The 60,948-nt window shown below is 44.2% G+C and overlaps 1 protein-coding gene and 1 pseudogene across 1 annotated transcript; one reads left to right on the top strand and one right to left on the bottom strand.

Annotated features, from left to right (window-relative positions):
- Nucleotides 1-14,272: 14,272 nt before the first annotated feature.
- Nucleotides 14,273-17,449, bottom strand: LOC114229682 (elongation factor 1-alpha 1-like; annotated as a pseudogene).
- Nucleotides 17,450-19,582: 2,133 nt separating this feature from the next.
- LOC103304604 (protein regulator of cytokinesis 1) lies at nucleotides 19,583-35,266 on the top strand. The gene is given in 12 exon segments (XM_054713480.1): nucleotides 19,583-19,592; nucleotides 20,316-20,497; nucleotides 20,643-20,765; nucleotides 23,381-23,617; nucleotides 23,696-23,866; nucleotides 24,416-24,568; nucleotides 25,867-26,014; nucleotides 26,801-26,937; nucleotides 32,650-32,745; nucleotides 33,620-33,766; nucleotides 33,869-33,988; nucleotides 35,195-35,266. Coding segments are annotated over 12 exon segments (1,596 nt in total).
- Nucleotides 35,267-60,948: the final 25,682 nt, after the last annotated feature.

Genomic DNA, 60,948 nt, shown 5'->3' with positions numbered 1-60,948 from the left:
GTCAGCCAGGCTGGTAATTTCATTTTTAATTATTTGAGAAGCCTACATATTATTTTAAATGGTGGCTATACCATTTTACATTCCCACCAACATTGCATAAGGGTTCAAATTTTCCTATACCTCATCAGCCTTTATTTCCTGGGTATTTTTTGTTTGTTTGCTATAATGGCCATCCTCACGGTGGGAGGTGGTGTCTCCCAGTCTGGGTTTGCCTTTCCCTATTGCTCAGGGATGTTGAGCATCATCTGTTTGCATGTGTGCACTCGTCATTTGTGTGTCTTCTTTGGGGAAATGTCACTCAGCCCTTTGCCCCTTGTTGAATCGGGCTGGTTGGTTGTTGAGTTTTAGGAGTTGTGTACGTATTGTCTGGCTATAGACCCCTCATCAGATATGTGATTTAAACATATTTTCCTCTGCTTTGTGGGTTGGCTTTTTACTGTTGATAGTGTCACTTGATGTAAAAAAAATTAATTTCCATGCAGTCCAGTTTGTGTACTTCTCCTCTGGGTGTCTGTGCCTTTGATGTCATAGCCTAGAACTACTGCCACATCCAGTGTTGAGATGCTTCTGTGATTCCTTGTTTATTGTATGAGGTCATACATTTAGATTCCCACTTTGAGTTGTTTGTTTGCTTGCTTTGGGGGTTTTTGATGACCGAGACGCTTATTAAAGCTGGACAGTGACAGCAGGATGGGCCTAGCATCGCAGAAGCAGCAGGAGAGCTGGGCAGGCGCCGTGGCTCACTGAGAAGCCAGAGGAGAGGGGGCCGTGGGGACGGTGCCACTGCCCATTGCTCCCCTGACTTTGAGTCTCCTGGGAACCCTCGAGGTTAGGGGATGCATGCCTATGGGGCGTCGGGGGAAGAGAAGGTGCAGTTGTGCTCTGGGGGGAAGAGTGTTCCAGTGAATTGTGGGATAAACTTTGAGATAAGTGTCCACACTCTTTGTTGCTGTTGGATGGCCAGTTGCCCAGCACCGTTTGTTGATGAGCCTGTCCTTTCCCATTGAATGGCCTTGCACAGTCATCACCAGTAGGCAGCCCTCGCCAGTTCTGCTCAGTGGTTAGGGCATTGGCCCCTGCACCAGACGGACTTGGGTTCCATTCCAATCAAGGGCACATACCTGGGTTTCAGGTTTCATCCCCAATCCGGAGGGGTGAGTGTGGGACACAGTCAGTGTGTCTCTCTCACATTGATGTCCCTCCCTCCCTCCCTCCCTCCCTCCCTCCCCCTTCCACTCTCTCTAAAACTCAGTGGAAAAATATCCTCAGCCCAGCTGGTGTGGCTCAGTGGTTGAGCATTGACCCATATACCAAGAGGTCCCTGGTTTGATTCCTGGTCAGGGCACATGTCCAGGTTGTGGGATCCATCCCAAGTGGAGAGCATGCAGATCAATGTTGATGATTCTCTGTCATTGATGCTTCTATTTCTCTCTCCCTCTCCCTTCCTCTCTCTCTACAATCAATAAAAATGAAATTTTAAAAAAAGAATAAAAGGCTTAAAAATATCCTTGGGTGAGGAGTAACCAAAAAGAAAAAGGAGTGGGTTTATTCCTGGGCTTTTCATTTTATTCTTTTTATCTATATGTCTGTTGTTAGGCCATTGCCCCCTGCTTTGATTACTCTAGCTTTATAGTAAGTTTTGAAGTCGGAAAGTGTGAATCTTCCAACTTTGCTCTGCTTTTCCAAGATTGTTTTGGCTGTTGGGACCCCTTGCAATTCCATATCAACTTGATGACCTGCTTTTATGTTTCTGGAAAAAAAGAAAAGAAAAAGAAAAAGAAAACCAGTGTGATGCGAATAGAGATTGTATTGAATCTATAGATAAGTTTGGGGAGTATTAGCATCTTAACTAAATTAAGTCTTCCAATCTGTGACGATGTCTATTTATTTAGGTCTTTAATTTCTTTCAGCAATTATTTGTAGTTTTCAGTGTACAAGTCTTTTATTATCACCTTGGTTAAATTTATTTCTAAGTGTTTATTCTTTTGGACACCAATGTAAATGGAATTATTTTCTCAATTTCATTTTAGATCATTCATTACTAACATATAGAAATACAATTGATTTTTTGTATGTTGATCTTGTATCCTATAACTTTGCTGAACTTATTAGCTCAAATAGTTTTTTGATAGATTCATTAGGATTTATACCCAAAAAGGTATACATACTTTGAATGATTATAAAATTAGTGTTTATTAACATGCAGTTCATTTTCAAAATTTAAAAGAATTTACAGAATTGAATAACTATCTCTTTATGTATCCCCATAAAAGAAGTCTAGTGACACTTTAGGATAAATTTTCTTTGTTCAAAGTTTTGGTATCAGTCTGGCTTCCCCCATTAATCCAAATCAGTTAAACCTGAAAAGTAGTTTAAATTGAGTTATCAGCTGTTAGAGAGTGTATACATTTGGGGGGAACACCATATATAAAATCACTAGAGGCCCAATGCAAAAAATGCATGCAAGGGGCTCAGCCCTCACAGCCCTCACAGCCCTGACAAAGCAGGCCCCTGGGGACACTCTTCACTGCTGTGGAGAGTAAAGTGAGCAAGATGGTGACAGACAAGGCTGCAGGTGAGCACATGGCACAAGGAACCCTTCCCCTCCTCTTCTCTGCACAGGCAGCAGCCATGGAGAAAGCTGAGCAGGAAGCACAGTGATATTCCTACTGTTACTGTCATTGCCGCTAATTCCGCTAGGGGGAGGTATTCCGATTATTGGACACTCAAGCCCTTTAGATATGGTTTCTCCTTTAATCCTCAAAAAAGTTAGTTTTACCTCCATTCTACAGATGAGGAAACTGAGGCTGAGAGGATAAGTGACTTGTCCAAGAACCCTCAAATAGTAAGTCAAATTGGACCCAAGGTCACTGTGACTCCACAGCCCATATATCTGTGTGTTTGCCCTGTAGGTGGCATTTAGTAGACATCTGGCACCCTGTAGGAGGAGGAAGAGGGTGGGTAGAGGGTGGTGAATGTCTGAGATCCAGGGAATTGTGGATGAACAGCTTAGAGATGTGATGGGTCTGGCTAATTGACAAGAGGCAGGCCTATCATTTCCAGAATGGACTCCTATGTGGCAGTTTCATGAATCCATTGACTTAGATGGAACCCAGCACAGAGTTATTCCCCAGGAAAAAATCACTGATGCCTTCAGTTCTCTGGCCAAGAGGAGAAACTTTCGGGCCATCAGCAAGATGCTGAATTTGGTATGTGGAACAGGGATGAGTGGGGGTAGGGGATGCTGTTCGGTCCTTGGTGGAGTACTTTGAGTCCACAAAAACCTTTACACCTTTTGTTTCTATCAAGATCCTACCACCTTAGCTGGTTTGGTCCAGTGGTGAGAGTGTCAGCCTGCAGACCGAAGGGTACTGGGTTCTATTCCCGGTTAAGGGCACATACCTTGGTTGCAGGCTTCTCCCCGGCCAGTGTCAGGCATTGGGTGAGAGGCAACCAATCAATGTGTCTCTCACATGGATGCTTCTCTCTCTCCCCCTCCATGCCACTCTCTCTAAAAATCAATTGCAAAATATCCTTGGGTGAGGATTCAAGAACAAGATTCTATCTTTCACGGTGTGATAGCATGGGCTGCACGTACTGATGAGATTAAGGCACACAGATTCATTCTGATAAGAACTGTGTAACAAATGCCTGACAAGGCCAGAGATGGGCTGAGTGCTGCTTCAGTGACAGACATGTCCCTGGTCACCAAGGTGTCGGCTAGAGGGTCCCTTTCCCCAGAACTTCTCAGGGAGCCTGGGAACTCAGTCAAGAAAATCTGTGAGCCCTGACCGGTTTGGCTCAGTGGACAGAGCGTTGGCCTGTGGACTAAAAGGTCCCAGGTTTGATTCTGCTTAAGCGCATGTACCTTGGTTGTGGGCACATCCCCAGTGGGGGGTGTGCAAGAGGCAGCTGATCAATTTTTTTTCCAATTTTTTTTATTAAGGTATTATATGTGTACATATCTTACCATTGCCACCCCCACCCCACTCCCATATATGCCCTCACCCCCCAGAGTTTTGCATCCATTGGTTATGCTTATATGCATGCATACAAGTCCTTTGATTGATCTCTTATCATCCCCACCTCTCCCTAACTTTCCCCCTGTAATTTGACAGTCTGTTTGATGCTTTACTGTCTCTGTATCTATCTTTTTGTTCAAGTTTATAATGTTCTTTATTTTCCATAAATGAGTGAGATCATGTGGTATTTTTCTTTCATTGACTGACTTATTTCACTTAACATAATGTTCTCCAATTCCATCCAGGTTGCTGCAAATGATGAGAATTCCTTCTTTTTTATGGCAGCATAGTATTCCATTGTGTAGATGTACCACAGTTTCCTGATCCAGTCATCTGCTGAAGGGCACCTAGGCTGTTTCCCAACCTTAGCTATGGTGAATTGTGCTGCTATGAACATAGGGGTGCAAATATCCTTTCTGATTGGTGTTTCTAGTTTCTTCGGATATATTCCCAGGAGTGGGATTATTGGGTCAAATGGGAGTTCCATTTTCCGTTTTTTGAGGAAACTCCATACTGTTCTCCACAGTGGCTGCACCAGTCTGCATTCCCACCAGCAGTGCACGAGGGTTCCTTTTTCTCCGCATCCTCCCCAACACTTGTCGTTTGTTGATTTGTTGATGATAGCCATTCTGACAGGTGTGAAATGGTACCGCATTGTTGTTTTGATTTGCATCTCTCGGATAATTAGTGACGTTGAGCATGTTTTCATGTGTCTCTTGGCCTTCCGTCTGTCTTCTTTTGAAAAGATTCTATTTAGGTCCATTGCCCATTTTTTTATTGGATCATTTATCTTCCTTTTATTAAGTTGTATAAGCTGCCTGTAGATGTTGGAGATTAAACCTTTATCAATGATGCCATTTGCAAATATGTTCTCCCATGCAGTAGGCCTTCTTGTTGTTTTGTTGATGGTTTCTTTTGCTGTGAAAAAGCTTTTTCATTTTGATGTAGTCTCATTTGTTAATTTTCTCTTTAGCTTCCATTGCACTAGGGGCAGTGTCAGTGAAGAATTTCTTTTGGCATATGTCTGAGATTTTGCTGCCTGTGGATTACTCTAGTATTTTTATGGTGTCCTGTCTTATGTTTAAGTCCTGTATCCATTTTGAGTTTATTTTTGTGTATGGCGTAAGTTGGTGATCAAGCTTCATTTTTTTGCATGTATCTGTCCAATTTTCCCAACACCATTTATTGAAGAGACTGTCTTGACTCCATTGTATGTTCATGCCTCCTTTGTCAAATATTAATTGAGCATAGTGGTTTGGGTCAATATCTGGATTCTCTATTCTGTTCCATTGATCTATATGTCTGTTCTTATGCCAGTACCAGGCTGTTTTGAGAACAGTAGCTTTGTAATACAGCTTGAAATCTGGTATTGAGATCCCTCCTACTTTATTCTTCTTTCTCAGGATTGCTGTGGCTATTCAGGGTCTTTTTTTATTCCAGATGAATTTTTGGAGAGTTCTTTCAAGGTCTGTGATATATGCCATTGGTATTTTAATGGGGAGTGCATTGAATCTATAGATTGCTTTGGGTAGTATGGACATTTTAATGATATTGATTCTACCAATCCATGAACATGGTATGTTCTTCCATCTGTTTACGTCTTCCTCTATCTCTTTTTTCAGAGTCCTGTAGTTTTCCGTGTATAGGTCTTTTACCTCCTTAGTTAAGTTTATTCCTAGGTATCTTAATTTTTTTGGTGAGATGGTAAATGGGATTGCCTTTTTAGTCTCTCTGTCTGTAAGTTCACTATTGGTGTATAGAAAGGCCATATATTTCTTGGCGTTAATTTTGTATCCTGCTACATTGCCAAATTCATTTATTAAGTCTATTAGTTTTTTGACGGAGTCTTTCGGATTTTTTATGTACAATATCATGTCGTCTGCAAATAAAGACAGCTTTACTTGTTCTTTTCCAATTTGGATGCCTTTTATTTCTTCTTCTTGTCTAATTGCAATGGCTAATACTTCCAGTACTATGTCAAACAGGAGTGGTGAGAGTGGGCATCCCTGTCTTGTTCCTGTTCTTAGGAGAAATGGTTTTAGTTTTTGCCCATTGAGTATGATGTTTGCTGTGGGTTTATCATATATAGCTTTTATTATGTTGAGGTATGATCCTTCTATTCCCACCTTGTTGAGAGTTTTTATCAAGAAAGGGTGTTGGATTTTGTCAAATGCTTTTTCTGCATCAATTGATATGACTATGTGATTTTTATCTCTCAACTTGTTTATGTGATGTATCACGTTTATTAATTTGCGGATATTGTACCATCCTTGCATTCCTGGGATAAATCCTACTTGGTCATGGTGTATGATCTTTCTGATGTACTGCTGGAGCCGATTTGCTAGAATTTTGTTGAGGATTTTGGTATCTACGTTCATGAGGGATATTTTACATCTACTGTAATTCTCTTTCATTGTGTTGTCTATATCTGGTTTTGGTATTAGGGTGATGCTGGCTTCATAGAAGGAGCTTGGAAGTGTTCCTTCTTCTTGAATTTTTTGGAATAGTCTGAAGAGGATAGGTTTTAGTTCTTCCTTGAATGTTTGGTAAAACTCTCCTGTGAAGCCATCAGGCCCAGGGCTTTTGTTTGCTGGAAGCTTTTTGATGACTGCTTCAATTTCGTCCATAGTTATTGTCCTATTGAGCTCTTTAGATTCTTCTTGATTGATTTTTGGAAGGTTATATTTTTCTAGGAATATGTCCATTTCCTCCAGGTTGTCCAGTTTGTTGGAATAGAGTTGTTCGTAGCATTTTGTAACAATCCTTTGTATCTCAGCGGGGTCTGTTGTTATTTCACCTCTTTCATTTCTGATTTTGTTTATTTGGGTCCTCTCTCTTTGCTTCTTGGTGAGCCTGGCTAGAGGTCCATCAATCTTGTTTATCCTTTCAAAGAACCAGCTCTTGGATTTGTTGATCTTTTGTATTGTTTCTTTGGTCTCTATGTCATTTATCTCCGCTCTGATCTTTGTTATTTCCTTCCTTCTGGTTACACTGGGCTTTTCTTGCTGCTCTTTTTCTAGCTCTTTGAGTTGTAGGGTTAAGTAATTTATTACCATTGTTTCTTGTTTTTTGCAATAGGCTTGTAGAGCTATGAACTTCCCTCTCAAGACTGCTTTCGCTGTGTCCCATAGATTTTGGATTGTTGTGTTTTCATTGTCATTTGTTGCCATGATGTTTTTTATTTCTTCCTTGATCTCTCTGGTGACACAGTCCTTGTTTAATAGCATGCTGTTTAGTCTCCATGTGTTTGATTTCTTTGGATTGTATTTATTGTAGTTGATTTCCAGTTTTATGCCACTGTGATCTGAGAAGATGCTTGATATAATTTCTATCTTCTTGAATTTGAAGAGACTTTGCCTGTGACCCAGCATATGGTCTATCTTTGAAAATGACCCATGTGCACTTGAGAAGAATGTGTATTCTGTGGCTTTGGGGTGAAATGTTCTGAAGATGTCAATTAATTCCATCTGGTCTAGTGATTCATTTAGGATTGCTGTTTCTTTGCTGATTTTTTATTTAGAGGTTTTGTCCAGTGGTCATAGTGGTGTTTTAAAGTCTCCTACTATGATTGTATTGCTATTAATCTCTCCCTTGAAATCCTCCAGGAGTTTTTTTTTTTTTTTTTAATGTATTTGGGTGCTCCTATATTGGGAGCGTATATGTTTACCAGAATTATTTCTTCTTGTTGGATTTCTCCATTTAGTATTATGAAGTGGCCTTCTTTATCTCTTGTTATGGCATTTAGTTTGAGGTCTATTTTGTCAGATATAAATATTGCTACCCCAGCTTTTTTTTTCATTTCCATTTGCCTGAAAGATATTTTTACATCCCTTCACTTTCAATCTGTGTGAGTCTCTTGTTCTGAGGTGGGTCTCTTGTAGACAGCATATATCTGGGTCGTGTTTTTTTTATCCATTTAGCTACTCGATATCTTTTGATTGGAGCATTTAGTCCGTTTACATTTAAAGTTATTACTGAAAGGTATTTGTAGTCATATCTATTTTTGTGTCTGTATTCCTTCTTACCTTTTTATTTCTTCTTTTTACAGTATTCCCTTTAGCAAGTCTTACATTGCTGGTTTGGTGGTGATAAACTCCTTGAGCCTTTTTTTGTCTGCAAAGCTCCTGATTTCCCCTTCAATTTTGATTGATAGTCTTGCTGGATATAGTATTCTTGGATTCAGTCCTTTGCTTTGCAACACTTTGTATACCTCCTTCCATTCACTTCTAGCTTGTTGTGTTTCTGTTGAGTAATCATTTGACAATCTGATGGGTGTTCCTTTGTAGGTAACTCTCTGTCTCTCTCTTGCCACCTTTAAGATTCTCTCTTTATCATTTATATTTGCCATTGAAATTATGACATGTCTTGGTGTGGGTCTTTTGGGGTTGATCCTGCTTGGGACTCTCTGTACTTGCGTAACTTTTATCTTCCCATATCCGGGAAGTTTTCTGTCATTATTTCTTCAAATAGATTTTCTAATCCCTGCTGCTCTTCTTGTCCTTCTGGCAGCCCTATTATACACATGTTACTTCGTTTCATGTTGTCCCGAAGCTCCCTTAGGCTTTCCTCCTGCTTTTTAATTTTTTTCTCCAATTGCTGTTCAGATTTAGCTTGTTTCTGTACCTGATCTTCTAACTCACTAATTCGGTCCTCTGCTTCTTGTAGTCTACTGTTGAAACTTTCCATGGTGTTTTTGATTGTAGGTATATCACTTTTCATTTCTTCCTGATTCTTGCATAAGTTGTTTATTTTCTCATCCATCCGATGTATAAATTCCATGACCATTACTCTAAACTCCTTTTCGGTCATGTTGCAAGCTTCACTTTCACTGATTTCCTTTCTTGGCGAGTCCACATTTTCTTTCCTCTGTGAGTTATTTCGTTTCCCCATTCTGGCTATCATCAGAAAGCTCAAGCTTCCATTTGTGTGGACCTGGGCCGTGTGCTGTGGGGACTTTGCTCCACCCGAGTTTCACTGAAGTGCTCTGACACTAGGACGTGTAGCTGCCTTTGGTTGGTGGGAACCAGACTTGCCCAGGGTCAGTGTCCCCAGTGTTCCGTGTGGTCTCGTGTGCACACTTAGAATCAGGGGCCCTGTCTGCACCACACTGTTGGTATGTGCCGAAAATGAGATCCTTAGCATGTGCCAGGAGTCAGAGTTTCCCTGTGTCTGCACCAAGACTCAAGTGTCAGAGTCTCTGTTGCCTTGTGCGGTTTCTCGTTGAGAATCAGTGTCCCTGTGTGTGCATGCACCAACAATTGGGGTCGCTGGCTCTTAGTGTGAATGCGCTGTGAGTCAAGGATCCCAGGCAGCTGTGTCCGGCGTGCCAAATTCCCTGAAGTGGAGCTGCGTCCTGTGTGTGCTCTCTCTACTGAGCCAAACCGGCTAGGGCGCACACTCTTAATTTCCTGAAGGTGAGCTGGCTCCGTGTGCTCTACCGGAGTCCTGGAAGGGGGGCAGAGTCTGTCCTGCACGCCAAATTCCCCAAAGGGAAGCCCCTCTGTGCAAGCTCTAAGATTCCCCGAAGGGGGAGCTGTGACCCACAAGCCAAATTCCCCCAAATTCTCTGAAGGGGAGCCCTCTGTGCACACTGACAGATTTCCCCAACAGGGAGCTGCTTCTGTCCTGCGCGCACCAAATTCCTTAAGGGTGAGCGAGTCCCTGGGCAAAGCTCTGCAGCTTGGGCGAGGGGCGGGTTTATCAGTTACTATGGCGCTGTCTGCGTGCCTGCGGGAAGGGGGATAGGCTCTTTGACTCACGGAATCCTGCCGGGAAGTCTGGATTCTTGTTGTTTGTTGGTCTGAAGCTGTGATAGCAGTTCTCTGTCCCCAGTGGCTGCAGGGTCCTGGTTTGTGTCAAAAGCCAGGATCCGAGTCTCAGGCAGCTCTGTTTCTCAAGATGGCATGCTCTTTGCTTCAGCACCAGTGGCGGAGATGTGTCCGCTTTGTGCGTGGGGCTCCGCCGTCCAGGACTGCCCGGTTAGGCAGCCCCTTGGAAGTCGTGCAGAATCTAACTGACCCTAGCTCATACACACACACACCACACACATCTACACTCTCCTCTATGGGTTCCTCACTCACACTCTCTCCCTACCTTCCTGCCAGTCTCCATCTTTTTTCGATTGTTTTCTGATCAATTTTTCTCTCATCGATGTTTCTAACTCTGTCCCTCTCCCTTCCTCTCTGTAAAATATCTATCTATCTATCTATCTATCTATCTATCTATCTATCTATCTATCTATATAAAATCAGCGGGCGCTGACCAGCATCTGGGATCTTGTTTGGACTCTTCCTTTTAGGCCATGGCTGCTTCTCCCTTTAATTGAAGAAAGAACCATTCTTGGGGACCTGCCACTTCTCTCTGACCCTGTAAACGACTGGAGAGCTGAGCTGTCACTTGCTTTGCCCTCTAGATCCCGTGTGTGGATGGCGAGTATAATCTGAAGGTGCCACACGACATGGCGTATGTCTTCAGTGTCGCTTATGTGCCCCTCAGCTGCCACGTCATTGAGCAGGTGAGAACACGTGACCCTCGCTCCCATGCATGTCTCACTCTCTCTACTTTCTCCTGGTCCCTGGACTGTCCCAAGTTTTGACTGCCCTGCTAACTAGCAAGAAATGGGATGGTTGGGCTGCTGCGACGTTCCCTTCTTAAACCGCATCCTATTGCCCTTTGGCCTAGTGAAGAGAGCATAGGCCTTCAGACTGAAGGGTCCCAGGTTCCATTCCTGTCAAGGGCAAGTACCTGAGTTTTAGGCTCCTCCCTGGGCCAGACCTGTCGGGGCACATGCAGGAGGCAACCAGTCAGTGTGTTTTTCTCAGACTTTCCCTCTCTCTTCCCCTCTCCCTAAAAATCAATGGGAAAATATTCTCACGTGAGGATTAAGAAATAAATAAATAAAAGAGCGAGTCTGCTCTGCTCTCCACAGGTGGGACCAAGGACGACAAGGCTCCCAGGGAGTCCCTCCGCCTCATCCTGGTGGTGTTCCTGGGGGGCTGCACCTTCTCTGAGATCTCAGCCCTGCGGTTCCTGGGCAGAGAGAAAGGTGAGCAAGAACGGAAGGGTGACAGCAGGTCCATGGACGGGCTCTGGGCTGCAAATGGCAGCACTCAGGAAGGTTCTCTGCTGCCTTCTCGGTAGAACTTGCTGTGGGCTGGAGAGTTAGGAGCCCAGTTCCATGGCGTGGCCAGTCGCTTTGCCCGGAGCATGGCACCAATGCGTCTGCGCCTGTGCACTGGTTCTTGGATCCAGCCCGGACTGTGGAGGGGTTCTACATAGTGTGGCCCGTGTTGGGGCACTGATATGCTCATACTCACCTTGCTGGGGCTTTTGGCTCCTCAGGGTACAGGTTCATTTTTCTGACGACAGCAGTCACCAACAGTGCTCGCCTCATGGAGGCCATGAGCGACGTGAAACCCTGAGGCTGCCCCTGGACACGCTCCCCAGGGGCTGTAGGAGGGGGCACAGCTGCCGAGTCTGTGTCCCCCCCAGCCACCCTGCTCAGGGCTGGGCAGTGGGACTTGTTTGGGATTTAGGGCAGTGGTCGGCAAACTCATTAGTCAACAGAGCCAAATATCAACAGTACGATTGAAAATTCTTTCGAGAACCAAATTTTTTAAACTTAAACTTCTTCTAACGCCACTTCTTCAAAATAGACTCTCTCAGGCTGTGGTATTTTGTGGAAGAGCCACACTCAAGGGGCCAAAGAGCTGCATGTGGCTCGCGAGCCACAGTTTGCCAACCACGGTCCTGTACAAGCCACCAGTGCCCTTCTAATTGCTGGTTCTAGTTTTTTTCCCCTCCCTTTACCTTTTAAATATTGTGAACTGTAACTACATCTATTTGTGGCCTCTCTGTGCTCTACGAAATGATTTCATTAATGGTCATGCTTTCCTTCTTGAAATCCTCTTTGTGTTTTTTTTTAATCCTCATTCTAGGATATTTTTTTTCCATTGAATTTTAGAGAGAGTGGAAGGGAGAGGGAAAGACAAGAGAGACACCGATGTGAGAGAGACACATCAATTGGTAGCCTCCTTCATGCCTGGAAACAGGACCCGAACCAGGAAGGAGTCTGCAACTAACGTATGTGCCCTTGACGGTAATCAAATCCAGAACCCTTCAGTTCTAAGGCTGACTCCCTATCCACTGAGCCAAACCGGCTTGGGCTACACAGTGTTTTAGATGTTAAGCATATGCTCAGAGTGCCCATCATTCACTGAATCCATGACCTGGTTGGCTTCAGAACTACAGCGTAAAGGACATGACAGCAAAATTGTCGTATCTCTGCATCCTTACCAAGCTGGCCTGGGAACATGTGTAAGGATCCCAAATTTTTGAAGCTTACTAAAAACTGGCAAATTAAAACAAAGAATAAAATAAAATTTAAATGTGGTGCCTAAGGGCCACTATCTTAGTGGGGCAAATGTTAGGCACACTGCTGACACGTTAAAGGATGTTGAAAGCACCAATGAGGTTGGTCTTCTTTATTTTCTTTTATGTTTACTTTTTTTAAAATAAGAGAACATTTATTTGGAAAATCTCAGAGGTAGAAGAAGTAATTCATAGAAGAAATGGGCTTCGGAAACAAGTCATAGAGGTAAAGGAGGGGGCCTTGGAGCTTAGAAGTGAGGACTGTAAAGGCGGTGCACCTGGGGGTAGAGGAAGGGAAAGGTGCAGGCGTGCCCCCCAGAGGGAGAGTGGAGGTTCTTCCAAAAGGGAAATGGGGTCCTGAGTGCAAGCAAGTATCCTTTACTTTTCCTTCATGGGAAGGGCAAAGGGAGATAGTTTCTGGAAGTTGCAGTTGGCCAATACCCAGGGGAAAAATATGCGGTTTCAGTTGTAATTAAGCAAGTGTGAATAAGGAAATGCTTTTTTTTTTTTCCATGAAACTAACAAAGAGGTTTAAAAGGACAGCAGTAGTCAGAGCTGCCCAGGGTAAGAGGAGGTGCTCTGCTGGTGAGGCTTGCTTGGTGGGCAGGGCAAATGCTATATAGTAAAAGGCTAATATGCAAATTGTCCCCTAGGGATTTCTACCGACAGGGACTTTGATCTCCCACTATGACATGCACTGAAGACTAGGGGGCAGAACGGAGGAAGGCCTGAGTTGGCAGCTGGTAGCAAGGGGTCAGGGCGGGGCGTGGTGGAGAAGAAAGGCTCCACTGGTCCCCAATCACTGGCCAGTCCTAGGGACCCTACCTGTGCACAAATTTCATGCACCAGGCCTCCAGTGAATAACTAAACCTCTCTGGAAAGGGAATGTTCAGTAGTTACACTTGTAGGAATCAACCTTAGAACAATGCATGAGGCAAAGATTTATGTCCAAAGACATTTATTTGTAAAAATTGCGATTTAAGTATCCATCAATACAAAATAGTTGAATTATGAGATATCCACATGCCAGGATAATGTGCAACCAAAAATCACTGAAGAAAAGTGATTGATAAACCTTTTTTTTTTCCCCAGCATCAATTTATTGTTCCTAGAATTTGGATTCAATAACTGCATCAAGACAATGCTCAATACTATTCAAACCTCACTTAAGGTTCTTAAACTACCTCAGCATTTGTAAATGTAAATTCACATTCCAGTAAAACTGGAAAACTAAAATTTGACATACCAACAAATTTACTCAATATTGATGTAACTACAAAATTTTATGTTAACACATGGCCATTACAAACTAGCTTACAAACACAAAGTTACTCTGCTTACCTGTTTTAACCTATTTAGTATTACACCAACAGACCCCTTTTCCCTTAGCTTTTACCATGAAGAGACAGATGATTCAGTGGGGGGAAAAATCCCACAAAAAACCCTGAAGTTCCCACCCAGAAAAAAATGTTAACAGAACTATCCAATTGTTAAGTATCAGCAGATATGACACTGGAAATAGGTCCTGGGCAATCCTGAAGTCTTTTACCTAAGTAGTATAACAGAAAGTTACAGTGTTGACCAAAAGAACACACAGGTTTCTCATTAAACTTTCTTATTGTAATGGGTCTCAAAATTCTGTGACAGATTTTTGGTCATGTTGTTTCCATTAAAGAGTACTGATTTTAAAAACTAATAATTTAAAAACAGCCACACACAGACACAAAAGAATCAAATGGTCCACAAAACATTCTCCTTTCCTTCTGAAGGTTTTACAATGCATTGTAATCATTAACCTGTCTTGTACTATTACACTTAAATGGCCAATTGAGACAAACAGTTCTGAGACCTTTCTTCCACCACTGATTAAGACTGACTGGGGTGGCAGTTGTTGGGAATAATATTCATTTAGCCTTCTGAGCTTTCTGGGCAGACTTGGTGACTTTGCCAGCTCCAGCTGCCTTTTGTCCCCTTCTTTGATGACACCCATAGCAACTGTCTGCCTCATGTCACGAACAGGGAAATGGCCCAGAGGAGAGTAGTCAGAGAGGCTCTCAACACACACAGGCTTCCCAGGAATCATATCAACGATGGCAGCATCACCAGATTTCAAAAACTTGGGTCCATCTTCCAGCTTTTCCCCAGAATGATGATCAATCTTCTCCTTCAGCTCAGCAAATTTACAAGCAATGGGAGCTGTGTGACAATGCAGCACAGGTGCATATCCAGCACTGACATGGCCTGGGGTTCAGGATAATCACCTGAGCTGCAAAGCCAGCTGCTTCCATTGGTGGATCATTTTTGCTGTCACCAGCCACATTACCACAGCAAACATCTTTGACAGACACGTTCTTGACATTGAAGCTCACATTGTCCCCAAGAAGAGCTTCACTCAAAGCTTCACGGTGCATTTCAAAAGACTTTACTTCAGTTGTAACATTGACTGGAGCAAAGGTGACCACCTGCCGGGTTTGAGAACACCAGTCTCCACTCTGCCCACAGGGGCAGTTCCAATACCACCAGTTTTGTAGACATCCTGGAGGGGCAGACGCAGGGGCTTGTCAGTTGGACTAGTTGGTGGCAGGATGCAACCCAAAGCTTCAATCAGTGTGGTTCCACTGGCATTGCCATCTTTACGGGTGACCTTCCATCCCTTGAACCTAGGCATATTAGCACTTGGCTCCAGCATGTTGTCACCATTCCAACCAGAAATTGGCACAAATGCTACTGTGTCCAGCTTGTAGCCAATTTTCTTAATGTAGGAGCTGACTTCTTTAACAATTTCCTCATATCTTTTCTGGCTGTAGGGTGACTCAATGGAATCCATTTTGTTAACACCAACAATCAGCTGTTTCACACCCAGTGTGTAGGCCAGAAGGGCATGCTCACGGGTCTGCCCATTCTTGGAGATGCCTGCTTCAAATTCACCAGCATCAGCAGCAACAATCAGGACAGTACAGTCAGCCTGCGATGTGCCTGTAATCATGTTTTTGATGAAGTCTCTGTGCCCTGGGGCATCAATGATGGTCACATAATACTTGCTGGTCTCAAATTTCCACAGGGAGATATCAGTGATGATACCTGGCTCCCGTTCAGCTTTCAGTTTATCCAAGACCCAGGCATACTTCATGGAGCCCTTCCCCACATCAGCAGCCTCCTTCTCAAATTTCTCGATGGTTCTTTTGTCGATCCCACCACATTTGTAGACCAGATGGCCAGTAGTGGCAGACTTGCCAGAATCTACGTGTCCAATGACCACGATGTTGATGTTAGTCTTTTTCTTTCCCACTTGGGTTTGAGTTCATGGTGGTTTTCATGACACCTGTGTTCTGGCAGCAAACCCATTGGGAAAAAGCTGATAAAACTTTTTGAGACAGTACCCCGGCTCTGTCAAATGGGGATCATATTCACTCAACAAAATTGTGGTGATTAAAGGGGATCACTAGTCAGGAAAGTTCCTGGCCCTGAGCAGGGTTCCCTGCCCTTTAGGGCACTTTTTCCTACATCTGGGGAATATTGCCACCAAAGATCAGTTCCCAAGCTCGCTGCTCAGATGAGCTAGGGAAGCAAGGGACCAGACCTTTCTAGTAACCTCCTCCAACCACACGCACTCGTGTGGGAGGGAAGCCCTTATGCTCAGCACCTGGGCAGTGGGCTCACTATGCTCTTAGCCCCTTCCAGGCAACTGAGTGCATTTGGAATCAAACCTGCACTGAGCCGCTGGGGGCGGGGAGAGGGTGGGATTTAGTGAGGAGCCACGGGATGGTGCACCAGCCTCAGGCCTGCTCCACTGTGGTGCTTGCTTTAAAACCCTGGCAGGTGCCCAATGGCTAGCAAAATGGCAGATCCTGTGCTAGCCGGTGGTAGGGGCTGGTTGCAGTGCTTGGTTCTGGGTGGAGTTGGTCTTGACTTCCATCATGAGGAGAAGGTTCGGGCTGTGGGGAAGTTGGGGATGCGGGAGGGGGGATGCCCATCCCAGGTGCAGGGCCGGTGGGGCTTCCAGAGGCCCCTCTGGGTTCTGGGCGAGGGTGTCACATTGTCACTTACTAGCCTGTGACTTGGGCCAGGATGGGAATGTGTCTTCTCACCTTTAAGATAAAAGTTACACGCCCTCACTGGTTTGGCTCGGCAGATAGATCATCAGCCTGGGGACTGGTCCTGGGTTCGATTTCGGCAAAGGGCACATGCCCCGGTTGCAGGCTCCATCCCCAGTGCAGGGCATGCAGGAGGCAGCCGATCAATGATTGTCTCCCTTCACTGATGTTTCTCTCTCACTCTCTCTCCCTCTCCCTTCCTCTCTGAAATAAAAACAATATATATATTTCAAAAAGAAGACATGCATAAGGCTAATTTAAAAAGGTGTACTTTAAAAATATATAAATAAATAAAATGAAAGTTACACAATAATTTTGTGTTAAAGTAAGAAGGTCCTCTCCTTGGGGCTCCTCTCCCGATGTTCTGGGCACTTGCTCGGCTCCAAGGAGACATCCCCTGGGTTGCGGGCGGCGGGGTGAGCCAGGCCTCAGCCCCACAAGTCACTCAGGGCACTGCCTGGCTACACTGGAGGGCTCCCCTAGCCTGGAAGAGGCCAGAGCACCATCTCACTCTGACCAGTAGTCCCATCCATTGGCCTCACCTGCTGCTGACTGGCGGCAGCAGCAGGTGTGGCCAATGGATGGACTGCTTGGCCCCAGGATGCCCCAAACTACCTGTGTCTCACCAGGTGCTTCTCACACCCTCTTTTCTTTCTTCCCTGCCTCCCTAGCCCTTGCACTAGGCTGGACAGCCCCCAAAGTGGGCACAGGAAGGCAGGCAGGAGGGATTTGAGCCCCCTACTCTGCCTGCTTCCATTGTAGGCCTCAAGTTTCCCCTTTTCTCACATGGGGCGCTACTCACAAGGAACTAGCCTTGCCCACTCCCACCCCCTGTTCCTCCCCAGATAGGTTCGGGATCCTGTACAAATCTCCATCCTTCCCCATTTTAGTGTTTTTGTTTTTAACTGGAAGGATAGGAGAATTACAGGCCTCATACTGAAAGTTTAAGAAGTAATCCTGCATAGTGGACTAAATTCCAGCTCGTGCATAAAGGACATTCATGACTGGAAAAGGCCTAACCTTGTATTGGGATGACCTATAACAAACCTTCAGTCAGTTTCAATATTAGGTTCCTCTTGTGTGGTTCCTTTAAAACCATTATTTTCCCAATTAATATCTGAATAATTTACTTCTAAATACATTCCACCTTTCTGGAAAAGAATATGTGGCCGTCCTTGATTCCAAGAAAATCTAAGCTGCTTTGTCTGTGAAGTGACCCATTCTTTATCTCACTGCTTCACTAATAAACTCACTTTCACTTAAAAAAAAAAAAGAGAAAATATCGCCCTATCAGATGAACTGGGGCAGATTTAACTAATAAAAATATACAGGTGTCCCCCAAAAATGTATACACACTTTGAATAATTAATTTCAATGGGTTAAATTTGAAAAGAAAGAAACAACAATTGAGGTAGCAGCTGTTAAAGTATGTGTACATTTTTTGGGACATCCTGTATATTGCCCCATAACATGCCCTAACTGGAAGGGAACTGTTTCTGATTTATCTGTCCCTACCATTTGTATAGAAGATTTACTCCAAGGGAGAGTGATTCTTAATTGAGGAGGGTTTAAGATCAGATAAAGTAGCCCCAGTATCTTCAAGGGCCTTAGTCATTTCCTCTTTTACAGTGATTTCAATTTTTTTGAAAGTATTAATAAGGAGAAGGGGAGCCCTAGTTGGTTTGGCTCAGTGGCTAGAGCATTGACCTGGGGACTGAAGGGTCCCAGGTTTGATTCCAATCAAGGGCACATGCCCCGGTTGTTGACTTGATCCCCATTAGGGATCATGCAGGAGGTAGCAGATAAATGATTATCTCTCATCATTGATGTTTTTCCCTCTCTGAAATTAATGAAAATATATTTTTGAAAAAAATAAAGACAAGGAAATAACCTCTCATAGTCCTTGGAGCCACCTTATATTTGCTTCTGTTTATTTTTCTAAATCCTATTTTAGTTTTCTACAATCCTACTTTTTTGTGTTTTTTGTTATTCCTCCCCCAAGGATATTTTTCTATTGATTTTTTTAGGGAGCGTGGAAGAGAGAGGGAAAGACAGAGAGAAATATGAATGTGAGAGAAATATATCAAGTGGTTGCCCCCTGCACCAGTTCCAACCAGGGCTCAGGCCTGGGAGGAGCCTACAACTGAGGTTCATGCCCTTGACCGGAATCAAGCACGAGACCCTTTTGGTCTGCAGGCCAATGCTCTATCCATTGAGCCAAACTGGCTAGGGCTCCATTGATTTTTAGAGCTAGTGAAAGAGCGGTGGGAGAGGGAAAGGAAGAGAAAGAGAGAGAGAGAGAATGGAGAGGAGAGGAGAGGGAGGAAAACATTGATGTGAAAGAGAAAATCAATTGGTTGCCTCCTGTTCACACCCTGACCAAGGCCAGGGATCCAGCCTTCAACCTAGGTATATACTAGGTGTACAGGTTAATAATTCGGATTTTGTAATCAAATAATGCAGATTTTGTAATCAAAGAAAACACGATAATTTCAAGAGAAACCTCAAAAGTGCTTTATTCAAAGTAATGTACATTGCTAGCTACACATTTCCCCCATCTTTCAGGTAATTTGTGGATACTGTCCCAATAGACCTTTTCTTGTTTTGAGGCAGACTATTCAGAGACCAAATTTTCCACTTATTTGTATGTTTTGAAGTATTTCTCAGAAAGTATGTGTGCCATTGATCAGAACAAGTGGTCATCTGAAGGAGCAAGGTCTGCTGAATATGGTGGGTGGGTTAATACTTCCCAGGCAATATCTTTTAACATGTCTTTAACTGGTGTTGAAGTGTGTGTTGGGGCGTCATCATGAAGCAAAATTACTATGCAGTGTCTTCTGCCCATTCTAGTGGTTTTATGATCAAAACGTGGTTCAAATTGATCATTTGTTGTCTGGAGGGATCAGTATTAACTGGTTTTCACCTGGTGTTAGGAGCTCATAATACACCATACTTTCCTGATCCCACCAAATGCAGAGCATTGTCTTCTTTCCAAAGCGATTTGGCCTTGCATTCAATGTTGATGGTTGACCTGGATCAACCCATGATTTTGTGCATTTGGGATCCTCAAAATAAATCCACTTTTCATTGCCAATCATGATTAGATGTAAAAAAGACTTTCTTTGATGCTGTTGAAGCAACATTTTACTGATGACTTTTCGGTTTTCCATTTGTCTTTCGTTCAGTTGATGTGGCACCCATTTTCTTTCTTTTAAAATCTTTCCCATTGCTTGTAAACAATTGGAAATTGTTTGCTGAGCAACGTTTAATTTTTTGCAAGTTGTTTTTGAGTTTGGGACATGCACCTTCATCCAATGATGCTTGTCATTGTTGGTCTTCAAACTTTTTTGGTCGACCTGGATAGTCTTTGTTTTTCACATTGGAATCATCACTTTTAAAGCATTTAAACCAGTGTTCACAAGTATCTTGAGATGGAGCATGATCACCATAAGCTTCCTGAAGTATTCAGCAGCAGTTTTCTTCGAAATAAAGCAATGAATTAAAACTTCCCGCAAATGCTCTTTTTTTTGGCACGAAATTTGAGATTTCTAAGCGTAAAAATATCTATGATGTTAACACCTTCAGAAAATGTGACATATGAAGTTTTGAAGCTTGTTGTCAATACAACAAAATAGCATACATATCAAATTGCATATATATCAACATATATGTAACTCGATCTATTGAAGAAAAAAATCTGCATTATTAACGACTACACCTAGTGCCCTTTACTGGGAATCAAGGGGAACTGAACACGAGGCTCTTTGGTCATTGGTGCAATGCTCTAACCACTGACCAAACCAGCCAGCGCTGTAAAAACTTCTCTTAGTGTGTCAGAGGCAGTGGCTCAGGCAGCTGATTTCTCTTTTGCTTTCCAGTAAGATGCTTGAGGAGGAGTCCACATTATATCTCCAAAAAGCCCTGAGTCACCTTCGGGAAATATGGGAATTAATTGGGATTCCTAAGGACCAGCAGTTACAAAGAATTCAGGATGTACATACACATATCAAGGTGAGTTTAGTGCTGGTATCTTTGCAGGAGGACATGGGTATTAAAATTTTGATATTATTGGTATTTTGGTGTTATTTGTTGTTTGGTTTTGTTGTTTTTTTCCCCTTAGTTCCAAACCTTTATGGGGCTGTTTTCTCTCTGGTAGGACCTACTGGATAAAATGATTGCTGAAGAGGAAAGTCTGAAAGAAAGGCTCATTAAAAGCATAGGCGACTATCAAAAAGAGTTGGCTGTCTTGTGCAGCGAGTTGCGTGTTGAGCCATTTCAGGTACACAGGGTCTGGGCTCCTGTTTGAGTCTGGTCTTGGGGCTGAGTGGAGGGTTTCTGTGTCAGGGTGGTCCTGGACACGAGAAGTGGGGGAAATGTGCTGCCTAGCCAAACAGTTCCAGCAGTCATTTTTACTGATGTAAAGAGTTGTTCTGTTGAGGGGTGAAGCAATTAATTAATCTTTTTGAGAAATTTTTTTATTAAAGCTGAGGACAGCAAAACAAGGAAGGGCTTAGGATAGAAGAAATAGGAGAGAGTCTTGTTGGAGCTGTTTTGGGAAGTCAGGGAAAAAGGGGCCATGGAGACAGGTTCAAGGGGTTGGCCCGGGACAAGACCTTATGCATTGCTCCCCTGATTGTGAGTCTCCTGGGGACTCTTTTTTTTTTAAAATAAATCTTTATTGTTCAAATTATCACAGGTGTTCCTCTCCCCCCCCCCACACACATAGCTGCCCTCCACCTGATTCCCCCCCACCCCATGTCCTTACCCCCCCGCCACTGTCTTCATCCATAGGTATAAGCTTTTTGTCAAATCTCTTCCTGCACCCCTCAGACCCCCTTCCCCCTGATAATTGTCTGTACCCTCCATTTCTATGTCCCTAATTCTATTATATTCACCAGCCCATTCTGTTCTTCAGATTTTTTATTCAATTGATTTTTAGATTCACTTGTTGGTAGGTATGTATTTGATGTCTTTTTGTTGTTCATAATTTTTACCTTTACATTTTTTTTCTTCTTCCTCTTAAAAAATACCCTTCAGCATTTCATGTAATCCTGGTTTGGTGGTGATGAACTCCTTTAGCTTTTTCTTGTCTGTGAAGCTCTTCGTCTGACCTTCAATTCTGAATTATAGCTTTGCTGGGTAGAGTAATCTTGGTTGTAGGTTCTTGCTGTTCATCACTTTGAATATTTCTTGCCACTCCCATCTGGCCTGCAAAGTTTCTGTTGAGAAATCAGCTGACAGTTGTATGGATACTCCCTTGTGGGTAACTAACTATTTTTCTCTTGCTTCTTTCAATATTCTCTCTTTGTCTTTTGCCCTTGGCATTTTAATTATGTTGGTGTGGTCCTCTTTGGATTCTTCTTGTTTGGGGTTCTGTGTGCTTCCTGAACTTGTAAGTCTATTTCTTTCACCAGGTAGGGAAAGTTTTCAGTCATTATTTCTTCAAATAGGTTTTCAGTATCTTGCTCTCTCTCTTCTTCTGGCACCCCAAAAATTCAGATGTTGGTACCCTTGAAGCCGTCCCAGAGGCTCCTTACGCTATCTTCACACTTTTGGATTCTTCTTTCTTTCTGCCTCTCTGGTTGGGTGTTTTTTGCTTCCTCATAGTTTAGATCTTTGGTTTGACTCTTCGGGTACAGTTGAGTCTACAGTTGAGTTTCTGTATATTCTTTATTTCAGACAATGTATGCATAATTTCTGACTGGTCCTTTTCCATTTTTTTTGGTATTCTCATTAAGGTCCTTGAAGGTCTCTTCAAGTTTCTCAGTGGTTTTTAGAAGATTCTTGAGTAACCTTATAAATGTGGTTCTGAACACTGTGTCATCCATTAGTTTACTTTCCTCTATCTCTTCTATTTGTGACATACTTTGGTGTCTCCACATTTTGGCTGCCTCCCCGTGTTGATGGAGTGGCTTTGTGTGGTCAGTGACCTATAGGGGCTGGTAGCTCAGCTTCCCCAATCACCCTAGGTGGTCACTCTTGGTACACCCCTTTGTAGGCTGAGTGGAAAGTCTTGGTGTAGTTAAAATCCTTTATTGCTGTTGGTACACTGGGAGAAATTGACCTCCAGGCCAATCGGCTATGTGGACCTGCTGTGTCTATAATGGAAGCACTGCTGCACTGGAGACACGCCTGTGGTACAGGGCTTGTTTGAGTGGGGCTTTGGTGCTCACTGAGTTCGCCTCCCGAATGTGTCACTTATGGATGTGAGGAGTTGAAATCTGGTGCCTCACACTGACCACTAGGTGCATTGGCTTCTGATCTCCAATGGGGTGCAGTTCGGCTGCTGTCTGAGGCTACCCTGCAGGAGCTATAGCTAGAACAGTGGCCCTCTCCTCCCTGCTTGGAGCTTGGAGGCCTTAGAGCTTTCTGTATTGGGTTGCAAGTTTACTAGTTTAAACTGCAATAGAGAAGGCCATTAATATGCAAAAGCTGCTGCTAGAAGCTTGGGTGTGTTTGTAGATTGTGTGGGGTGGAGTCTCAGGGCGTCACTAGGCTAGGGCGTGGCAAACAGCAATGCCTGGCAGTGAGCCACCTCCAACCATGTCCCTGCAACCAAGTCCCCACAGTCTCACGCTCCTGGGGACTCTTAGAGTTTTAGAGATGCCGCTGAGGGACAGAGGCGTGGGCATGCTCCCGGGAGGGACAGCTTGCCAGAGGTGAATCAGCTAATGAGTGTCACAGTGCTTTAGTCTAAAACACTCCCTCTTGCTATCAGACTGTGAGGCATATACTACAACTTTTTTTATTTTTAACTATCAGGAAAAGTTAGGCAGAGATGATACTGTGCCATGAACTGATTTATTTGTAAGTTGTCCCACTCTTTTGTTGTCCTACTCTTCCTTTGAGGACATTCACTTGGAACTTGTAACAATGGTATATCCTCTTCTACAGCAGGAAGGAGAGCCAATGACCATCTTTCAGCAAGAACTAGACTTGCGCACTAAGGTGGAGCTGAGGCGCAAACAGAAAGAAGAGAGGAAACGTGAATTGAAACTACTTATGGAACAAGATCAAGAACTGTGTGAAGTGCTTGGCATGCCACAGTATGACATTGACAGCGACTCCGTTCCCAGCCTGGAAGAGCTAAACCAGTTCAGACAACATTTGGAAACTTTGAGGGAAACAAAGGTATACTCCTTGCCTCCATACTTCCTAAAAGTCAGTTTGACTTTCCTGTGGGTGTCTTCTAATCATTTGATTTTACAGGCATCTCGGCGTGAGGAGTTTGTCAACATAAAAAGACAGATCATACTCTGTATGGAAGAATTAGATCACACACCGGATACAAGCTTTGAAAGAGATGTGGTGTGTGAAGATGAAGATGCCTTTTGTTTGTCTTTGGAAAATATTGCAGCACTACACAAGTTACTACAGCAGGTAATGTCTATTCGGAATATGACCTGGGATCTCATCTTCATAGTATCCAGCAATTTGAAAAAAAGGGACAGTTTTTTTCTCTGCATTGTTTTTTAGGGCCCAATGTAGGTTAAGAGAATGAGGGAGGATGAAGATATTATATGATATACAACCATGATTTTTTAAAACCAAAACTTAATTTACATGTAGCTCTAAGAACATGAAATTGAAATGTTGAATGAAATAATAGTCATTGAATTCGTGTTTAATTGAAAAAAAAATAATCTTTATTGTTGAGATTATTATAGATGTCCCTCTTTTTTTCCCCCTATTACCATCCTCCACCGGAAAAAAAAAATTTATTTCAAAATGGGAATCCTAATTCTTGGGGTCTGAGATCCTGCTGTAAATGACAGACACAGTTTGTGTTCAGAAGTCATGAAAACACACCTCTTCGCAGTCTTATGACAGTACTTACTCTGCATCGGGTCCAGATACTTCTTTGTGGGAAGCCAGAGGGCTAGCCTCTGCTGCTGCCTTTGCCATAACCACTGTCTTCCCTTGCCACAGCTGGAAGTGCGTAAATCACAAAACGAGGAAATGTGTGAGGGGCTGCGTGCTCAGATCCGGAAGCTCTGGGACAGACTGCAAATACCAGACGAAGAGAGAGAAGCTGTTGTGGCCATGGTTATGATTGGGTCGAAGGCCGAAGTTCAGAAAGCGGTAGGAAACCCATAGGATGCTGGGTCTGTAGTCTCTACAGGCATTTTTATGTCTGATCTCATGACTATACCAACTTCTGCCTTGATCAAGTCGTTTTTTGTTGTTGTGAATCCTCACCCAAGGATATTTTCTCCATTGATTTTTAGAGAGAGTAGAGGGGAGGAAGCGAAACATTGATGTGATAGAGACACATGAATTAGTTGCCTTCCACATGCACTCTGACAGACTAGGGATCAAACCAGCAACCCAGGTACCTGCCCTTGACCAGGAGTCAAATCTGAGACCCTTCGGTGCACAGACTAATGCTCTAACCTAAACACAATAGCCAGGGCGAGCAAGTCTATTTTAAAGCTAGCATCAGAAAAAGGTGGCAGTAACCCACTTATCTTTCCTGTACCTTTCTTAGTTTTCTGGCTCCTTTGATAGCATTGTTAAAATGTCGATTTACCTCTGATTTTGTGCTATAATTTTATTTTAAAAAAGGAAATTTTTAAAATATATTTTATTGATTTTTTACAGAGAGGATGTGAGAGGGAGAGCAAGAGTTAGAAACATGGATGAGAGAGAAATATCAATCACCTACCTCCTGCACAATCCCACCAGGGATGTGCCCACAACCAATGTACATACATGCCCTTGACCAAATCGAACCTGGGAACCTTGAGTCCGCAGGCCAACACTCTATCCACTGAGCCAAACTGGTTAGGCAAGAAGGGGAAATTTTTGCCCTAACCAGTTTGTCCCAGTAGATAGAGTATTGGCCTGTGAATCAAAGAGTCCCAGTTTGATTGTGGTCAAGGGCATGTACCTTGGTTGCAGGCTCCTCCCCGACCCAGGTCCTCATGGGGCTCAGGCAGGAGACAACCAATCTATGTTTTTCTCTCATATCGATGTTTCTGTCTTCCCTTCACTCTCCCTAAAAAAAAAAAAAGGTAAAATATCCTTGGCCCTAGCTGGTTTGGCTCTTTGGATAGAGGGTTGGCCTGCGGACTGAAGGGTCCCCAGGTTCAATTCAGGTCAAGGGCAGATGCCAAGGTTGAGGGCTTGATCCAAGGTTGCAGGCTGGATCTCCAGTAGGGGGTGTGTAGGAGGCAGCTAGTCAACAATTCTCTCTCATCATTGATGTTTCTGTCTCTCTTTTCCTCTCCCTTCCTCTCTGCAATCAGTAAGAATATATTTTAAAAACATATCCTTGTGTGAGAAATAACAAAAATAAATTAATAAAAATGGAAAATTTTTGCAAAGCTCTGTGAATGTAAAAGTATAACAAAAATCTTTACCTGATATCTATATTTCAGTTGCAATTAGAAGTGGATCGCTTGGAGGAACTGAAAATGCAAAACATAAAGAAATTGATTGAGGCGACACGAGTGGAGCTGGCTAAGTGCTGGGACCAGTGTTTGTACAGCCAGAAGCAGAGACAAGCTTTTGCTGCTTACTGGGATGGTTAGTACAGGAGCGCTGGCCTTTATGTGGCTGCACTTGTAAAGATGTGCAGATGTTCACCAGAAAGTGTTTCCTCTGCGGAACAGATAAAACTGCCTTTTCAAGCCTTTCACCATGAGTTGCCATTCCTGTACCAGTGAGCATTTGCAGGTGTTACTGGGAAATAAGGGATGTCTTGATTTCTGAAACAGCTTATCACTGTAGCCTATAGTTGTGAAGCTCAAGTTTATCAGTGCTTGCTCACTCTATGCCAGGTGCAATGGCAAACTCTTAACAATAATATCTCAATCTCATGTCAAGATATGAGGACACAAGGTGAATAAATGTTGAGCAACTTGAACCAGAGGCACAGCGGGTAAAGGGCAAAGCTCATATTTAAGGCCACAGAGTCTGACCCCAGAGCCCAGCAGAATTCTAGTCTGACCTGAACTGAGTATAAAGATGAGGTTATCTGCTGAATTCCACATTGAGGACATTTTCTGTGACCCAACACACTCCCAAGCAGGGTAGAAACAAAGGATAGGAAGAAAGCTAAGAGAAGGTGAGAGATGACACAGAGGTTTGTGATCTTAGTTATTTTAGTCCACACTTTAGATCCTTACTCCCTAGTCCCTCCAGGCTGATGGTGACAAACCAGATTTTTATTATCCACAATGTATACTTATTCATGTAATGTTTTTACTATCGTGAAGAAAAATCTATTTCCAGTTTAGGGAATGAGGGGTTAGAAAGTAAGATGCTAACCACTAGAGGAATTTTTTAAACTCCTGGGCTTCTAACTTGCAGAGAACTACACAGCAAGTCTGCTCCAGGTCCATGATGATGAGGTTTTGCGGTTAAAAAACTACTATGAGGTTCGCAAAGAACTCTTTGAAGGCGTGCAGAAGTGGGAAGAAACTTGGAGGCTTTTCTTGGAGTTTGAGGTACTGCCCTCACTTTCCTCTGTTTTCCTTAGAGGACAATGAAGTATTAAGAAAGAATGCCCTTTCCCTGGCCATTTTGCTCAGTGGATAGAGCGTCAGCCTGCGGACTAAAGGGTCCCGAGTTCAGTTGTGGTCAAGGGCACTTACCTCTCAATCCGTGCAGGAAATTCCTGGTCCTGGTGAGGGAGCATCAGGGAGACAACCAGTTGATGTGAGAGAGACATCTATCGATGGTTTCTCTCTGCCTCTCCCCCTCCCTTCCCCAATCTCTAAAAATGGAACAATATCCTTGGGTGAGGATTAAAAAAAAAAAAAAAAGGAGGAAAGAAAGCATGTGCTTTATAGAGCCAGTCTCCTTTTCTCTTTACTGAGTTTCTAATACCAGTGTCTTCATCACTGAGTCTCTAGCTTACTACTGACCCATCTGTATTTGTGAGGCTCATGTACAGGAACATCCTACCTTATAATAGAGAAACATGCAAATTGACCGCACCTCCGCTATGCCCATGATTGGGCCTGCGAGAGGCTGGGGGCGGGACTCCGGGTGGCCTATCTGGCCGTTGAGAAAACCAGGAGGGCGGTGCCAAATCCTCTTAGTTCCGGGGGTCCTGGGGAGCGATGGCAACCCTAGAGGGGCGTGGCCGGGCCAGCCAGCTGCTCCCAGGGTCCCGGGGGGGGTGAGGCCGGCCACAGCCAGAAGCCTCCCGGGGGTCCCGGGGCGGATCGCGACCCGGGGGGGCGAGGCCGGCCACAGCCAGAAGCCTCCCGGAGGTCCCGGGGCAGATCGCCACGGGGGGGGCGTGGCCGGCCACAGCCAGAAGCCTCCCGCGGGGCGGGGGCGGGGGGGTGTGGCCCGGCCCAGCCAGCCGCTCCAGGGGCGGGGTCCCCGGGCCATCGCCACCCTGGCCTAAATGGCTGGTGCTTAGAGGGATCAATGGGGCCAGTGGAAGGAGCAGGTGGTAGTTGACCACCGAGGCCATCTGCAGCAGCCGGATGCAGAGCTGGGGTCTATGTTCTCCAGGTGGGGCCCGTGTCGCACCCATAGCAGCCGAGTGGGCATGCTGGCATAGTAGTCCCAGCATGAGGCCAGCTTCCCAAGCCAGGCTGCGGAGGGAGGGAGGGCCTCTGGGCTGGGAGCACTCCCCCACCCCAGTGGACAGGGCACAGAGAGCGAGCAGCAGAGAGCTACTAGCGATGGTGGGTGTGGTGGCCTGGCTTCCAAGAGGCTAACTTCAGCTGCTGTGGCCTGCGCTGAGGTGGCTGGTGGTGGGGGCAACTGCGGGGGTGCATCCGAGGCTGGGGCACTGGGAGACGTGGGACTGCAGCCCAGAAAGCGAGGCTCTGGAGGACCTGGTCACCGACCCCTGGCATTGAAGCCGCCTCCTACAAGATGTATCCTAGCCTAGGTGTGTGGGAAGCAGATTCAGGAACCTCTCCCTTTGCGGCGCCAGAGCCCAGGCCTGCCAGCGCCCCAGAGGAGACCCCCGCCAGGATCGGGGGCTTTACCAGTCTCTAAACCAGGGTGGCCATTAGCCCAGGCCTGCCAGCACCCCAGAGGAGACCCCCACCAGGATCGGGGGCGTGACCGGCCTCCAAACCACCAGTGACCCTAACCCAGGCCTGCCAGCGCCCCAGAGGAGATCCCCACCAGGATCGGGGGCGTGACCAGCCTCTAAACCGCCCGCAGCCCTAGCCCAGGCCTGCCAGCACCCCAGAGGAGACCCCTGCCAGGATTGGGGTCATGGCCAGCCTTCAAACTGTGGCGGCCCCTAGCCCAAGGAGGCCTCCTGGCCGAGGACGCCTGAGTCTGTTCTTGACCTAGGGCCGGGCTCTCCCCGCAAGGGACTCAGAAGCCACCAGAGTCTAACTGCCAGTCTCTGGGAGTGCATCCACTGTCCACCAAAAAGTAGGGCCATCAAACCATTCAGTCTCAGTGCAGGCACAGGTCCGTGGCTGACGGGGTGGAGGCCAGACCAAAACAAAACAGCAGAAACACCCTGCCCACCTGGGCGGGTACTGCTGTAGTCCACGTGGCCTGGGCAGTGTAGAAAGTGCTACCTTCTCCCAGGTCCTGTGGCACCTCCGCCTGGCACCTCCGCCTCGCTCACCCTCAAGCCCCCCTGAGTCCTGACAGCAAAGTGTGTGGGGCATTCTGCAGGAGTTGTGCTGTTCTGGGTGCTTTTGCCCAAAGACACACTTTGGGATGAATTCAGAGCCACATCTCATTTCCCATGAGACTGGAAGAACCATGTAAAAGGATTTTGACAAAAGCTTTCCACATCTCTGTTTATTCTTTTGAATCCATAAAACGCCTTAAAAAAAGCATCCGGGCCACCTAAGAAAGAATGCACTTTCTGGCCAGAGCACGCAGGATTCTTTTGCCCAACAGGTTAAAGGGAGCAGAGCTGGCACAGTGGGAATGGCCCTGGTGCCCTAATAGGAGACCGGGGGAATGGGGTTGCCGAAATTCCATAAGCCTCTTGCCACCTTCTCCTTTGCAAACCACACCATCCAGATCCACCAGGACTGGAGGCAACTGGGAATCACAGCCGTGATTTGGGACATGGTGAGCAAATCTTGAGGGGCCTCTGAAAACATCTGCAATTGATTATAAGACTGGTCTTTATTTAAAAAGAAAGAAAAGAACAGCTTTGTTGAGATATAACCCATATACTGTACATGTCACCTAAAGTGTACAATGAACTGGCTTTTTAAAGTAAATTCAGAGTGGTACAACCATCACCATGCTCAATTTTTAAATATCTTCATGACCCATCCCCTCCAAAAAAAACTTCTACCCATTGGAATCACTTTCCTGATCATCTTCCCCAAAATAGATTGCACTTTAAAGGTGGGTAAAGGAAAGTTGAGGGAAGTTAAAACACTGCACAAAGGATATTGTAAGATGACAAAGCCCAAAGTGAAGATCATGTGTTTTCTTTAAAAAATATATATTTTTAAAATTTCAGAAAGGGAGAGGGAGAGAGAGATAGAAACATCAATGATAAGAATCACTGATCAGCCGAAACCGGTTTGGCTCAGTGGATAGAGCGTCGGTCTGCGGACTGGAAGGTCCCAGGTTCGATTCCGGTTAAGGGCATGTACATTGATTGTGGGCACATATTCCGGTGTGGGGTGTGCAGGAAGCAGCTGGTCGATGTTTCTCTCTCATCGATGTTTCTAGCTCTCTATCCCTCTCCCTTCCTCTCTGTGAAAAATCAATAAAATATATTAAAAAAAAAAAAAAGAATCACTGATCAGCTGCCGCCCACAGGCCCCCTACTGGGGATTGAGCCCGAAACCCAGGCATGTGTGCCCTGATCAGAATCAAACCTGGACTCTTCAGTCCACAGGCCGATGCTCTCTCCATTAAGCCAAACTGACCAGGGCCATGTGTTTTCTTCAAGTTCTGCGTGGTTGTAATGGTCCCCAAATCTATACTAATAAAAGGGTAATATGCTAATTAGAGTGGTTGTCTTCCGGACATCTTTCCAGAGAAAGCCATAGTGCTACAAAGGCCAAGGCTCAGGCAGCCATAACCAGCTGCAGTGGCAGCAGCATTGGGGTTATGGGGGTGGTGCCTCCAGAGGGAGGCCAGACTGGGGGCCAAGGCACAGGCAGTTTGGGGTGATCAGGCTGATAGGGGAGGGCAAGGTAGGGGCAATCAGGCTGGCAGGAGATCAAGGTAGGGGCGAGCAGGCAGGCAGGCAGCCAGTGGGGTTAGGGACAATCAGGCAGGCAGGCAGGTGAGTGGTTAGGAGCCAGCGGTTCCGGATTGTGAGAGGGATGTCCGACTGCTGGAAGTTGGACATCCCCTCAGGGGTCCCAGATTGAAGAGGGTGCAGATTGGGCTGAGGGGCACCCCCCCACCCCCCCAGTGCACGAATTTTGTGCACCGGGCCTCTAGTATAAGAGAAAAGCCCTGAACAAATGGCTTCATGAATGTAGAAGTTTCTGGCATAAGGGAAGTCCAGAGGGGGCCAGTGCAGGGCAGGTGCGGCAGTTCCACAGTCAGTGGGGTCCCAGGCTTCTCCAGCTCATGGACCTTATCCTCAGGATCAGGTTGGCCCTCGAGCTCCCACCACAGCGCTCAGGCACCATGTGGAGGAAGGGACACAGAAGGCACTGTCCCCACAGCCCCTCTAAGGGCTCTCCCAACATCTCGCATATGCCATGCTGGTGAGGCTGGCGGTCCTGCTGCCACAGAGGAATTCGGTTCTGTTACTGAGGAGAGAGAGAAGAATGGATATTGGGCCAGGAAAGCAATGTTTCCTCTTCCAACTTTTGCTGTTTTCTTAGAAAATTGCCTGGGTGTTAGTGCACATTTGTATGCTGAATTCTGTTTCTTCTGATCGACATAGCACAGGCAGGTTCCCTCAGAGCATTTCAGAGCTTGGGGCTGGGACTAGGAGGAGGCATAGTGGACACAAAATCCAAGCAGCCTTGCTCTCAGGTTCATGCTGACCCTAATGGGTCCTGAAGGGAGTCCTGAGTTCAACCTCACGTTTACAGGTGGGAAATTAGGACCCAGAATTAGGGAGAACTGTGTGAGACCTTACAGCTGGTTAAGGACAGGTTTCCCCATCCTCAGTGACCCCTGACTTCTGTTTGAAAGCAAGAAGGAGGAGGAATAGCTGTCAGTAAAGAGCCAAATAAGTAACCCTTGTTGACATGCAGGTGTTTAAGAAAAAATAAGATACTAACTCCCATCCCTTTTAGGAATTGTTTATAGGCCATCACCGACCAAGCAGGCTGGGAGGGAAATGGAATTTCTTCACAGTTTAGCAAATTGTCAGGATTGCTTCTGTACTTTTCTGATGACCTGTCCCTAACTTTGAGTGTACACATCTAATTTCTATTTCTAAATTATATGCTTATACTACTGCTCTGGTATACTGTATGCATGATAGAATTAAAAAAAACAAACAACACAATCCTAACATACTATACTTTTTTGTTCATTTTGTGAGGGTCATTTCAATGAAAACCAGATTGTCTGTGACCCTTAAACTTGCATATTTAAGCTGCATTGTCTCAGGCTGAAAGAGAGTGGACATGTAGGGGTGCCCACAAGACTCTGAGTGTGGACCTTCCCCTTGTCCCTCCACATAGCTCATTTCCTGTAGGTGATGTAACCTTTTGGCTTCTGAACCAAGTGAGGGAGCCAGTGGCGTGGTGCCTTAATATCGCAGCCTGTCTTTTAGAGGACAAAGGAAGCTCTGGTTTTCCTGCACCAAGTGGATGTGCTCACACCCAGCTCCCCTGCCTTAGGACCCTCTGTTCCTCACTGCTGAGAGGCAGTGGGAATGCAAACCTCACAGACTCCTTAACCCGTTAACTGCCACGCGTTTAAAACAGAAACCATCCCCACACACCACGATATTTTGAATTTAATTTAAAAAGTCAACTTGCAATGAATATTATAAAAGTAAGTACATTACTCCAAATTCGGGTGTTATTGAATATTTTCAGCTGAAAATTATCACAAAAAAGTGATTTTAGAGTTGGTCAGGGCTTCCACTTAGGGAAAAAATGTTTTCTTACAGATGTGTGTGGTGTGTGGGGAAGGTCTGCCACTTGTGTCTACAGACTCTTATGGTGTACAGTGGGTTAATAATGTACATCCAGGTATGACAGCAAGGAGTCCTAGCAGAAGTGATTAGTCTGATTGCCTGTCCCAGGGTTTACTCTGATTAAAATGTATTTTCACAGAGAAAAGCTTCAGGTCCAAGTAGATTTACAAATCGTGGAGCAAATCTTCTAAAAGAGGAAAAGCAGCGAGCCAGGCTCCAAAAAACACTTTCTAAGGTAATAGTGTTAATAGTTTTGGTGCTTGACAACAAAATACCTCACTTTTTGTGGATTCTTTGCTTTGAATCATTTGCCCCAAGCTGTCTTCTCTTTCAAAGGTTAGGCAAGGATAAGTAACACTGGGCCTTACTGGCATAAGCAGCTGTATGTCAAGGTGTATTCGTTTTCTAGCACAGCTATAACACTGTACCACCGACTGGGCGGCCTGAACAAAGACATGTATTTTCTCACAAGTCTGGGGGCTGGAAGTCTGAGGTCAAGGCCTAGGCAGGGCTGTTTTCTTCTGAGACGTGTAGTTGGTTGTCTTCTCCCTGTCTTCACACGTCAAATAAAACCACATTCCTGGAAACTGGAGGTTTGACTTCAACATATGAATAGATTGGGGAGGGGGCACACTTCAGCTGATAACACAGAGCAAGCTCTTTATCTTGAGCAAGTTCTGTGGGCTTAAGTATATTCTCTATTTTAATAATAATAATAGTATTTACTGAATGAAGATCCAGGAATTATTTCAAAGTGCTTTCCATTTTTGCAGATGAAGAAACAGGGCACTGAGAACTTAAGAAACTTGCCCACTTTTCACGGCTCACAGGAGGAAGATCCCAGGCCTGACCCAGTTGGTGCTGACCTCACTGCACACCATCCTCTCACTTTCAGCACCAAAACCAGTGGCAACGCTGGGCCTGTGTATTGGGAACACACCATCCCTCGCCTTTGATTTCAGCTACTCTGACATTTCCCCATGTCAGCTCCCCAGAGTCAGCCTAGTGATGCTCTGGGGAAGGAGTAATCATTTTGGGGGGGAATAATTTCCTTCAGGCTTCACACCAAAGTTTTGAAGTAAATAACACATGCTTGTGTCTGGTCTCAGGTGGAAGAGGAATTGAAGGCCCAGATTGAAATGTGGGAACAGAAACACACAACAGTGTTTTTGATCAATGGGCAGAAATTCACGGAGTATGTGACTGAACAGTGGGAGATGCATCGGTTAGAGAAAGAGCAAGCCAAGCAGGAAAGGGTACGTGGACCCAGTTTGGGAAGAGGGAAGGGTGGCCATGTGAGCAGCCCAGACCTGCTCTCTCCCCGGGATGTGTCACTGTTGCTTCTAACTGTCACACAGCAACTGAAGAATAAGGAGCAGACAGAGACAGACATGCTGCATGGCAGTACTTCCAGACCACCCAAGAAGCAGTGAGGAATGATTCACACCACCCACACCACCCCGGGCAAAGTGCGCAAGGTAAGGAGGCTCCATGGCCCACTAGTGATGAGGGCGTGTGGAGGGCAGGGCCACGCCATCTCTTGCCATGTGTCCTGCAGAGATTGTCCTGCAGGCATGGGGAAGGGTTTTTGGAGACTTTCAGTTGAGTCCATTTGAGATTGGAGCATTATTTCTCTTCTCCTACTCATAATTTACAATATAAAAAACCATTTTAAAAGCACCTGTACCATAATTCCAAGAAGACTACTAAAACTATTTGGTGTTTTTCTTGCTTTTTAAAAAATATATATTTTTTAATTGATTTCAGAGAGGAAGGGAGAGGGAGAGAGAGATAGGAACATCAATGATGAGAGCGAATCATTGATTGGCTGCCTCCTGCATGCCCCACACTGGGGATCAATCCCACAACCTGAGCATGCATCCTGCTGGTTCATAGGTCAATGCTCAACCACTGTGCCACCTTGGTTGGGCTTAAAACAGCTTTTAAAAGTAATGTATGTTTACAAAGTAGAGTTCACATTATATAATTTTGATTTCTGTCTTTTTGCCTATTTTATATTGTTTGTGGAGTTTTCTTCATAAAATCAAACTTTCTTCAAATATATGTTCATTGTTAGCTACTTATTTCTGTCCTCAACATTTTATAAAATTAGCTTCCTATTGTTCAATATTATTATGAAAATAATGTGAACTTCTTAAAACATATAACACTAATATTCAGTTCCAGAGAGGTTTATTTTAATTAAAAGTTTGAGAATCTCTCTGCTAAGAGTACAAAGTGTGCTATCCTTGCTGTCAAATGCTGCCCTCATATGTTTCTTGTTTTTTTAATTTATTATTTTAATTTTAAATATAGATTAATTTTTAATTGATCTAGATAGATAGAGGAAGGGGAAGAAAGAGAAAAACATTGATTTGTGTTCCACTTACTAATGGCATTCATTGGTTGATGTATATCCCCTGACCTGGGATCAAACTGCAGTCTTGGTGTGTTGGGACAACAACACTCTAATTAGCGGAACTACTCAGCCAGGGTTCTATTATTTTTTAATTTGTAATTGCGGTTGGTGTATCCCTGAAACTAATATAATGCTGTACCATCCAGTGACTGAACATTTAAATAACTTAAAAAGTGGTCACCCTGTCAGTCCAGTACCCACCTGGCACCATACCTACTCTTTACAGTATTGACTATGTTCCCTGTGCTGTGCTTTCCCTCCCCAGGACTACTTTGTAATCACCAATTTCTGCTTCTTCATCCCTTCATCTTTCACCCAGCCTTCCAACCCTCTGTAAGTCTGTTTCTGTCCCCATTTATTTTCATTTTTTAAATTATTTTAATAATCTTTATTGTTCAGATTATTGCAGTTGTTCCTCATTTTCCCCCCTAGTTCCCCTCCGCCCGGTTCCAACCCCATCCCTTGCCCTTACCCCACCCCACTGTGCGAATCCATAGGTGTACAATTTTTGTCCAGTCTCTTCCCACAACCTCCAAACCCCTTTCCCCCTGAGAATTGTCAGTCCACTCCCTTTCTATGCCCTTGATTCTATTATATTCACCAGTTTATTCTCTTCATCATATTTTTTATTCATTTGATTTTTAGATTCACTTGTTGATATGTATTTGTTGTTCATAATTTTTATCTTTACCTTTTTCTTCTTCCTCCTCTTCTTGAAGAATACATTTCAGCATTTCATATAATACTGGTTTCTAATTCTTTTTCCCTCTCCCTTCCTCTCTGTAAAAAAATCAATAAAATATATTTAAAAATAATCTAACAATTTTTTTATTACCCTGGCCCTTCTAGATCGTTCGCCTCAAAATTTGCTGCAGTCAAAATCTCCTGGTAGAAGAAGGATAATTCTGTAATCAGCCTCAGAATGTGTCTTTTTTAGTCAGTCAGGATTCCTGTTGGTTCTGATGGCAGTAGTCTTCACTGCTTGCCAGTGTTTGCTGCCACTGAGGCAAAGCTGTTCTGCCCAGGACATGAGAATTGACATGCAACAAAGTCCACTTTCTAACGCATACTACTTGTTGAGCTTTGACAGAAGGATAAAACTGTGAAACTGTCAAACATGAGATATGATTATCTGTCACCAATATATCAGTTGGGGCAAAAATTGATTTAACAGTTCTAAGTATGCTAAACACAGAACTTATTCTTTAAAAATTTGTTTGAATACATTTATTTATTTATTTATTTATTTATTTATTTATTTATTTATTTATTTTAGGGAGACAGAAGGGAAAGGGAGAAAGAGAGACATTGTTCTCTTGCATCTTCCCGGCCACCTACATGTGATGGATACGGGCATGTGCCCTGTTCTGGAATGGAACCAGCGACCTTTCAGTAAATGGGACAATGCCCAATCAACTGAACCATACTGGCCAGTGTAGAGTATATTCATGTGTTATTATTTATTAATTATATTTTTTCATACCATCAAATCTAAACCTACTTTTGATACCTCCTACCCTTTTATAATCTTTCTGTTTTCCTCAGCCCTCAATGCAGTCATTCATAGTCCTTCCTATACAATAGATTAGTTCATATTTTTCATAATTTTATAGGTTCTATAAGGTGTGTTGTTTAACAAATAGTGGTTTTCTTCATGAATCACAGTTATTTAGAGATTCAACACTTATCCTTATGTGAATAGTTACTTTTTGATTGGTGACTAGTATTGTGTTCTATGCATAATGACTTTGCCTATTGATATGTCTATGATTATGGTTATTTCCAGGTGTGGTGTATTATAAATAAACCTTCTGGGAATATTTGTGTTCAGTTATCTCTATTTATGTATATGTTTTACTTATCAAACTGTTGTTGTTGTTGTGTAGGTGAATGTTTCACACTTTAAGATATGCGAAAATGTGACCCAACATGGTCTTTGCTTTTGCCTTCCACAAACCCACATTATAAAATAAAACCAGTTTTATGCAACTCTGTGAGCACATGCAATGGTTAATCTTTTTAATGAGCACCCAGAATTGAGTTTAGTGTAAACTCAGTTTTGTTTTAATTCAATTTACCTAAGAATTTTTTCCTTTATTGATTAATGTATTACAAATCTGTCTTTATCCCACCATTGTTCTCCCACCCCCCAATCCTGCCCTCACTCTCACCCCCCTGTTGTCTGTGTCCATTGCTTATGCTTATATGCATGCATACAAATACTTTGGTTGATCTCTCCCCCTTACCTCCATAGTCCCTTACCTTCCCTCTGAGGTTTGAGCATCTGCCGATGATGCTTCTCTGTCTCTGGATCTGTTTTTATTCATCGGTTTATGTTGTTCATTATAATCCAAAAATGAGTGAGATCATGTGATATTTATCTTTCTCTTACTTACTTATTTCACTTAGCATAATGTTCTCCAGCTCCATCCATTTGCAAATGGTAGGAGTTCCTTCCTTTTTACATCAGCATAGTATTCCATTGTGTAGATGTACCACACCAGTCAGAAAGGATATATGCACTCCTATATTCATAGCAGCACAATTTACAATACCTAAGAATTTTTATGGTAAACAGTTTTTCACACATTTATTTACACTGTCTTTATCTCTTTTGTTAAAAAAAGTCAGCTCATAATCTTTTTCAGATTGTTTAAATAAATTCATTATTTTAACCTGAAGGAGGACTGTGTAGCATCTAAGACATATGTTTGAATTTCATTCATTTCTCAATGACTCAAGTGACTTCTTTGCCATATGGAACCATAAGTTTTTGAATACTGGGAGGAAACTTCTTCTTCATTTTTATCCTATGTTCAACTTACGCCAGCTTGTAGCATATACTTAAACATTTAATCTGCATTTTTTACATTCTCCAGGACCCTTTTGTTTAAGTTTAAGCACTGAATAACACATTCAGTGAAGTCTAGGTTTATAATATTTGTTACTTTTCCTGGTGCAAGTACTCTCATTGTTGTTAGTTGCAAACTACTAAAATGATGGCACTGAAAATAGACATTAAGATATATCAGTAGTACATCATTTTACTTACAACATGCTGATTCAGTAGCAACAAATATGCTCAAGAACTCTCATCGTACCTAATAAAAGAGTAATATGCAAATTGATCGCACCTTCGCTATGCCCAAGCCATGCCCACCAACCAATCAGGGCTAGTATGCAAATTAACCCAACCAAGATGGCGGTTAATTTAAATATCAAGACAGGATGGAAAGAAGCCAAGCGCTGCAGAAGAGAGCAAAGCTGTGGAGAAGCAAGCAGGCAGGGCGGTCAAGAAGGAAGGGAAGCAGGCACGGAGAAGGAAGGGAAGCAGGCAGGGCAGGAGAAGGAAGGGAAGCAGGCAGCAGGGCGGGGAGAAGGAAGGGGAGCAGGCGGGTGGAGGAGAAGGAAGGGAAGCAGATGGAGCAGGGGAGAAGGAAGGGAAGCAGGTGGGGCGGGGAGATGGAAGGGAAGCAGGTGGGGCGGGGAGAAGGAAGAAAAGCAAGTGGCAGGCGGAGAAGGAAGGGAAGCAGGTGGCAGGTGGGGGAGAAGGAAGGGAAGCAGGTGGGGCAGGGGAGAGCGCAGCAGGAAGCCCTATTGCAGGAATCTTCAATGGACCACCAGTAATAATATAAAATTATTGGTAACTGCCCATTTTTAAAACTTTCTTAAAGTTTGATGTAAGTATGTGATTTAAAGTATATATTTTTGAAACATGTGCTTTTGGTGTTTCCATGCATTCCTGCATTGATGAAGCCAAGATCCTTCTGCCATAATCAGTGCTTCATTTGTGGCATATAAAAGAACTGATGCAAAAATACAGCCTGTCTTTGAAATAGCTTACTTGAAATATATCCATGTAAAAAGACACTTATGAAACCTCATGATTCCTATCTTACCTTCCACCACTCTCTGTCATCATGATGGTTTTTGTATCTGTCTATTCATAAATGATTGGGTATTTTATATAAAGTGCTGCATATGTCTTGCCGTGGCAAATAGCTCAGTGGGTTGGAGAATCATCTCAATACACCAAGTTTGCAAGTTCCATCACCAGCTGGGGCAATTACAAGAATCAACTGCTAACAGTATAAAAGTAACAGGGAAAAAACAAACTTCTCTGTGTGTGTCTCTCTCTATCTCCATTTTCCTCTCACTCTAAAACCAATGTATGTGCTTATTAACCCAGTCAGTCCACACACATCTGAACACCAGCACAGCCCAGGGACCATGTGGTGACCAGCAGCCAGGGTTCTCATGAGGGTAGAGCATGCAATGGTTCAGAGAACAGTATGGGAGGTGCTGTTGCTGTAAGTATGGCAGGTGGGGAACCTGGGCTGAGCTGCACAGTCACCCACAGGGGATGATGGCATCCCTGGAACTAAAAGCAAAGAAGATGAGAGAAGCTCTGAGCTAGGACTGCCCCTGTGGTCTCTGCACCTCCAGGTGGGGTTTAGGCTGGGTTGTTGCACACTCAGATGGTTGAGAAGCCCAGATTCCTCTCAGGTGGCAAGGGTGGGAGCAGCAGTGTCAGTTGGGCAGGTGGGTGTGTGTGGGCAGGCTAAGCCCAGGGAAGTTTCAGGGGAAATAGGTGCTGGACCATGTGTGTAGCTCTGAGGCCTTCCCTAGTCAAAGTCCAGGCTGATGGTCTCTCTCTTCTTTCGAGCCATGGTCAGTGGGAAAGGGAGCAATCTCTGCTTCAGGAGTTCCTGGGGGTCATGACCTGGGAGTCAGCATGTGCTCCAAGAAAATTTGTAATCGAGGCAAGAATAACCTAGTGCACTGTAATGAAGTGCTCCAGCAATTGCCCTGCCTAGGGAGGGAGAGGAGCTGTCTCTGCAGAGGCTGATTCCCTCACTGCCCAGCAGGAGGGGTTACAGGCTGCTGAGCCAGGTGTTCCCTTCCTGGTTTACAAGTGTCTTGAGGTTTAGTCACTAAAGGAGGTTCTAGATATTTATCAATCTAGAGAAAGCAAATGGCCCTGATCTTTCCTTCATGGGTAAACATCCACCCTGCTGGACTGAGACCGCTCTACTGCCTGCACAGCCCACCCCTCTACACTCTTTCCTGGCTGTGCCTGGGATGGTGCACTGAAGGTGATACATGCCCCTAACTGAATGGACTTGATGGACCCTGAACTCTGGGCATAGTGTGCTTCTGGGTGTGTGGTTGAAGTATCAGAGAGATTGGGGTCTGAGACTGGGTGGGAGAGCACCTGAGCAGGGCATCACCTTAGTTCTTAATGTTTCCTTTAAGAGAGGAAAGTAGGATGGCTCAGCATTGTGGGATCCTAAACTTTCTGTTTTTTGGAAGGCACATAATAATGGCAGAAAACCAGTCTTTGTTCAATATTGGGTTATTTTGCATTGCTGACCAAGGCCTTGAAAGAAAGTCTGTATGACTTCGTGGTTCTCATTTGCAGCCTGGCGCCTCTATCATTGGTGAGGTCAATGGTTACCCAGAATTGGAGTCCTTTGTTGTGCTTGTGTGAACAATATGAAATATATTCTCTGTTAACAATAAGTATTACATAATTCTCAGCAATGTTTAGTTGAATTCTTCCCCACATATTTGACAGGAGCCATGTGCCATGAAGTATGAAATTTCATAGGGTGATGTCATTTGTTGTAAGACTCAGGTTTAAATGGAACAACCAGTAGGACAGAAACACTGTATTCATAGTGAGTGGGAAATATGGCAGTTGAGTGGAGGAAAAAAAAAAGCCTCTTCTGAACGTTTTCCACAAATGATGAAAGGTCTGTGGCTGGTGTGATCTTTGTGTACCGACATTCTTAGAGCATACGTAGTTGTTTTCTGTGTCTAAAATCATTGGCAGAAAAAATAATCTAAGAGATTTTAGGAGTCCCTTGGCCCATCTAGGGTGGTCACCTCAACATTTCCTCAACTGGCAAGAGCTCAAAGCTGAGGAAAGATAATCCTATAATCAGTCCCAGGATATATCTTTTTTAATCAGTCAGCATTCCTGTGGATTCCGATGGCAATAGTCTTCACTACTGGCCAATACTAGTATTTGCTGCCCCTGAGGCAAGGCTTTTCCTCCCAGGAAATTAGGAGAGAGATGGCAGAGCCCATATAGGGTTGCCATTTTAATTTCCTAACAAGACAGGGATATCCAAGTCTTTATTTGGAAGTACTTCTTAAGGCTTTATTAAGTCTATTTATAGCTGACATGCAAAAAAAATGCACTCTTCTAATGTGTACTATGTGATGAACTTGGACATATGGATAAAGCTGTAAAAATGGCACAGGTGAAATAAGCGTATCTCTCACTCATATACAGGTTAGAGCAAAAGTAAGCTTTCAGATATAAGGATGCAAATCACAGAGTTTATTCTCTTTTTAAAAGTAAGTCTTTCATAAATTTAAAATATTTTTATTGATCATTTAGAAAGAGTGGAAGGGAGATAGAGAGAAATGGCGATATGAGAAAGAAACATTGAACTGCTGCCTCTTGCATATCACCTACAGGACATCCAGGCAAGCATGTGCCCTGACCTGGAAAGTAACCAGTGACCTTTCAGGGCAAGTGATGGTGCCAAATCAACTGAAGTACAATTGCCAAGGAAGAGTGTATTCTTGTTTTATAATTTATTATTATATTAATTTCCAAACCAACAACTCTGAATCTACTTATAGTACCACATACTTACCTCCTGCCTCTTTGTGATCTCTCTTTCTGCCTTACCCAGTCCTCCACGCAGGCATTCTTTTACTAGATTAGTTCATGTTTTTCATAATTTTATAAGCAGTATAAGGTATTCTTTAACAAATATTGGTATCATTCATTCTACACAGTCATTTTGAGATTCAATACCAATGCTTATATGAATAGTTAATTACTTAAATGGAAAAATAAATGGGGGGTGTCTCTCAGCCTGGCCTGCACCCTCTTGCAGTCTGGGACCCCTTGGGTGATGACCCATGGGAACAGGCCTAAGCTGATAGTCAGGCATCCCTCTGGCAGCCCGGGAGCCCTCCAGACACAGGTTTAAGATGCAGTCACACATCCTTAGCACTGCTGAGGAGGCATGAGAGTCTCGTGCCACCACTGCTGTGCTTGCAGCCTTCAGCCAGGCTTGTGGTAGCATGGAGCTCCTCCTGTGGGGACAGCACTTACCATCAGGTGACAGATCCTGCATTGAGCGTATGCCCCCTGGTGGTCAGTACGTGTCATAGCAACTGGTCATTCCCAGTAGTTCTGCCATTAGGGTCAATTTGCATATTACCCATTTTATATAGGGTTGCTGAGTAGTATGTGCTCTGTGAATAACTGCTTTATCTATTGATCTGTCTATGGTTTTAGTTATTTCCAGGTTTGGTGGTTTAAAAATAAATTTTTAAAATGAACTGCATTCAGTTCTTTATATAAATGTATGTTTTCCTTATCTAACTGTTGCAGTATAGGTGAGTGTTTTATTTTAAGATATGCAGAACTGTGATCTCAAATGATCCTTCCTTTGCCTTCCCAGACAACCACAATAATGGAAAGTCTAGTTTTTCTTTATCCCTCTGAGCACATGCAAGGTTAAATATTTTTAAATTGCAGGTTTGGAAATCAGTGTAGTATTAACTTGTTTTGTTTTAGATCCATTTCCCTGAGAAATTTTTATGGTGAGCATTTCTTTATGCATTTATTGACACTGCTTTTAACTGTTTTGTTGAAATGTCTGGTCAGACAACTTGCGAATTTTTAAAATGAATTTGTTATTTAACCAATAGGAGGACAGTTCATCAGCTAAGACATCTGTATTCACTCCACTCATTCATCACGGACTCTAGTGACTTCATTGCCATTTGGGACTATATGTTTTGAACACTGGAAGCAAAATTGTTTTTCTCCAGTTTTATCCTAGGTACAGTTTAAAGCCCACTTGTATGATACATTATACATTTAACCTGTAATGTTGCTAACATTCACCACCATTCAGTTGAAGTTAAAGCATTCAATAGTATATTAGATGAAGTCAAGGTTTGTAATATTTATGAATTTTTCTGATATAAATATTATAATCATCAACACTTTCAAACTTCCAAAGTGATAGCACTGAACCTGGGCCTGATAAGATATTTCAGTAGCACATCATTATATTTTATTTCCAACTTATTGTTATAGTAGGTACAAACATGCTCAAGAACTTTCATAATAAAATAGTAAAATAATTAAGAAGTGGTAAGTGTTAATCATTTTTTAATTTTGATATAAGTATAATTGATTTAAAACATACATTCAAAAATATTTTTATTGATTTCAGAGAGGAAGGGAGAGGGATAGAGGATAGAAACAGCAATGATGAAAGTTAATCACTGATAGCCTGCCTCCCGCTCACCCCGCCATGAGGATCCAGCTGATCACCTGAGCATGTGTCCTGAGTGGGAATCCAACCATGACCTCCAGTTTCATAGGTCAATGCTCAACCATTGAAGCACTCTGGCCAGGCTCTCTTAAGCTTTTAAGGGATCCCACTCAACCTGCAACCAGGGCAGCAATGAGCAGCGACAGCTTATCCCAGTGTAACCCCCTGATCTATGCTCAAGGCCTCCTTTTCTCTGATTGTCCAGTGAGCTTATAGCAGCCCCCATTTAATTCTCACAGTGTATCTAGGAGCCACACCTAGTCTCTCTGCTGTTCCTTGTTCTATCCTAAGCCCTAGCTTTTTTCATTATCCCCATCTTTAATAAATGTTCCCTCGAAATCTTCTGAACTCCTGTTGTGAAATCTTTTCTACATGAAGTCAAGAACTCAAACACTACAGTCCATCCTGAGGCAGACCTTCTCCAGGCTGATTCCTGTTCCCTAACAGTATGCCTGGAACATCCTGTATAAAGACAGATCAAGGCATGACTTTGTTTACAAGACTTGGGAGAAAATGTGATAGCTCACACTCACTTTGTTGTTGAGTCAAATCAATCTTAACACTTCCTTTTTAAAATGTCTTTATTGATTTTTTTTAGAGAGAAAGGGAGAGGAAGAAACATCAATGATGATAGGGAATCATTGACCAGCTGCCTCCAGCATTCCTCCTACTGGGATGGAGCCCCAACCTGGGCATGTGTCTTGACCTGGAATTGAACCAGCAATATCTTGATTCATGGATACACACCCAACCACTGAGCAACCCTGGCTGTGCACATTATTCTTTTTTACTAGAGGCCCGGTGCAAGAAAATTTGTTCATGGGGGATGAGGCAGTCCCTCAGCCCAGCCTGTGCCTTTTCCATTCCAGGAATCCTTGGGGGATGTTCAACCACAATCCAGGACCACTGGCTCCTAACCTCTCATTGCCTGCCTGCCTAGTCACCCCGAACTGCCTTCCCCTGATGGCCCGCGTGCCCCCAACTGCTCTCCCCTGCTGGCTGGATGGCCCCCAACTGCCCTCCCCTGCCAATCGGGTCTAAACCAACAGACAGACATCCCTCCACTATCTGGGACTGCTGGCTCCTAATCGCTTGCCTGCCTGCTTGCCTGATCACCCCTAACCCCTCTGCCTGCCTGACTGATCTCCCCTAACTGCCCCCCTGCCAGTCTGATATCCCCCTACCTTGCCCCCTGCCAGCCTAATCACCCCTACCTTGCCTCCCTGCCAATCTGATCACCCCTAACTGCCTCCTTTCAGTTAGCTGCATTGGTCCCCAGCCCAGGCCTGATTGCCCCTACCTTGGCCCCTGCTGGCCTTGCTCACCCCTACCTTCCCCCCTGTTGTCATGATTGCCCCTACCTTGGCCCCTGCTGGCCTGATTGCCCCCCTGCCAGCCTGATCACCCCTACCATGCCCCCCTGCTGGCGTGATCGCCCCTACCTTACCCCCTACCAGCTTATTTCCCCTACCTTCTCCTCCTGCTGGCCTGATCGCACCTACCTTGCTACCCTGCTGGCCTGATCACCCCTAACTGCCTCTGTCTTGGTCCCCAGCCCAGGCCACAGTCTGGCCTCCCTATGCCAGAGGCAACCTGGCCGATCAGGGGAAAGTACCACACCAATCACCACACTGCTTCTACTACTGGCAGCCACCATGGCTGCCTGAGGCTCAGGCCAGCCCTCCCAGTGGTAGCTGCCATCCAGGGCTAGCCTGAGCCTCAGTCAGCCACAGCATCTTTGTCCAGAAGGATGCCCTAATAAGCATATTACCCTTTTATTAGTATAGATTGTTGACTCTATTGCAGATGTTCTCAATTTCCCCCATACACCTCCCACTTCTTCTCCCTCTTCCCTTCCCCCACCTCTTCTAGGTCCTGACCATATTATGTTTTATATCCATGGCCTATGCATATATGTATATACTTGATTAAAAATATTTTTATTGATTTTAGAGATTGGAAGGGAGAAGAGAGATAAAAGCATCAATGATGAGAAAGAATCACTGATTAGCTGCTCCTGCACCATCCCACACCCACACTGGGAATTGAGCCTACAACCCATGTCTGTCCCTGATTAGGAAAAGAACCAGTGTCACATGACCTCATCATTTCTGGATATAATGACCAGGATAAACTCATGAACAAAAGTAGATTCAGAGACATAGAAGCATCAAACAGACAGTCAAACTTCAGAGTGAAGGCACGGGAGGAAGAGGGCAGGTAAGAGATCAACCAAAGGACTTGTATGGATGCATATAAGCTTAAGCAATGGACACAGACACTAGGGGGCTAAGTGCATGTGCTGAAGGGTTGGGGGTGGCCAGCGAGAGGTCAATGGAGGAGAAAGGAGACATATGTAATATAAGTAATACTTTAAGCAATAAAGAATTTTTTAAATTAAAATTAAACAAACAAACAAATAAATAAATAAAAGAACCATGAACTCCTGGACTATAGGTCAAGGGTCAACCATTGAGCAACACCAGCTGAGCAACATTATTTTAAAATTTAAAAAATACATGTATTTTTAATGTTGATGGTATTACAGATGTCTCCCATTTCCCCCTGTGTAGATATTCTTTGGTGGATCTCTTGCATCCTCTCTGTCCTCTTCACTTTGGAGATGCCTCAGTCTTCTCCAGTTAGCCAGGCCTTTGGTCTCATCTCCTTCCCCAGGCCTCACTGGCTGGGCCACAACACCTTCATTCACCTAAGTCAGTGGCTGGGATGCTACTACTCCCATGGGCCGTGAGAAAACTACATCACCCAATGTGGGTGGAGCTAAAGGGCATTTTGTTGTCTGAGCATCCTGTTAGGGCGGGATTTCCGCCTTCCTCCTTGTGGTGGTCATTTTTAACCTCTTAGGTCTGTTCACAGAGTCACAGGCTTCAGGGCACTGGACTGAGTAGGAGGAGGCCTGGGAGGCAGCTGCCTGATGTGCAGGGTGTGTCTGAGGCTCCTTGAGCCCCAACAGACAGAGATCAGGGTCCCCGTGCCTCCCAGATCCTCTCTGCTCACAGCGTTCCCGCAGCCTGACCCCACTGAACCCTCCAGCCTGGGGGAGCGGCGCCTCTCAGGTCCTGCCGCCCAGGTCCCAGCGTTCAGAATGGTAAGTCCCTCGTGGGTGACACATGGTTGATGGGGAAGAGGGTGGAAGGCTGCAGTGCCGCCTTGTAATGACGTGGTGGTGCAACTGAGCAGGAAGCATTGGGAAATCCAGGCCTGTTGTGGGTGTAAAGGCAACAATGAGATGAGGTGTGGTTTTGCGGAGGAGTTTTACTTTCATTCTCAGGACACTGAGGTCATAGATGTGTCGCGGAAGGAGGAACACACGGGACCAAAAACGGTGAAGAATTATGAATTTATTAGGCCACCTGGAAGGCTCGGAAACGGTCCTGTTGAGGGGACTTGGGAGGCAGAAGCTGGTCCTGAGGCTGCTGCAGCGTCCCACTGGTCTGCTTTTGCTGCTTTTCTGGGCCTGGAGCTGAAATACAACTGAGGCCTAGATGTGATCTTTAGGGAGGAAAAGATCAGGGGTCTCAGTTGCCTGACTAGTTATTGGCTAGGGGAGGGGAGGTTACCCTGGGGGCTAGGTTCTTGTTTTCCAGTATTGCCCCTTGTTAGCATCCAGAGCTTTCTTGTAGGTCCTGAGACAGGATTTCCAAAGGGGATAGAGCAGTGGTTAGGCCCCCTGTGCCAGGTCCAACCTCTGCTGTGATGCCCAGGGTTATGAGGAGAGGGATTATCTGCACTGCCCTTTTGTGTCAGATATGGTGAGTTACAGGACATGTGAAGACTGATCATTGGGGGCTACATCTACATTGGTGAGTGATAGAAGAGGGTAAGGTAGAGTCTGGTGGGCGCAATCTGGTGGCTGTAACAGTTAGGCGACTCCACGTCACGTGATGGAGGAGTTCCGGGGATGGGATTTAATCTGAAAAGGTGGAACCATGGGGTTTGCTCTGATAGTTTAGCTGCAGTGGGGTGATTAGCAGTACCTGATAAGAGCCTTGCCATTGGTGCTGTAAATTATTTGATGGGTGGATTTCCTTTGGGAGGACCGAGTCCCCTGGCTATAGAGGAGTAGGGGGTGTCTCTCATAGAAAGTCGAGGGAGGACTTGATCAGAATGTTCTCTCATTAATGGTTGGAAGAGATTTAAAATGGGGACATAGTCTCCAAGAGGGGTCTCTGTGGAAGGGAAGTTTCCTAATAAGAAGGGTTTTCCATACATGAGTTCAAAGGGACTAAGAAAGGAGGTTGCATTGGCGGGGGGCGGGGATTGCCCTGATGTGCTTAAAGGCTAGAGGTGGGAGAGTAGTTTAAGGTTCTTTAGTGTTGAGAGTTAAAGTTAGGTGCGACTTAATAAAGGAATTTGCATTTTCTATCTTGCCTGAAAATTAGGGCTCAAGGGGGAGGGAGGTGTAAGTTACACTGGATGTTCAGAGTGGAGGAGACCTGTTGAGTCGTTTGAGATATGAAAGCAGGTCCATCATCTGATTGTAATGTGGGGAGGCCGGATCTTGGAATGATATGCAGAATGGGAGCTGTGTGACCTTGGTGGACTTTTCAGACGCAGTAGAGAATGCTTCTATTCAGTCTGAGATGGTATCTGCCAGGGTTAAGATAGGATGAATGTGAGTGAAGTCAATTTGCCAGTCTTGTCCAGGGATTTGGCCCCTAACTTGATGATTGAGGAAAGAAGGAGATCTAACTTCTCCTTGGGGAGATACTGAGTAACAAGTAGAACAGGTTTGGGAGGAATCTTGCAGAAGGAAAGCTAGGCTAGGACATGTGATGAGGGGTTTTAGGAGTTGTAAATGTATCCTATACATAGGTAATAGTGAATAGCCAGTAAGATATCATGGGCCTATCCCTAGGGATGGGTATTTTTCCCTGATATTTTAACCATGGATCTTCCTGCATTGCCCCAAGAGCTACTAGGGACTGAAGTTCCTCTGGAGGGTGTTTGGGTGTTATATGTGGTGTAGCTGAGAGGTGTGGAGACAGAGGCTTCCTCTGAGCCACTGTCTTGGCCTCCTGTCTGCTCTGTTATGTCCCTATATTATGGGATGTTTCCCTACTTGGTGTCCTTTGCAGGGTATAACATTTAAGAAGGCTAGAAAAGGGAAGAGATGTTTCTAAATAACAAGCGGGAAGACCTGTGAGGCTTTCAATGATAGTATCAAGAACTGTGAATGAGCGCGGGAAATAAAGAAAGTGCAGGCTTCAACTTAAGGATGTAAGCAACAGGAGTGAGTTTGGGCGGCGCTGCTTTAGCTTACTCCGAGAGAAGGGGTTCCTTTGGGACATCAGGTGTGATCAGGTCCTGACTCACTGGTCAACACAATCCTTCCACCCATTCATAAATAAGCAGGTTTAGCCAAAAAGTAAACAAACAGCATTTACATTTAGGATTTCTCTCTCTCTCTCTCTCTCTCTCTCTCTCTCTCTCTCTCTCTCTATATATCTATATATATATATATATATATATATATATATATATCCTATCTAATAATAGACAAATATGCAAATTGACCATACCTCTGACACACCCACAAGCCACACCCACCATCCAATCAGAGCGAGTATGCAAATTAACCCAAACCAAGATGGCTACAGCCACAGAGAGCAAGGTTTCCTAGGTAACAGAGGAAGCCAAGCTTTCTGCCAGCCTTTGCAGGCCTAAGCCTCCACTCAAGCTACAAAGTTTCAATTATAGAAGGTAAACAAATTCAAACAAATGGCGGCAGAATGGAGCTTGAGAGAGCAGGCCAGGTTTGGTGCCAGCAACAGGGGAAACAAAGCTTTCCACACACCCTGGCCAGGCCCACCCGCTTAAGGCAACAAAGTTTCAATTATAACCCCAACACAAATGGCTGCGGGCCTCGGAGGGAGCCCCAGGCTTGGCTCCACTCCAGGCTACAAAGTTTCAATTGTAGAAGGAAAACAAATTCCAGATACCAGGGCCTCCACTTGCGTTGCCAGGGGGCGTGGCTGGCCTGCAAATCACCACAGGCCCCTCGCTCAGGCCGCCCCACACCCCAGGGGTACCCCACCCTGATCAGGGACACCCTTCAGGGCAAACCAGCTGGCCCCCACCCCTGTACCAGGCCTCTATCCTATCTAATAAAAGAGTACTATGCAGATTGATCATCACCTCAACACACAATATAACTGTCCCCATGTGGTCAAAGATCCTGCCCCCATGTGGACACAGGATGGCCACTACAAGATGGCCAGCAAGAGAGGGCAGTTGGGAGGCACCTGGCCTGCAAGGGAGGACAGTTGAGAGGGACCAAGCCTGCAAGGGAGGGCAGTTGGAGGTGATCAACCCTGCAGGAGAGGGCAGTTAGGGGTGACCAGGCCGGGAGAGGAGGGAAGTTGGGGGCAAACAGGCTGGCAGCAGAGTGGTTAGGGGGTGATCAGGTTGGCAGGCAGATGCGGTTAGGGGCAATCAGGAAGGCAGGCAGGCAAGCAGTTGGGAGCCAGCAGTCCTGGATTGTGAGAGGCAGGCAGAAGTGGTTAGGGGCAATCACCAAGGCAGGCAGGCAAGCAGTTGGGAGACAGCAGTCCTGGATTGTGAGAGGGATGTCCGACTGCCCGTTTAGGCTTGATCCCAGGGATCGGGCCTAAACGGGCAGTCGGACATCTCTTGAGGGGTCCCAGATTGGAGAGGGTACAGGCTGGGCTGAGGGACAACCCCCCCTCCGTGCACGAATTTTGTGCACCGGTCCTCTAGTATATATTTAATTTTATTGTTTAAAGTACTACAAATAGTACATATATCTCCTTCTTTTTCTCCCATTGACCTTTCCACAGCTTCCCCTACCCCCTGTCACATGCCCTCATCCCACCCCACCCCCCGCTAGTGTCTTGTGTCCATTGGTTCTGCTTATATGCATGCATACAAGTCCTTTGGTTGATCTCTTTCTCCCTTCCCCAACACTCACCAGCCTTCCCTCTGTAATTTGACAGTTGTTTCAAAGCTTTACTGCCTCTGTATCTATCTTTTTGTTCCCTATTTTCCATAAATTAGTGAGATCATGTGATATTTACCTTTCTCTGCCTGGCTTATTTCACTTAACATAATGCTCTCCAGTTCCATCCATGCTGCTGCAAATGGTAAGAATTTCTTCTTTTTTACAGCAGCGTAGTATTCCCTTGTGTAGATGCACCATAGTTTTCTAATCCACTCATCTGCTGATGGGCATTTAGGCTGTTTCCAAATCTTAATATGGTGAATGGTGCTGCTATAAACATAGGGGTGCATATATCTTTTCTGATTGATGTTTCTAGTTTCTTGAAAGAAAGTCTGCATGACTTTGTGCTTCTAATTTGTAGCCTGGTGCCTCTGTGATTGGTGACATCAATGGTGATAAAGAATAGGAGTCTGGGCTGCAATTGGTGGCCCGTGTAGGTGGCGCGGGCAGCACCTGTCGCTGCCCATGGGCTCCAGCCTGCCATCAAGGACCCGGGCAGGCGGGACTGGCCAGTGTCTCTGGAATCACTGTCTGCCCCTGGGTCGCCTGTGGACACTAGTGGAGCAGGCCCGGGTTGAACATTTTAATGAAAATGGGACGCCTGTGCCCCGGCTCACCACGCCCCATCCTTGGCGAGGAGAGGGCAGTGGGCAGTTACGAGGCACCAGGGCTAAGAAGGGAATGGAAGCAACCTGCAGGCACGCTACCAGGAAGAGGAGCTGAACCATGAGGACACCGAGGGATGGCTGAAGGAGGTGTGCAAAGGTACAGATGAGGCGGCTCTCACAGGCGTTGAGCTCAAAAAGCGCATCGACAGCCTGATGGACGAAATTGCCTTTCTGAAGAAGGTGCACAAAGAGGAGATTACAGGCGCAGATCCAGTACACTTGCTCAGATCTCCGTGGAGATGGACGTGTTCAAGACCGACCTCTCCGCCACACTCAAGAACATCCACGCCCAGTACGAGAAGCTGGCTGCCAAGAACATTCAGAATTCCAAAGAATGGTACAAGAGCCACTTCACCATGCTGACCGAGAGGGCTGCGCAGAATACTTATGCAGTGTGTGCCGCCAAGGACAAGGTGTTCAAGAACTGCTGCCTGTTCAATCCAAGACCCTGGAGATTGAAGCAAGTCAGGGCATGAACGAAGCACTGGGAAAGCAGCTGCAAGAGCTGGAGGATAAGCAGAACACCGATGTTAGTGCTATGCAGGACATAATCAACAAATTAGAAAATGAGTGGAGAACTACAAAGAGTGAAATGGCACGACATTTAAAACAATACCAGGACCTCCTCAATGTGAAGATGGCTTTGGACATTGACATTGCAGCTTACAAGAAACTCTTGGAAGGTGAGGAGACCCAGCTCAGTTTCACCAGTGTGGGAAGCATAGCCAGTGGCTACTTCCAGAGTTCTCAGGTCTTTAGTTTATCTGTCTATAGTGGTTTACAGACTAGCTCCTACTTGATGTCCGCTCACTCCTTCCTTTCTTAATACACCAGCCACGTCCAGGAGGACCAGATTGAGGTGGAGGAGACCATTGAGGCTGCAAAAGCCGAGGAAGCTAAGGATGAACCCCCCCTCTGAAGGAGAACCTGAAGAGGAGGAGGAGGAAAAGGAGAAGGAGAAGGAAGAGGCTTAAGAAGAGGAAGGAGAGGAAGAGGAAAAAGGTGCCAAGGAAGAATTTGAGGACACAAAGGAGGAAGAAGGAGGTGAAGGTGAAGGAGAAGTTGTACAAGAAGCTGAGGACGAGAAGAAAGATGAAGGTGCTGAGAGGAGCAAGCAACCAAGAAGAAAGATTGAGCCTCCCTTTCCTTAATTATTTCAGGAACAATCCTCCTGAAACCCCGTCAACCCTGTCGCCAACCAAACAGTTGAGTTCCCGATACTATATGAATTAAGAAGTCAATATATATAACATTTTGACATGAATCAGGTTGGACATTAAATGTTGTGCTATGACTTTTCTCCTCATGCAGAGTATCAGTTTGCTTGCAGAGTGGCTTCCTGGCTTGCTGCCAACCTGTGCATGGTCCACGCTTATGAGTTCAGTATCTATGACAATGTGAATAATTCAGATGTTTATAATAAAAACACATGAATACATGAATTCACTGATGTTAATGTTAAACTTCATGGAAAAAATAGTCCTTTGAATTTTTGGTGGTTAGAAATTAAAGACCTCAAATCATGTGCGATAAGCATTAAATAAAGTTACACTGAATGACAAAAAAAATACCTTAGGGGCCAGGAAACGTTAAAAAAACTGGGGAACCATTCCCAAATCAGGAAGGGTAGTCACAGGGTGGAGATTATTTCTACGAATACAGACTCCTGGTGGCTGCAGCATGATGAACTATATGCCTATGAGTAAGAAGGAAGAAAGAGTAGGAAGGAAGCAGCTGTGATAGATTGGATGTGTGTGATGGTAACTGGCTCATGATGGTGGCTGTGGAAATGGAAGTAGCAGTTGCATTCTGGATCGGTGATTTAGGGTGGTCACCTGGATTTTCTCATGTTTTGATTGAGAGACAGAGAGGTAATAGTCACAATTGAAATTAAGGCTTGGATTTAGCACCTGAATGTATGGAAACATCATCACCTCAGATGGAGAAATTCATAGTAGGAAGTGTTATGTTCATAGGAGATACAAAAACTTTTTATTTTTTGGCCTGTTAGGGTATTTCAGAGAGCAGTTCAAGAGCGTCTAGAATTCTGATGAGCAGTTCAATAAGAAGACTTCCTTAAATATAGTGGAAAATGTATAGACCAGATAGGAGTTGTAGATCACCTTCTTTTGTTTGTTTGTGTGTTTGTTTTGAATTGGATACCAAAGTGTATTTTAAACAAGATGAGACTGTGGTTGGTGCTTATTTTCTTCTCTAAACAATTACCAGGTTTTTATTATTATTATTATTATTATTATTATTATTATTATTATTACCATTGCTGTGGCTGGGTTGTTGCAGTCAGTTTAATGGAATTGCTTAGGGGCATGTGTAGTCATCTCTAAGCTCACTGGGCATGGGGTAGAGGGCCACAAGTGATGGGATTTAAGTGATGAAAGGCTGAGACTGGTGAAGAGACATCAAGTGCAGTAACAGTGAAGGTGGGCTCAATATCTGAAATCTGATATGGTTCACATTAGGTGAGATGGGAGGGGGAAAAAAATCAGGGATGGAGACCTTCAGAGCAGGACACAACACTTCCTCTATGATTGTGAACTATGAGATTATGGGTAGTACATCACCCAGTCTGAATTTTCTAGGTATTCTCTGGGTCATACCTGGTCAATATTGAGTATGAGGCCAACAGATAACTATGGATGCTTAGGATATGGAACTGAAGGTGTGAGACAGATGTGGTAGAAAAAAATGTCATGCACTTGGAGAGGATATGTGAATTCATGACTGCAGGGCCCTGACATTAACAAAAGAATGAAAGAAGGGTGAGTCCATTTCTGGTTGGGACTGGATGGTATGACATGGGGAATTTTAGGGGAATTCCTGAAAAGAGAAGTTGTTGTGGTTCTACATGCCAGATGAAGAGCTTACATTATACACACACACACACACACACACACACACACACACACACACGCACACACACACTCAACAGCCATTTTTTGTGTTGTTTTTTTTTTTGAGGACTGCCCTAGTGATCAATAGGAATGAGATAGCATGCATCAGTGTCACTTGTGCTTGAAAACTTTCACTGGCATGAGGAAGGGAGATGATAAGGGGGAAATACATTATAGAGGTGATAAATTAGAATTTAGAAAGAAGAAGCTAATTAGGAAACAACCTGTCCTTGTCACAGCATTTTCGTATTACCAGGGAGGTTGTTCCTCTTGGAATGAAGCTGCGTTAGAGGAGTGTGGTTCAAAGAATTATGTAATGAAAAATGATGTAGTGAAATGTTATGGCCTCAACAATCTGGGTTTGTAGTCAGAAGGGTGAAGTGTGATGCCATGTTTTTTGGTGCCTTGGAGGAAAATTGAGAGAAAACACGTGTATTACCTGACAAGACCAGTGCCAAATCACTCACACTCCCTTTATGTGCAACAGCTCTCATTACCCTAAGTTCCTGACACCCACAGTTATTGAGAAGGAGCAGTGTGACTCACATTAAGGCTCAGAGCACAGGTATCTTCTATTTGATCAACTTCCTTTATTGTTGTATAAGACACAGCATCAGTAGGAATATAAAGATAGATTGAATTTTATGGGACCAAGGCCTGGTATCTTCTATGATGTGGGGAATAGAGGGAGCAGATGGATGTGGTGAGTTAAGAATATGATAGAATTGGAAAATTAGAAGAGAATCTGATCATGGCTGTACTGTTCGCAGTATGACAGGATATGCACTTTGAGGATGTGGTCATTGCCTTCTTGCAGGAGGAGTGGGTGCTCCTTGATGAGGCACAGAGACGTCTGTACTGTGACGTGATACTGGAAGTGTTTGCACTTGTATCATCTCTAGGTAAGACCTTCACGTCTCTCCTAGTGTCCTGAGGTGATGTTCTCTCTTACTTTACTCTCCAGGCATAGACTCTCTCTCTCACAACCAGTGCATGGGTTCTGCAAATATTCGTAACTGTCTTTTCAAATGTGGTATGGCTGCCAGTGCTGAGCACTGTGGAAAGCCCTGAGCAATAGGCTCCTCGAACTTCTCTTACATTTGCCTCAGCAAATGCAGGAAGTTTCTGGGAGTCAGGGGTCTTACAGACAGCTGAATTGATCCCACCTGCTGTTTCTTCCTGGGAGGGTGACTCTATTCAGATCCATGGCTTCCATTTCTACTCCTTTCCTATGGTTAAATTCCTGGGTGACTATCTGTGCCAGATTATGGTCTTTACTTGCATGAACCATGTACTGTTCTTGTAGGACCCTCTTTCATACCAGGAACCAGCTCTTTTCCATCAGTTTTCAAATTGAGGTGCCACTGGCTATACCACATTTCTACCTTATCTTTTACCTACTTTACTCCTCCTGACATGTCATTTTACCTGTGACTTCCTGGCTTTCGGCTATGTTAACCTTTATATCATCTGCTCCTCTGCATTGCTGCCTCTGCTGTATTCTTTAACACTGAATTACACATGTGTTATGAATTACACATACATGCTTAAGTAGGTTTCAAACATCAGCTACTCGTTTATTGATTTTTTCTTGAAATAAGACATAAGCAAAATTCTGCAGATCTTGCCTATGTCACCTGTAGCAAGCCCTGCTGAACACTGTTAGCCTAAGGAAGGGCTGGAAGTCTTACCTCTCTTCCATGTGGTACTTGCCATCTTTGTGTCATAATCCTGGTGTGGTATTCCTCACTTTATGATATGCAGATGCCCAGAACTTCAAAGAAGCCTCTCTTATTAATGCTTCCTTCACATCTCTTCTTATCTGAAAATTTTATTGAGCCCAGGTGTCATGGTCCACACAATTTTGTAATGGAACTTCCCCCTGTCACCACAGTCCTCATTCATTTCCTCACCTTTATTTCTGTTTTCAGGTTGTTGGCATAAAAAGGATGAGGAGGAGGCTGGTTCTGATCAAAGTGTGTCTGTACAAGGAGAGTCACATGTCAGGGTTTCTAAGACAGCTCAAGCAACCCAGAAGTCATATTCCTGTAAGTGGTGCATCACAGTGTTAAAAGATATTTTGCACCTGACTGAGTTACAAGCAGAATACTTTGAGCACAAACACTTCTTCAGTGACTCATGTGTGAGAGACCTCTGTTTCAGTGCAAACCCTCACCAGCAACAGAAGGATGTCAGTGGAGAGACCTCCGGGAAAGAAGCTATGGACAGGCCCTCATTTGTTACCAGATGTAGCTTCTATTTATCAGAGGTTCCTTCAAACAACAGGGAAGTTAGGGAAGACTTCCAAGCTCTCTCAGAGCTTCCTCAGCCCCAGGCCTCTCAGAACACTGAGGAGCCACACAGTGGTAATGAGGTTTCACAAGAATATCTCAATGTAAAAAGTGATGACCAGTGGGCTGAATGTGAAAAAGCTACCTGCAAGACACAGAAAGTTGTTGAATGTCAGTGTGTCTGTTCTGGAGAACTGATTTATGATGGTGATAAATATAGGAAAGTTTTCATAGGAATCTTTAATCTCATTCAACATCAGAGAATTTACACTGTGGAAAAGCCTTATAAGTGTGGTGAATGTGGGAAGTCCTTCGGAAGTAAGTCTAATGTCAGTAAACACCAGCTAGTTTTCACTGGAGAAAAGCCATATGCTTGTACAGATTGTGGGAAGTCCTTCAGTGAGAATTCTAAACTCATTCAACATCAGAGAATTCACACTGGAGAAAAGCCTTGTAAGTGTAATGAATGTGGGAAGTCCTTCAGAAATAAGTCTAATGTCAATAAACACTAGCAAGTTCACACTGAAGAAAAGCCATATGAGTGTACAGATTGTGGGAAGTCCTTCAGTCAGAATTATAAACTCATTCAACATCAGAGAATTCACACTGGAGAAAAGCCTTATAAGTGTATTGATTGTGGGAAGTCATTCAGATGTAAGTCTAATGTCAATAAACACCAACGAGTTCACACTGGAGAAAAGCCATGAGTACACAGGTTGTGGAAAGTCTTTTTTGCGATTTCTACCCTCATTAAACATCAGAGAATTCACACTGGAGAAAAGCCTTATAAGTGTAGTAATTGTGGTAAGTCCTTCGGAAATAGGTCTGATTGCAATAAACACCAGTGAGTTCACCCTGGAGAAAAGCCATATAACTGTACAGGTTGTCTGAAGTCCTTGAGTGAGAATTCTAAACTCATTCAACGTCAGAGAATTCACACTGGAGAAAAGCTTTATAAGTGTAGTGAATGTGAGAAGTCCTTCAGAAGTACGTGTAATGTTAATAAATATCACTGAGTTCACATTGGTTAAAATCCTTATGAGTGTACAGATTATGAGAAATCTTTTACCAAAAATTGTAGCCTTATAAGACACCTAAGACTTCCCAGTGGAGATAGGCCTTAAATGTGTAGGGAATTTTTCCTTTTCTTACCCAGAATAACAACACTTAAGGAGAATCTGATATTCTTTTATCTTCATACTAGAGGCCCAGTGCACGAAAATTTGTGCACTGGTGGGGGTCCCTCAGCCCGGCCTGCCCCCTCTCACTGGCCAGGAGCTCTCAGGGGATGTCCTACTAATGGATTAGGTCCGCTCCCACAGTCAGGCCTCCCTCTGCGGGAGGTGACCAGGCTGATCATGGGAAGGTATCACCCCCATGACCCCACTGCTCTGCCACTGCCTGCCTCTGCCTGTGGCTGCCTGAGCCCTGAGCCTCACAGACGCTGTGGCTGTGTCCGGATGGATGTCCAGAAGATGTCCGCTCTAATTAGCATATTACCCTTTTATTAGTATACACCATCCTTTAGAGGGGATGCTTTACAGGAGCATGCTCCAACCCACTGAGGCACCTGAGCAGGGCAGCACCTTAATTCTTAATGTTTCCTTTCAGAGAGAAAATTAGGCCCTGGCTGGATTAGCTCAGTGGAAAGAGACTGGACCTATAGACTGAAGGTTCCAGCTTCGTTTCTGGTCAGTGGCCCATGCCCAGGTTAGGTCTGTAACTCCAGTAGGGGGCGTGCAGGAGGCAGCGGATCAATGATTCTCTTCATTGATGTTTCTTTCTCTCACCTCTTCCTTTCTCTCTGAAGTCATATATATTAGAGTAAATTAGTATGACAACATTTGTGGGGTCTCAAACTTTTGGTGCTTTGGAAGGCATATAAGAATGGCAGAAAATCGCTCTTTGTCTAATATTGGGATATTTTACATTGCTGCCCAAGGCCTTGAAAGAAAGTCACCATGACTTTGTGGTTCTAATTTGAAGCCTGGTGCCTCTATTATTGGTGAGTTCTATGGTCACCCAGGATAGTTCTTTCTTGTGCCTGTGTGAATAATATCAATTATATTCTCTGTTCACAGTAAGTATTACATAATTCTCAGCAATGTTTAGGAGAATTCTTCCCTACATTCTGTAAAGCAGCCATGTGCCATGATGTATGAAATTTCATAGGCTGGTGTCACTTGTTCAGGCTCTGAGGTTTAAATGGAACTAGCTTTTGTACAGAAACACTGTATTCATAGTGAGTGTGAAAGACCAATAAATTGGATGAAAAGTGCCTCTTATGAATGTTTTCCAGAAACCATCTGTGGCTTCTGTGATGTTTGCTTACAGACATTCTCAGGGCCTCCGTAACTGTATTTTGTGGCTGAAGACATTGGCAGAAAAAATTAACACATTTTTGGAGTCCCCTGGCCCATCCAGAGTGTTCACCTCAATGTTTCCTCAACTGACAAGACCTCAGAGCTAGAGGAAGGATAATTCTATAATCAGTCCCAGGTTTTATTTTTTTTAACCTGTCAGCATTCCTGGGGATTCAGATGGCAAAATTCTTCATTGATTGTCAATATTTGCTGCCCCTGAGGTAAGACTGTACCTACCAGGAAATTAGGAGAGAGAAGATAGAACCCATGTAAGGTTGGTGTTTTAATTTCCTAACAAGATAGGGATAGCCAGGCCTTTATTTGGAAGTCTTAAAGCTTTATTAAGTATATTTGTAACTGAAATGCAACAAAATGCACCTTTTCTAATGTGTACTATATGGTGAGCTTGGACATATGAATAAAGCTCTAAAAACGTCACATGTGAAATAAATGTATCTCTCACCCATATACAGGTTAGGTTGAAAGTAGGCTTACAGGTGTGAATATGTAAACACAGAGTTTATTCTTTTGTTAAAATAAGTCATATATTTAAAATATTTTATTGACCTTTTAGAAAGAGAGGAAGTGAGAGAGTAATAAATGGCAATAAGAGAAAGAAACATGGAACTGCTGCCTCCTGTCTGCCACCTACAGGGAATCCAGGCAGGCATGTACCCTGAACTGGAATGGAACTAGTGATCTTTCAGAGCAAGGGATGGTATCCAACCAACTGAAGTTCAATGACCAGGGAAGGGATTATTCTTGTGTTATTATTTACTAACTATTGTATTAATTTCCATTCCAACAACTCTAAACCTACTTTACAACACCCTAGATTTACCTCCTGCCCTTTTATAATCTCTCTTTCTGCCTTTCTCAGCTCTGAATGCAGTCATTTATTTTCCTTCCTTTACAAAATTAGTTCATAATTTTCATAATGTTATAAACACCACAATGTGTGTGTTATTTAACAAGTATGGGACTCTTTCATGCTATACAGTTAATTTGAAGTTCAACACTAATGCTTATGTGAAAAGGTAATTATTTTTTTATTGCTGAGTAGTATTGTCTTCTGTGAATAACCACTTTATCTATTGATCTGTCTATGGTTTTTGTTATTTCCAGGTTTGGTGTATTATAAATAAATTTTCTGGCAATATTGGAGTTAAATTTTTATACAAATTTATGTTTTCCTTATCTACCTGTTGCAGTATAGGTGAGTGATTTACTTTTAAGATATGCAGAACTGTCATCTAAAATGGTCCTTCCTTTGCCTTCCCAGACACCCACAATAATGAAAATTAATTCTAGTTTTTCTTTATCCCTGTGAGCACATGTGATGTTTAATATGTTTAAATTGTAGGCCTGAAAATCAGTAGTGTTAACTTGTTTTGTTTTAAATCCATTTTCCTAAGAAATTTTTATGGTGTGCATTTCTTTATGCATTTATTTGCACTGTCTTTATCTCTTGTTGAAAAGTCTGGTCAGAAACTTTTGCCAATTTTTAAAATGAATTTATGATTTAATCCATAGGAAGTCATTTCACCATCTAAGACATCTGTTTTCACCTCACTGTGGCAGTGATAATGTATGAATTTATAGTATAAATTGAAATAGAATGTAAACCTGAACATTGGGGAGCGCTTTAAGATGGAGTAAAGTCTGACAGGCCACAGTTAGCATGCTGGCCACACACTTCACAGGCGCAGCCCTGTCAGCATCCCCCAGATGAGGCCTGGGCTGTGTGGGCAATGCAAGGAAACTGGCTATGAAGAGAGGAGCTGAAAGGCATACAAGTTCTCCTTGGGAATCCCGAGCTGCTGTGCTCAGCCCTTGGATGGAAGACACCTGCTGCCTGCGGAATGCTAAGGCTCCATCTAGTCCGCTCCTCGTGGAAATTTCTCTGGGACACCACTGAGCCTAGGGCACAGCCAGTTCCAGAACTGGAGCCCTTCTAGCCGCATCCAGAGATGCCTGCCCGGCATCAGCATCCAGGTCCCCTAAGCCAGCGTCCAGGGCACCAGGAGATTTATAAGGTCCCTGTGTGAGTAATAAACCATGTGATTCGTGGCTGCATTGATGTCTCTGTAGTGTATTTCCTCCAGTGGTTCTGGTAATGTCAAGTGGAAAGGGATTAATAAGCCCTCGGGCCTTAGAGTAGCCTCCACGGTGCAAGATGACTTGAAATCCCACAATGGACTCACACGTGTACATGCTAATAATGACATATATATGGATGATTTAGTAGCTGACGCAAATGAGACAGCATAGCCCACACTGACTGGGACAATTGGTGCAGTCGGCAGCCAGGACACTATTGCATGGTTCTCTGATCACAAGCCACCAATTGGCATTGCGCCACATAAATTTGCAAAGCGGCAAACTGCTCTTGGCTGCTGGAAGTGAGCAGTAGTCAGCATTTCTGCAG

This window comes from Eptesicus fuscus, unplaced genomic scaffold (genome assembly GCF_027574615.1).
Source record: "Eptesicus fuscus isolate TK198812 unplaced genomic scaffold, DD_ASM_mEF_20220401 scaffold_64, whole genome shotgun sequence".
Taxonomy (NCBI): Eukaryota; Metazoa; Chordata; class Mammalia; order Chiroptera; family Vespertilionidae; genus Eptesicus; species Eptesicus fuscus.
Note: the sequence above shows the minus strand (reverse complement) of the source record. Positions and strands in the feature narration are given on the sequence as shown.